Raw genomic sequence first — 57328 nt, forward strand, 5'->3', positions numbered from 1 at the left:
ATAATTTATTTAATATCAGGTAATCTAGACATCTTCAAACAAACATTCTGTCATTTGAAGTATAATCAGATTGAATGAGACCTTATAGACAATCTAGACCACATTTTAAATTGCTGCTTGGTAAGAGAGTGATGTGAATGAAGGAATGTACACTGCCTCAAGCACTCCAATATAACATTGACCCCTTAACATTTCTCATGACCTTTGATCTTGATTACAATGACTCTGATTACTCCCTATGGGACTGATTGAATCCAGAAGGATTATGCGTAATCATACATCTTGCCTTTCCTGCTTTGTCAGTATCGTCGATTTTCAACAAATATACATTTGAGCAATATATCTAAACACAAAACTTCAAAGCAAATTGACAACACTGTTTTCACTCCTGTCACCTGTAGAAAAGTAACACCAACGTCTCGCTGCTGTCACCTCTATAAAAGTCACACCAACGTCTCGCTGCTGTCACCTGTAGAAAAGTAACACCAATGTCTCGCTGCTGTCACTGCCAGAAAATTAATACCAAAATCTGTTTTGTCCCAGGTGAGACAAAAACGCTTCTTGAGAAGGAGCAATATGTTGGGTCAACTTGGTTCCAAGTTACACATGTATAATTTAAGGAATATTTGAAAAAAAAAATGACCAATAAGTGGCCATCTTGGATTCCAAGTGGTTCAAGTTTCAGTGCTCTTCTTGAGAAGTGCTGGATGGATCATTCTCAAACTTCATATAAAGTTTTTGGCAGTTCATTGTAATAATAGGTTATTTCCTCTGAGGTCTAGGATTTCTTGTTTCGAAAATTGAATTGTGCAGATTTTTTCTGGTGCATAACAGTGGCACTCACAGTCTCTAGTGCATCACAATGGCACTGATAGTCTCATTTAACAAGGTGTTTACATCTATTGATGAAGTTGTAATAAATTACACATTACTTATCATAATAGTTTGTACATAGTATGTAATCAAATATAAGAAATCTCCATTTCAAATATTACCAGACATGATTCTAAAACGGAATGTAGGTATCTGTACATTTGAAAATAACAGGGTTTTTTTCCCCGAGTATAGATTTCTTTAGCCCTTTAACAGTTGTGTACAGTATGTGTCTTACATATCGACAAAAATGTATTATATAACATAAGAGAGATATATATCTGTACCATTATAGACATTGTTACACTTTTGGGAATTCATAGCTTTCACATCATGTTACCACAAACCATTAACACTGATGAATAACTCACACTTTTATGATGTCATTTAATGAAACATTTTCCTACTTTTTTCTTAAAATTTGGTACGCCAATGATCTTTATTTTAGTATTTCAATGATCTTTATTTCCAATTTTCTTTATCTTCATTTCTGAATTCCATTATCTTTATTCCTGAATACCAATGCCTGACTGTCAAATCTCATCTAAAATTTTGACAATCTTTTTAAAATGAACAATGAGGTAAAACTTGATGCTTGTCTCAAAGTTACTATAGTAATCTCCCTTCAATGATCTTTTCATGATGACTTAAGACAGAACAAATCACAGAAAATCTGATTTAAACAAAGACCATTCCAATTCTCATCATATCAAACTTGGGCACAATGAAAATAAAGAGAATGTTCAGAAACCCTGGACAGGGATGTTGTACAGTGCTGATTTGTCCACTTGGTTCACCTGTATCTCCTTGAATTGTACACTAGGTTCTCTGGAATATGCTGGTAATTCTGAAAAGAAAATTGATTACTTTAGTATACTGTTCCAGTGTATTGTGCTTAGACTGAGAGAGTGATATAAAACATTTCACTTTGTCAAAAAAGACAACTATTTTATATATATACATAAAAAAAGCTTCGTGATTACCATTAACATACTAATTATTGTACATAATTTATTATTTATTATACCACTTCACATCAACTCATTTAATTTTTTTTAATAAGGTGAAACTCTGACTCTGTTACTATTCTGATGGGGACTACTGTATATATATTCTGTTACTATTCTTATGGGGCTATATTTGGTCTGTTACTATTCTGATGGGGATTACTGTATATATATTCTGTTACTATTCTGATGGGGATTACTGTATATATATTCTGTTACTATTCTGATGGGGATTACTGTATATATATATTCTGTTACTATTCTGATGGGGACTACTGTATATATATTCTGTTACTATTCTTATGGGCCATATTTGGTCTGTTACTATTCTGATGGGGATTACTGTATATATATTCTGTTACTATTCTGACGGGGATTACTGTATATATATTCTGTTACTATTCTGATGGGGATTACTGTATATATATTCTGTTACTATTCTGATGGGGATTACTGTATATATATTCTGTAACTATTCTGATGGGGATTACTGTATATATATTCTGTTACTATTCTGATGGGGATTACTGTATATATATTCTGTTACTATTCTGATGGGGATTACTGTATAGATATTCTGTTACTATTCTGATGGGGATTACTGTATATATATTCTGTTACTATTCTGACGGGGATTACTGTATATATATTCTGTTACTATTCTGACGGGGATTACTGTATATATATTCTGTTACTATTCTGATGGGGATTACTGTATATATATTCTGTTACTATTCTGATGGGGATTACTGTATATATATATTCTGTTACTATTCTGATGGGGATTACTGTATATATATATTCTGTTACTATTCTGATGGGGATTACTGTATATATATTCTGTTACTATTCTGATGGGGTATATATTACTGTATATATATATTCTGTTACTATTCTGATGGGGATTACTGTATATATATATTCTGATTACTGTATATATATATTCTGTTACTATTCTGATGGGGACTACTGTATATATATTCTGTTACTATTCTTATGGGGCTATATTTGTTCTGTTTCTATTCTGATGGGGATTACTGTATATATATTCTGTAACTATTCTGATGGGGATTACTGTATATATATTCTGTAACTATTCTGATGCTGATTACTGTATATATATATATATTTTCTGTTACTATTCTTATGGGGCTATATTTGTTCTGTTTCTATTCTGATGGGGATTACTGTATATATATTCTGTTACTATTCTGACGGGGATTACTGTATATATATATTTTCTGTTTGGGGTTATATTTTCTGTTTCTATTCTGATGGGGATTACTGTATATATATTCTGTTACTATTCTGACGGGGATTACTGTATATATATTCTGTTACTATTCTGATGGGGATTACTGTATATATATTCTGTTACTATTCTGACGGGGATTACTGTATATATATATTTTCTGTTACTATTCTTATGGGGCTATATTTGTTCTGTTACTATTCTGACGGGGATTACTGTATATATATTCTGTTACTATTCTGATGGGGATTACTGTATATATATTCTGTTACTATTCTGACGGGGATTACTGTATATATTTTCTGTTACTATTCTGACGGGGATTACTGTATATATATATTTTCTGTTACTATTCTTATGGGGCTATATTTGTTCTGTTTCTATACTGATGGGGATTACTGTATATATATTCTGTTACTATTCTGATGGGGATTACTGTATATATATTCTGTTACTATTCTGACGGGGATTACTGTATATATATATTTTCTGTTACTATTCTTATGGGGCTATATTTGTTCTGTTTCTATACTGATGGGGATTACTGTATATATTATTCTGTTACTATTCTGACGGGGATTACTGTATATATATATTTTCTGTTACTATTCTTATGGGGCTATATTTGTTCTGTTTCTATACTGATGGGGACTACAAATATCAGTTTACCAAAACTGGAAAACAAATTCCTTGCAGATAATCTATCAAGGGATACACAGAAATTCATTCTGAATTTACTATTGTGTACCTGGGTGGGGTCCATCTTGACCGATAGAGTCCAGTGTTTTGTCTGTTTCATATGTTGGTTGTTTTGGTTGGACAGGAGGCCTTCGTAAGCTCCTTTCTCCCAACGTGGGCTTTACGTTGAATCGGACAGGGTTCTCATATCGCTCCTGACGGCGATGCTCTATGTGATCATTGATAATTTTTTGTGACTACAACAGAAATAGGTTTTAAGTTCAGATATTAAATTCTATCTTTTTTTTTTAAAAATTTAACAAATATTTATTGTCAGATTTAAAAAAGAAAACAAATATATCATTTTAACACCCTTCTTTACCTATTTACTATAACAAGTACTTCATGTCAGATAGTCACTGCAATTTACGCCCCTTGTCACCTAGTCACTGTAATAAATACTGTTCATCGCCTAAATACTGTAATTAATACCCCTTATCATCTAGTCACTGTAACAAGAACTGCCCATCACCTACATATCATAATTAATAACCCTCAAATTTTAATAGAAAATACTACCTTTTGAGCGCTAAGGATGAGATTTTGGTCTGCCATTGTTTCTGTGATTCTGAGATTATTTTTGACAGCTTTAGAAGCTGTTGAGCGTGCATGCATGGGCAATCTGTTCTGGTAAGCTCGGTCAGTAAAGTCAATTTCATCATCTTTAGTTTGTTTCCGTACTCTGAAGTTCAAAAGTATAAAAAATGTTACCTGTAAACCCTGTTACCTTGAGCTCCTAAGCTCAGATAAAGAACAAGGAATAAATGAAAACAGTGCAAGTCAGAGTCTAAAAATGATAACAGAACATGAAAAAATACACTGAAAATTGATATCATTAAACTAGATTGAAATGGAAAAATTACTATAATAAATTACCAATATTTATGGGATGAAATCTAAAGGACTTATTCACCACCTTCTTATCACTACTTATGTCTACAATGACATGATAATTATACACTGACAAAGTGGCTCTTTCATACAAAAGACCATGTTGTCAGTAAGGAAAAATTATTTCAGTTTAAACTGAGTTATAAACTACATCAGAAAGTCAAATGTTTAGGATATTAAATCAACGACCTGCTATTACTATTGTCAATTAAAATATGACAAAAGGTAAACATGATTAGTTGTGAACTATTAATGTCAATTAACTACAAAATATAAAGGACATACTTCCTATTTGTTAAGATTTCATAGATACGTTCTGTGAGCAGTGTTGCGGCTCCTTCCTTGCAATGAATCGTTCCATCGAGCAGTTCCTCTGCTATATCTAGGTTATGTCTTTTTATAAACTGATGGATAAAAATGAAAGAATAAATTGTACATTCTTAAAGCATTTAGTTTAAAACAAGAGGCCCATAGGGTCTGCATCATTTATTTGGTTATTTCAGCACCATGACAAACTACATTTGTTCACATTAGTATAACATTGAGTTTACAATAAAACATTGAGAAGATACCAACATGTCAACATAATCATAATCCAAACTCAAATTCAATAAAACAAGAGCAAAATATAAACAAAAGAAAGATTTTACACACAGACTCTTGACTCTTGAAAAAGTTCAAGGAGAATAAGACAAAGGGTTTCTAAAGAGTAAGCATCTTAACTGTTAATGATTCACAGCCTATTCAATAGAAATAATGAAATGTATTCCCCCATTGTTTTTGATAAATGGAACAATAAAATGTCTCTTCACCAAGAGATGATCCTGTCCAATCAAACTTCTATCAGTCCTCTATCAACCCTACTGGGCTGTCCTACTCTGCCCCAAGAATCAGATACTGAAATTTCTACAAAACTGAATTCCCTTTATGTAAGATAATATTTGGTGATGAATTCATTGTAGGTGTTAGTGACTATAGTGGCGTTTTAAAGGAAACGTTGATAGGTGCATGGATGATAAATGGATCATGCCAAATATCTTTGGGTTAATTGTTAGGTCACCTGAGACAAAGCCTCATTGTGGCAGTTTGTGATACACTTTTGTACATCATCATCCATCATCTGTCATCCGTCTATAAACTTTTTACATTTTTTACTTCCCTTGGAAAATCCCTGTACTAATTTCAATGAAACTTGACAGAAACCTTTCTAGGCCAAAGGTTAAGCAAAATTATACATTATATGGTCCTAGGGGCCTGAGGGGCAGGGCCAAAATTAGTCAAATTGATTGAAATCTCAAAAATCTTCTCAATACCAAAATAGGCTTGAATCTAATACTCTTCATGGATGAAAGGGTCTTAGGGTGCTTTACCGAAATTGTAAATTTCATGACCCAAGGGTTTCACATTTCTCCCTTGGGAATAGGTAAATTTTACTACAGTTTATATAAGAAATTACATTTTTGAGTATAATTTGTGCATTTTCTATTGGAAATACACGTAGATCAACTTGGTTAGAATTGTTAGTATAAGGTGACAGTTCAATGTTATGCACATTGACCCTGGCTGACCACAGGGGCTGATGGCCATGGCCAAAAAGGGTCACATTCAATGATATTTCAAAACTTCTCAATAACCAGATATTGTTCAATGAAATATTCTTCATGGGTTAATAGGCCTGGAAGTAAAACTTTTCTGTCCCTGTACAAAGCATTTCTTTTCCCTTCTCTATACTAAATTCATTCAAATTGTTTCAGTTTGTGAGTTCACTCAAGTGAACACATGAAAATTAAAAATATAATTATCTATCAGTTTTATTACAGGTCCACACATAACCTTATATCTTACATCCATGTAAAGCAAAAAGTTTTTTCATCTTTTATTTTTTTATTTTTTCTGAAACATGTTATTTGATGAGGAGGTCAGTAAGATTGCTTGATTTCTGGATAAAGATGTTGACAGTTTCTTGATTTTGTTGGATTTCTTACCAATTTTAGTAAACTCCAGTTTCTTAACTTTGAATCTAATGATGTTCCGTTGTTATAAGAGTGCATCTGAATTTCTTGTGGAAAATACCATGAAAATATTTCTGCGACCAAGTACCCATTTGTCAAGTCCCTGTGGAAAAAAATAAAAATTATTACAGAAGATGAGGTAAAAATGGCTGATATTAATATTGATTTAAGCAGCTGGTCTGTCAGCAATCAGTCTGTACATGTAATTGGGTATCATGCCAGTATATCTCAGCTTTATATTTTGAAAAACATAACAGCCTACGAGCTGAAAATTACTTCAGTATGGCTTTACAACTGTTATTGTAATCATACAAAACACATATTGATAAATTTATCATTTTGTTTGTCAAATTATAAAACAAAATCAAGATGAGCTAAAAAGGAATTTTACATACACTATCCTCAAATAATCTACTCATGAATATTTTGAGATTTATCTACATTCTTCTCCAAAATTAGGTAAGACATGAAATACCCAAACACTGGTTATTTAATGACATTAGCAAAAGTTTTTCGTATTTTTTTTGTATACGTTGATAGACAAAAGAAACAGCAGTAAAATCGAAGAATTGAATTACAATTAAATCACTTCTATTCTGCTTTGGATGCAACCATCAAGAGTTGTATTGTGTGACATTTTAAAATGAGTTTTTCATTCCTTTAGTCTTAAGGTATCATACCACCATCAATAATGATCTGATTACCGTAAATTTGCGGGTATAGTGCGCACTCGGGTATAATGCACAGGTACTTTTTTGGGGTCAGATAAAAAAAAATTAAAAAAAAAAAGATTTTCTACAGAAAGATTAACTGATTTTGTTACACACTATTCTTTCAGTTTTCAAATCATGATAACTGGTTTTTTTTCCCATGATGTCATCAGATGCCGTAAATCAGTGGTTGCAATATCTATTGATATTTTGAGTCAGAATTGACATACAAATGTTTCTTATACTTGTTCATAGAATAAATATTTACATTATTATCATCAAATTTTGATGTTATCACTTTTTCTTTGCTCATATTTTACAAAAATAAATAAAAACAATGAAAATTGCATAATAACTGGTGGCAATTTAGTATGTACTATATACTGTACATGTTTATGCCTATCTCCGATATAAGAAAACTGTATTTGTAAACCTGGTTATGATTTCATTCAGTGCTTGATTAAAAAAAAAATCAAGATTTAAATTGAAGAAAAGTCAAAGGTTAATGATAATTTCGATCTTGAGGTAATTTCTTGTAGCCTGGGTACAATTTATATTGGGTCCAGATTCAAGACCGAGTGTGGTGAACAAGATTTCATTCAAAGTTGGGACAGTTGTTTGTGTCATAAAGCTTTAGAATGTAACAATGACAGATTTTATAACACGATATACATCTAACTTTGCGAATGCAGTGATGAATACAGTGATTTGACTGATCAAAGTTGAGAATTTCTATGAATGAAATTTTATGAATAGATGTCGCAACTCCAAATCTTAACAAAAGTTGTAGCAATGGCTCAAATAACCTAGATACAGTAAAGATAACGACACAGGAATCAAACGAAGTCAAAAGAATACAATGAGAACAGAAGGTTTTATTTTGTCGAGAAAATGATCATTATCCAATCACTAGCATGTAAGAAAGGAAATCAATGCACGAAAATTGCCGAAAACGTATGTGAAAGTGTCAAAGGGAGTCATGTTCTCAAAACTATATAATTAAATTATTTATCCAAATGGGACAAATCAAGATGTCATTTTAGTCGACTATGGATGTTTATGTGTTTTTCTCTTATGTGTATTGACGACTAATCTCGCTATTTCTTTCTGTTTCTCCAGTACTGTAAACGAAATAATTACTTACCATTTAGGTGTCTTAATTTGCCAAGTGAGGTCCAGACTCTGGGTCCACTTAAGGACTTCACGCGGTAAACCTGACATTTTTACCCACCGATTTCTTTTGTTGTCATGAGCAACAGAATACGGAAGCAGTCTAGGTTAATTCTGTGTTTGATACACATATGCAGTTGGGTTAAGCGTCAGCTTCACAGAGATGACGACGTAGGCGTTTCTAAAATAGTGAAAATAAAATGGCTAAGCGGGACGAAATACCCAGGTGCCGTAAATATGCACTTAAGTCTAACTTATTGATATATATTTTTGCAGTTTCACTGTTTTCCAAAATTGCCCAGATAATTTTTCTCTTTAGATTGAGACTGACCTTACAATTTGGATTTACTTTTTGTTACTTTTACATTGACAATGAAAAGTTATGGCACCAAAATATTGAAATATGACCAGTAATGGAACATTTAATATTTTTGAAGCAGCATTGTTGTAATACAAAATTTTGATAACCATTTAAGTCCAAAGGTCCTGTTTTTGTGAAGAAATGACCAACTTTCATGTTTCCCGCTTTAATGTGAAAAACATAAATAAAATGAAATGTGAACAGTACATCTTCAGGCTAATGGCACATTACTTAGAACTGCAACAACATACATATTAAAAAAAAAATTTAAATATACACAAAATGCATCTATTCGTCATTTGCACAAAATGAGTTGTTAATCCCCTAAAGAATAGCTTCCACAATTCTGCCATTTTTGTCAATTAAACTATCTGTTTATATCAATTTGTCCCTTATAAAATTCTTTTCTCTCCTTTGCTCCTTTTTTTTTAAATATTGTTTTTTATTTTTCCAAGTTATTTCATACATTACATGAAGACCAGACAGTATACATACCCAAAATAATACACATACATAAGGATGTGTAACAAGTATATTGCCTAGTATCAGGATGATGTTCCCTTTTTTGCTCTTGTTTTAGCACAGACTGATAAATTGCTGTGACCATACAATAGCATAACTAGAAAAGGGCTGTCATAAGGAATTTGAAAATGATTTTAAAATTGACATGTCAAAATCTAAGATGGCAACCTTCAGTCATAATAAAAACCAAAGGAAACCTACATACCAGATTTGAGAAAGAAACCTCTTGCACTCTATAAGAAATAGTGATAAACATAAGCAGGGTCTTGGTAACCATCATCATATGACAAATCTTTACTTGATCTTTGGTGACGTCTGTTGTGTGTCAGAACTTTACTAGGTCTATGGTGACAACTGTTGAATGTCAGATCTTTACAAGATCTTTGGTGACAACTGTTGTATGTCAGATCTTTTCTAGGTCTTTGGTGACGTCTGTTGTATGTCAGATATTTACTAAAACTTTAGTGACAACTGTTGTATGTCAGATCTTTACTAGATCTTTAGTGACAACTGTTGTAAGATCTTTTGTAGATCTTTGGTGGCAACTGTTGTATGTCAGATATTTACTAGATCTTTGGTGACAACTGTTGTATGTCAGATCTTTACAAGGTCTTTGGTGACAACTGTTGTATGTCAGATCTTTACAAGGTCTTTGGTGACAACTGTTGTATGTCAGATCTTTACTAGGTCTTTGGTGACAACTGTTGTAAGATCTTTTGTAGATCTTTGGTGGCAACTGTTGTAAGATCTTTTGTAGGTCTTTGGTGACAACTGTTGTATGTCAGATCTTTACTAGATCTTTAGTGACAACTGTTGTATGTCAGATCTTTACTAGGTATTTGGTGACAACTGCTGTATGTCAGATCTTTACAAGGTCTAAAGTGACAACAGTTGTATGTCAGATCTTAACAAGGTCTTTGGTGACAGCTGTTGTAAGATCTTTTGAAGATCTTTGGTGACAACTGCTGTAAGATCTTTTGTAGATCTTTGGTGACAACTGCTGTATGTCATATCTTTACAAGGTCTAAAGTGACAACAGTTGTATGTCAGATCTTAACAAGGTCTTTGGTGACAGCTGTTGTAAGATCTTTTGTAGATCTTTGGTGACAACTGTTGTAAGATCTTTTGTAGATCTTTGGTGACAACTGCTGTATGTCAGATCTTTACAAGGTCTAAAGTGACAACAGTTGTATGTCAGATCTTTACTAGGTTTTTGGTGACAACTGTTGTATGTCAGATCTTTATTAGGTCTTTAATGACAACTGTTGTATGTCAGATCTTTACTTGGTCTTTGTTGACAACTGTTTTATGTCAGATCTTTACTAGGTCTATGGTGACAACTGTTGTATGTCAGATCTTTACAAGGTCTTTTGTGACAACTGTTGTATGTTAGATCTTTACAAGGTCTTTGGTGACAACTGTTGTATGTCATATCTTTACTAGGTCTTTGGTGACAACTGTTGTATGTCATATCTTTACAAGGTCTTTGGTGACAACTGTTGTATGTCAGATCTTTACTAGGTCTTTGGTGACAACTGTTGTATGTCAGATCTTTGGTGACAACTGTTGTGTGTCAGATCTTTACAAGGTCTTTGGTGACCATCGTTGTGTCATATCTTTACTAGGTCTTTGGTGACGTCTGTTGTTATTCACCATCCATATCTAAGAAAGTTGCCATTGTGATTGTTTGATCAGTTCTAAAATTAATAATGCACAACTAGGGCCAAAGGGGAAATTCAATGTGAAATGTAAGAAATATACCTGTCCTCATTTTGTTTTTCTGATCAGGTTCAAAATAGACAATGCAAAACTAGGGACCAAGGAAAATCTTTGTACGAGATCTGAAAATGATCCATCCATTTTCAAGAACAAGAGTATCTGTCAAACTGATGAATGCTCCCTGAAAACAACCTTATTGGAAGCAAAATTTTAACAAAAGGAAATTATTCTGTAATAAAGGGGTTTTGGGCCCTGAATTTAGTATACTGAACAACCATGTACAACTTTCATTATCCTCGTATAAATGAAAGTTGTGCTCCAGACATGAATGACACAAAGTTTTGAGTAGTTATCTTGAAGCTGATTTCATGCTTTGGCACAAGGATGCAAAGATGCACAGTCAGAGCTTAATCTTATATCCCTTTAAAAACATGTTTTGAAGGGAAAAAATAATCCAAGTCAAGAATTGTTTTTACATTAATTGTCAATTCAAGTACAGTAATATTGTGACAATTTCAGAAGAGTCCTATTCATTCAGCAACTGCATACACTGTATAACTGGAACATATAGATAATAGATAATCCAGCACCCATAAATATCATCAACACAATAAAATTGAACACTGACTGCCATATCATTCTGTTTCGTACTGTCTATATCACATACATTGTAAGTTATTCTTAAATTATCCTGGTAGTACTGTCTACATCACATACGTTGAAGGGTGTTCTTAAATTATCCTGGTAGTACTGTCTATATCACATACATTGAAGGGTGTTCTTAAATTATCCTGGTAGTACTGTCTATATCAGGAAACGTTCTGTGTGAAAACCTGTCTTTCCTGACACTTTGAGACCAGGAAAGGCCTTTCTTCACAGAAAAATTTCTGTGTAAGACTGTCTCCCCGGAGAGACACTCGTCATAATTTTGAGGCCTGAACAGACAACTTTCTGCATAAAATCCTGTCTCAGTCTGCATATTGTCTCATTAGAAATAAATCAACACTGCTTTAATCTCATGCAATATTTATTTTCCTACATACACAGTTCATATTCAGAATGATCTTAATTTATTCACACATTCTGCTTTATTTTAAGTAAAACAAACATCCAGGATTTTCTGGAGAGCAGGGCCTACTTAAGCCAACGACAACAAAAGTCTGTTGAATTCAATTTGATGGCAAAATTCCCCTATTGTTGATTCATTAACCTCATTTTTTAGTTTCAGAATATTTTATTGATATAAACAATCAATAGGATTAGACAGCAGGCCTGAGCCTGTAAGTCTTCTCCCAAATGACCTCCACTGATTCTTAAACATATCTTTGGAAACATATTAAAGCAAAATAACATACTTTTGTGTGAATATCAGTTAAAGACAGTAGTATATGTTGGCTAAATGGTAAATCATTTTTCCAATACAGTCTCATTTAATAAGTTAAAATCTCTGAACACACTGATCCTACGTCATCTTCTCCAACTCCGACTTTATTTCACTTATCATTTGGTCCCTCGGTACATTTTTCTGAAATAAAAGTTTGAAATTATTTTTTAAATTTATGGAAAAATGAATCCTCACAAGTTTAAATTGATGTAACAAGGTAGATAGATCAACAATATTTATACATAAATCACACTGTAAAATGTTTCTGTCGATTATTAGTTAAAACAATTGTGACAATTCCACAACATGATTTTTCTTATAAAAACCAAACCATTAGTGGATATCTGTCAACAAAATGATGATGATACACTTCAGTTATTTTACTACCAGACATTTACTATCAAAATAAGCATTAAATTGAAGCTAATGTGAAAAAGATATCATTTCATTTGGGCAAAAAAATATCTTTTGTCCAAGATTTTTTTTTGTATTGGTTTGAGAGTATTTGTGGGGTAGGTATAGGCTGAGTAGCCAGAATCTGTGGCAGTGAGAGGATGTGTTGAGGATACCAACCTCCTCCCTTGTGACAGTGTTTCGCAGCTTTACAAATTGGTTTTCTATCTCTGACTGGCCTATGATAACTGCTAGGGGTATACCAGCTGTCTCACAGTACTGGAACTGTGTCAGGGGCTTAGGATTGGCCTTATAAGCTTGCTCCGTCTACAAGAGAAAATCATACCTTAACAGTTATCAAGAGCTTCAACTTTTAAACATTTTTAGATGCTGGAAACCAGTATCTGTAGGGAAGACTCCGACAATTTGACCTGGCTTTTCCCCACAAAAAAATCTCCAAAACACACATCTTCTTATGCCTGTGTTAATACCGTACGTGTAATTTACCATTATTCCATGATATGTTTCAAGTTGTCATATGATTGGTAACATTATAATGAAATAGATGAATAAAAGGAAAAGTGAATAATCAGCCATAACAATGTTTTTTATCAACAAGTATTTCAGACTTTATCAACAAGTATTTCAGACTTTTATCAACAAGTATTTCAGACTTTATCAACAAGTATTTCAGACTTTATCAACAAGTATTTCAGACTTTTATCAACAAGTATTTCAGACTTTATCAACAAGTATTTCAGACTTTATCAACATGTATTTCAGACTTTATCAACAAAAATTTCAGACTTTATCAACAAGTATTTCAGACTTTTATCAACAAAAATTTAAGACTTTATCAACATGTATTTCAGACATTTATCAACATATGTTTCAGACTATTTTCAGTACATATATTTGATACTATTTTCAGTACATATGCTTCTTGACCTATATTTCCCATGGTGTAAGAAACTCAAGTTTTTACATAATTATGAACAAGGGGAGACTACTTATATTAAAATCAAATCAATCGTTAAAATCAGTAAATTGAAATTTAAAAACAACAGGCAGTAGGACCAAGAGGGAAAATACATATGAAAATTAAGACTGATCCAATAAGAATATTATACATGTACACATCCAAGATTGCTGCAGCTGATGGGGATATCATATCCTCATCCCCCCTCCCCTCCTAACACAAACCCTGTCACATGTTACCTTGATATTTGCATCCCACAACTCTCGACAGAGTTTTAAGCGTTCCTCCAGCAGACCTTTCTGGGCAGACACCACATATACTTCTGTTTCTGTTGTTCTAATCTTCGCCTTTGCAGCCTAATGATACACAAGAGTTTTCATCTACATCATATATGCTTTACATTCAACTTTTACAACATATCAATATAAATAGCTAAAGTAACAGTGTCCCATTTACAGTGCAATGAACAATTCCTCTTAGTGACATATATAAGTTTCAACACTTCACACTTATTCAAAATTTGATAAAAATATCTTTAATGATTTTGCAGATTCAACAGTTACAGTAAAGACAAGAATTCACTCAAAAGTTTACATTATTTGACCTCTGACTGCCGACATTGATGGCCACACCATTTTTTTGACAATGATATCAACAATGAGAGGCACCAGTACTAGGTAGTACAATGTGTTTCTCTTATTGGAAGGGGAGACATAATCATCTCGACCAAACAGGAGACATTTCTGAACTTCTAAGAGTGACTACTTACAATTGCTCGAGCCTCCATGATAGCAAACACTCTCTCTATGCCAATACTAACACCGACACATGGGACTTTGCGACCTTTTGGGTCAAACATGCCAACAAGACCATCGTATCTTCCTCCTCCTGCCACACTACCAACAGAGACAGTCTCTTCTCCTTTCTTTGCACTTGGGTCATGGGTAAAACCTAAATGGGTTAACAAGACACAAAATAATGGCCATCCAACTAAGGACTGATTATCATACATCAGGAAGTCAAGGAAACAGTGATAAATTGCTGGCATACTCCCTAGTTAATGTAGAACAAGTATATTGCACGGCTTCATACCCTGCCCTTCAGGATTCCCTAGTAGAACTAAGGGTATTACGAAACTTTAGAACCCATCCTTAAGGACTCCCTTGCAGACCTAAATATATTAAGTAACTTTAGAACCCACCTTTAAGGACTCCCTAGTAGAACTAAGTGTATTAAGTAACTTTAGAACCCACCTTTGAGGATTCCCCAGTAGAACTAAGTGTATTAAGTAACTTTAGAACCCACCTTTAAGGACTCCCTAGTAGAACTAAGTGTATTAAGTAACTTTAGAACCCACCTTTGAGGACTCCCTAGTAGAACTAAGTGTATTAAGTAACTTTAGAACCCACCTCTGAGGACTCCCTAGTAGAACTAAGTGTATTAAGTAACTTTAAAACACACCTTTGAGGACTTCCTAGCAGAACTAAGTGTATTAAGTAACTTTAGAACCCACCTTTGAGGACTCCCTCGTAAATGACGCCCGTGTAGTAGTCTAAACCACGAGCTAGACTTAGGTCGAAACTGACATGATCTGCTATACCAAACAGTTCACAGTACTTAAGCAGAAGGCTGATATCCTGCAGGCCTTCCACCGCTGACTTCTGTGATTTTATGGCATCATCTTGCATCAACTTGTCTATCAGATCTTGGCTACCTGTAATAGGGTTCATTGTAAAAGCACCTCAGTCTGTGATTTGTATACATGATAACACTATACACAAACAATAACAGCATTTCAGTATGTGATTTGTATACATGATAACACTAAACACAAACACTTACAGCCTCTCAGTCTGTGTTATTGTATACATGATAACACTATACACAAACAATAACAGCATTTCAGTATGTGATTTGTATACATGATAACACTAAACACAAACACTTACAGCCTCTCAGTCTGTGTTATTGTATACATGATAACACTATACACAAACAATAACAGCATTTCAGTCTGTTGAATTTGGTACAAATGAGTTTTTGGTGGTTACTCTTGTGAAAAAAGAATTATTACCTTGAAGCTTCACATACATCCCTATTTTATCAGCTGCTGCTGGATCTAATTTCTTCTCTTCAATCATCTCAGTCCGTACATCATCCCAAAATGTCTACAACATCAAGTCAAAACGTTCAAACAATTCTTTACTGATATAGAGTCTACATTCCAACTAAGATCTAACATTTCTCTACAGACTTGGAGTTTGTACATACCAACTCATACCTAACATTTCTCTTGTACATACAAACTCATACCTAACATTTCTCTACTGACCTAGAGTCTATACATACAAACTCATACCTAACATTTCTCTACTGACCTAGAGTCTATACATACAAACTCACATCTAACAATTCTCCACTGACCTAGAGTCTATACATACAAACTCATACCTTACATTTCTCTACAGACTTGGAGTTTATACATACAAACTCATACCTAACATTTCTTTACTGACCTAGGGTCTATACATACAAACTCATACCTAACATTTCACTACTGACCTAGAGTCTATACATACAAACTCACATCTAACAATTCTCGACTGACCTAGGGTCTATACATACAAACTCATACCTAACATTTCTCTACTGACCTAGAGTCTATACATACAAACTCATACCTAACATTTCTCTACTGACCTAGAGTCTATACATACAAACTCATACCTAACATTTCTCTACTGACCTAGAGTCTATACATACAAACTCATACCTAACAACATTTCTCTACAGACTTGGAGTCTATACATACATCATACCTAACATTTCTCTACGGACCTAACATTTCTCTACTGACCTAGAGTCTGAACATTCCATCTCAGATTTAACAATTCTCCATTGACCCTACTTCACCACACAAATATCTATTTAGATTCATCAAACTTAATGAAGCCTTACATTCAATTGATTTTCCTGTGTCAACGAATAGATCTTACCTTGTCCAGTTTGTCAACAGAGGAACATATCGTTCTAAATTTATCATCTGGAACACCACATGCAGCAAACATACCGTCTAATAATTTTCTATGGTTGACCTGCAAAAGAAAAAATTTGAATTGAAAGAAAACTTTACTTTTGATTACTCTTGAACAGTTTTTTTCAAGTCTCCTTTGTCTTTTATGTTATTGTCTTTTAATGTGTACATCTGTCTTTTCAGGCAGTGTGAGGATCTGGTAGACCAAAGTTGAGAAATAGCTGACTTGGTTCACACATAACTGTAAGAAAATGATGTTAAACCAAGTTTTTAAAATTTTCAAAATCCAAAGACAACAACTCCGAAATAGACAAGGTGACCATGTCAAAATAGTACATTACTTTAACTATATATTCTTGTAATACAACTACATGTCACATCCAGCCCCAAGAAAATGAGAGGACAAAATTACTACCTACCTTTATAACGAAGTCCCCAAGTTCTAATTTAGATAAAATTTCTGTGACAATCTTTATACATTCAGCATCTGGTATCATCGCATCATACTGACCGGCAATATCAAAATCCTGGAACAAAGATAAATAAAAGCATATCAAAGTATAATATCTATCACAATGAAAGATTAAATGCTGATATCAAAATGAAATGAAACCTAGCTGAGATCTCTAGTAAGCCTGTAAACAAGCATTCTTAGAAATAGTAAGTCAACTTAATATTTGGGTCAATCTATTTTATCATCATCCCAAACAGTTTAAAAAAAATCATACATATTTAACAACACAGTTGATCACTGCAGCATAAGAATCTTTATGAATTATTCCAACTGTCGAAGGTCATAATATTCAATGTTTGAATATAGTAGAATAAATATATATATATATAAAGAATCTTTATCAAGGGAAAACCAGTTTGTATTTATCATAGTTTGTTATAGGTGTGTTTATTTAGACACTATCCATTATTGAGAATGTATTACACAATTAATATCAAATATACTGGTACTTTCAAAATTTGAAGAAATTTTAAACATGAAGAACACATCTCATTGACAACCATGTTCATTTGGGACCACAGCAGGATTTCAATAGATCATTCACATTACTATAAACTGTCCATCAGTAGATCTGCATGAATGCCTTTGTATAAAATGCAGAAAATATTGAAAAAAATGCAATGGAATGTTCATGAAAGTTTGTCTTCTAAGATCAATAGCTGTATACTATTTGATATGAAAACCTCACTCATATTTGGCAAGGTGTTTAAAGTTTCTTAAAGTATATAATGTACAATGAAGTGTTGCATTCAACTTTTAATAATTCCTGGATGGATTGAAAATTAACAGACTAAAAAGTTCCTTAATCAATACTCACACACTGATAAAACTCACGGAACCGCCCTCGTGTCATGGCTGGGTTGTCACGGCGATACACCTTAGCTATGTGGTAACGCTTGATATTCATGACTTTATTCATGGCCAGGTAACGTGCAAATGGTACCTGTACCCCGAGTTAAGGAACTAGACAATCAATATTATACTCAAGGTAAAGTTACACTTCATTGTTCCACAGCACAATACGAAAGAATATGATGTTTGTGCATACTTTACTCTAGACATGTTTAAAATGAAAATTCTTTGGTGTAAATAACTGTTTGCTTTAAGGTCATGCACAAATAGTATTTGCTTGGTTTGGCTTACAATGCTTTAGGTCCTTTCAACAGCCAGGGCCATTCAAGGACAACCTCCAAATGTATGCAAGGTAAAGTGCAGTGTTGAATATGTGCATTTTTTGGAGGCTATAATATGTTCATGTAAGCCTCTTGTGATAGTGTGGAATTCAAGCTGACTTAATAGTGCTATCACACTGACAACCAGCCAGCTAATCAGTCACAGCACTTACATAATGATGATGGAGTAACTACCATTTATATAGATTCTAGCATGTCTACATGCCAGGGGGCAAAACACAAATCCTTCTCATGGGGCAAACATTAACTAAAATCCAAAACTAAGGCAGTGTCAAGGGAGACATTAGGAAGATTAAAAATCTTTAAAAATGGGAGAAAACAAAGATCTGAAGTTAGGCCACCACTTACAATTATGCAATGAGGACAGTAGATACAATCCTTACACCTGTAGGGCATGCCCGTCAAGTTTCCTGTACAGAAAAGTGAATGGAAAAGTGCACCATGTGACGAATGGTAAGCTAAAACAAGACATGTAGCAAGGATACAGTCAGATCATATCGAAGTGACAGGAGCTCTCCTCCTTGATCTTTCAAATCATAAATCAACTTGGAATCTTCACCATACTTCCCGGTCAATGTTTCCTGGAATAACAGAATGACAAAAGCACTGATCAGTAACTTCATGGAATTGTTGTCCCCAGCTGTAACAGGTTTCCTATTTATAACAATTAAATGCCAATATCCTCAATACACACTCCTCTTGGCTTTAAACTTTGTCAGCACAACCAGTAACTGATTCCTTTTAAAACTACAAGTGATTGTAATCAGATCTGAGGCTCCTAAAAATACGTTCCTCTCTAGTAAAGTAGCTTACCTTGAGTTCAAACACAGGTGTGTCAATGGTTTCTGCTCCATGGCGTTTGAAGCAAGTGATTATGGTGTTGAAGACGCTTTCCCTGATGGCCATCTGTTGGGGCGTGTAGTCCTTGGTACCCTAAAGATTCACATCAATAGATCACAAAAGATTCATTCAAGGAACATTTAATTTAATTTTTATCTGTCAAAAGTTTGACTTTCAGTTAATTTTCCAAAAAATTACTGTAGAAATTGCATATTAGAAATGTTATTCTGATTCGATGACTTAGAACTTCTCTGTCAAAAAAACCAAGTCATTTCATATATTCATTGAGTGAGGGATATCTGTTATATCTATTTTTTATTGCACTTTTATCCTCCTCACTGTGTACTGTAAAATCATTGATTTTTGTGCAGATTTATTTTCCTGGAATTTGTGGGTACCCTTAATCTACAAATTTATAGGTCTATGAAATAAATGGTGAAGGTTGACGTGGATTGTATTGCTAGCAAATTTTGTAAGCAAGATTTGACCAAGAAATGAAGTGGCAGCAAAAAATGTTTGGAAAAATATGAAATTCAAGCCTCTCAAAAATACATGATATTATAGTATATTTTGCAACCTGATCATCTGCTAACCATAAGCATATTTCTTTACATAAAAGAATTCACTCCCTGAGGGATCTTGTAGCCCGTCATTGTTTGATCTTTATATGCTCTTTGAACGTTGGATCATTTCCCTTCTTTTCTCTGTTTTTGCTCTTAATTTTGTTTCTTCTGATGAATCCCACAATTAAACCAGCACAAGGAGAGACCAAAGGGAACATACGTAAGAAATTTGAGAGATATCCATTCAGTATTTTTCAAGAAATAGCAATAACAATCTTTATCAGGCAAAATCCAAGATTGCTGCCTGTCGGCCATGCTTTTCTGATCTGTCCAAAACTCAATCAGGTTTAACAAGGGACCTTAAGGAACCTATACAAGAAATTTGAGAAATATCTATTGAATATCAATACTGATGATGGTGGGCTAAAAATAAGCAACATGTCATAAAATTTCCCAATGTCTTGTTCCATTCAGTGTATTAAAATATCAACTGTCACCATACCTTTGGACATTTCAGAACAAAGTTCTTTGATGAAGGAGCATCCCCTTTTATTTGGCATTTCAAAGCTAACAGTTTGTCCACCTCTTCTTTAATCTACAAAAAATCAATACAAGTAAATGTTTCCCTATCCCAGCTCTTGATTTCTACAACACAACACATTACAATATCTGATTCCCTAATTATAACTGTTTCCCTATCCCAGCTCTTGATTTCTACAACACATTACAATATCTGATTCCCTAACTATAAATATTTCCCTATCCCAGCTCTTGATTTCTACAACACATTACAATATCTGATTCCCTAATTATAACTGTTTCTATCCCAGCTCTTGATTTCTACAACACATTACAATATCTGATTCCCTAACTATAACTGTTTCCCTATCCCAGCTCTTGATTTCTACAACACAACACATTACAATATCTGATTCCCTAACTATAACTGTTTCCCTATCCCAGCTCTTGATTTCTACAACACAACACATTACAATATCTGATTCCCTAACTATAACTGTTTCCCTATCCCAGCTCTTGATTTCTACAACACATTACAATATCTGATTCCCTAACTATAAATATTTCCCTATCCCAGCTCTTGATTTCTACAACACATTACAATATCTGATTCCCTAATTATAACTGTTTCCCTATCCCAGCTCTTGATTTCTACAACACATTACAATATCTGATTCCCTAACTATAACTGTTTCCCTATCCCAGCTCTTGATTTCTACAACACAACACATTACAATATCTGATTCCCTAACTATAACTGTTTCCCTATCCCAGCTCTTGATTTCTACAACACAACACATTACAATATCTGATTCCCTAACTATAACTGTTTCCCTATCCCAGCTCTTGATTTCTACAACACAACACATTACAATATCTGATTCCCTAACTATAACTGTTTCCCTATCCCAGCTCTTGATTTCTACAACACAACACATTACAATATCTGATTCCCTAACTATAACTGTTTCCCTATCCCAGCTCTTGATTTCTACAACACAACACATTACAATATCTGATTCCCTAACTATAACTGTTTCCCTATCCCAGCTCTTGATTTCTACAACACAACACATTACAATATCTGATTCCCTAATTATAACAATTTCACAATCAATAATACAAATACAATTGAAACTGTCAAGTTCAGATGACTAAAGTTATTGTGTCAAAATTAATTTTCTATCGATAGTAACATTACCTTGATCTTAAATGACCTCTTAACTTGAAAAACAATCCAAAAATAATAAGCACCATTATTTAAGAAAGCAGTGAGTGAAGTTTGATTGGTCAAAGGCAACTCAAGTTATTGAGTAGAAATGAAGTTTCTATTTATAGTACCAGTGACATTTCAAAAAGAAATACAAAGTAAATCATATCAGTAGGGGAGTACTTTGTTATGTTTATTCAATCAACAGGAACTGGCAGAGAGCAATTTTCCTTTTACAGTCAGTGACCTTTGAAAAAGCAATACCATGTAAGCACTTTCAATAAGAAAGCAGTTTGTGAACTTTGAGATTTTAGTTATTGTATGGAAATGATGATCTAAAAATCTAGTACGGCCAGTTACTCCGTCTCATATGGCCAGTAACTCCACAACTCTTATGGCCAGTAATTCCCACTCATATGGTCAGTAACTATCACTCATATGGTCAGTAACTACCACTCATATGGTCAGTAATTCCCACTCATATGGCCAGTAATTCCCACTCATATGGTCAGTAACTACCACTCATATGGCCACTAATTCCCACTCATATGGTCAGTAACTTCCACTCATATGGTCAGTAACTTCCACTCATATGGTCAGCAATACAGATGGCCAGTAACTTGTGTGACCTCAGAATTTCAAGATGTTCTTGGGTAACTAAGAATGGAAAAGCTACTTTCCTATATTTGTCACAAAACATCAGGAACCTCTTTAGCTCCTGAATACACAAGGAAAATCAACTGATGTATAAAAAGTATTAGCAGTCCTCTATATATATAACCTTGGTTTACCTGATCCTTTCTCACTTTAGACTGTTGCATCATCCTAATACTCTTGTGAATATCTCCACTACCTGCTACCTCCTCTATTACAGTTTTTTCATTCTCAACAGACAAATTCCGACAGAGTTTCTCCTTGGCCATTTCCATGTTGCTTAACCTTTCCTTATTGAACACACTACTGGCAAAATTGTCCCACCAAGTCTCCAATATGGAACAAGATTCTTTCCCTAACACCACCTTACAAGCATATTTCCTCCAACTTGAATTCATTCATATACAACAGGTGTTATCTATGTGGTGGAAGATACAACTCTATCTGCCTTGGCCCACTAAGATAAGGCTGCACAATGAACTTCACAAAGCAAGCATACACATGTTTCTTAATTATACCATCACATCGGCTATCTAAAATAAATCTCCTGATATCTAAAATACAACTCCTCTGACCTTGACAGACACCAGGTGTCACTGTACAGTGATAGCTGAAGCCATAGCACTAGATGGAACACCCTCAGATCATTGTAAGTAAAGCAAGATTTCAGGACGATTCTGACTTGACAAACATTTGGTGAAGGTGAGAGGCATTTCATTTTCTGGTCTACTACTATGATGTATTTATCAAAAATGATCAAACCAGGGAAACCAGTTGTAAATATTTCCCATGTAACTGGTTAAAGTGTCCCATATTTTTTATATGTTTGATTGATGTACAGTGAAGAAATTCTCTCTGATTTGATCCCTTCTTTGATGTATAGTAAATAAAGTTTTCAAAATTATTATTATATTAACTGATACACATTTTTGTTGGTCAAAACCAAGGACTTTTGTAATGGTTTAGTCAAGTTTAAATTGATTTCTACTACTACAAGTTATTCAACTCCCTCTGCATCAACTAATCATTCCAACAGTTATAAAACGTAAATGTTATACCATATGCAGCATATCATTTTCGCATATTTTGATTGGCTATCAGGATGAACTTTGACCGAAAGGGCACTTCATGCACTCACAGAAATTAAAACCCACAATAAGTAGTTCACTATTGCTTTTGTAATAGATTGACTTCTATTTGGGTTTTTACCTTGTTTTTGCTTTGAAGATAACAAACCACTTTAATTCTGGTTATAATATGTAATGAGTTACAATGTCTCCATGTATTTCTGATATTGTCAGTTTTGCACATTAATTAACCTTGTTTCACTAAAGATCATATTGTTCTGCCCCAGCCGGTGATGTTAACAAAATAGGTGATTACAGAACAGGTCAATTCAACTTCAGAATGGCTTTTTCAATTGTGGTGGAAACAGGACACATAAACTTGGGGTCAAGGTATATGATATTCTTGTTAAGAGACAAAGGAATGGCTGAGAAAAAAAAATAACATGTGGGGAAAATATTTCATGGAGATTTGAAGTATTTTCTTTTCATATTGGTAAAGTGGGGTAGTATTCTATTTGGATTAAAAAAGCTGAACTTAACACAAGTTCGACAGACAAACTTTGAAGGTTCGTGAATTTTCATAGATGAAAGAAAATCTGTAATCAAACAAACATTTAATGTTGCAAGCAATAGATGTCCCTTGCCTTGCCACAATTAGCATTTTTGAAGCAACTTTGTGGTTGACCTTTTGGCCCCAAATACAATCCCACACTAGGTCACCCCTAACATAAGTTATCTGGAAACTGTCGGGACAGACGGATGGACAGACAGATGATAGCTTACACTTTGTTCCCCTCCTGTTCCTGATGGGGATCTGAACTATCTTAAAGAGACTAAATGATGAGATTTACATTTGACTACTGATAAAAAGCATTATAACATTTAAATATCTTTAAACATTGTATGCTTTCCGTTAATAATGGTATTTTAAAGTTTATTAACAATGTCAAGAATCAATTCATATCATTATCGTTAGAGTGTAAATAAACTAGGTATGTCTTTGTTCATGCAATTTTAGATTCCGATTAATTCAAATTCATCTATTTTGCTCTGTCACTCGTATAGCGTGAAACAAGAGGTCATTTTACAAAGTAAGATTTGAAACATAGCTGGCAAATCAGGTTTTATCAACTAGCCTTAGTTTGAAGCTGATAATCTTAATCAATTTCTCTCAGAGAATGTTATAATTTTTTTTGAAGAGTCTAATTTTAAGTATTATAATGTTTGACAGAAATCAACCGCATGGGAAAAAAAAAATCTAACTAGTTAGCCCCTTTAATGATATAACCGCTTTTTCCCAATTAGGCCCCAACCTTCTTGTCCAGGGGGGTGGGGGGAAGAACCCAACACTTATATAAAATTGATTTCCCCTGACTTAAACATGATTGAGACCAAATTTGGAAAAAGTCCAATTATTCCTATAGGAGAGGTAGGATTTTAAATAATTAGCTCTATTCTCTTTATAATTTCCCTCCTACCCCAGAGGGTAGAGACCAACTGTTTACAAAAAAATTATTGCCTTCACCAAAACATGATTCAAACTAAATTTGGACAAAATCCAATCATTCCTACAAGAGGAATGGGATTTGCAAGAATTAGCTCTATTTCCTCCGTTAGGCACTGCCCGAGAGGGTGGAATCCCTTTGTTTATACAAAATTTATTCCCCCTTCACCAAAAAGTGCTTCAGAAGGATTTAAAAAAAAAAATCCTGTTTGGGTACCAAGACACACCAATTATACAAAATATGTTCTCCTTCATCTAACGATGCTTCTGATCAAATTTCGTCAAAATCCCCTTAGTCATTCATGACTAGTATCATTTTGTAGAAAAAGTTGACACATGATAGAAGCAAGATGACAGATGCCACAGTATCCGTATAGCTCACTTGGCATTCGATCCAGTTGTGCTAACAGCCTTGATGGTCACCTGAGATAGGCAATAATGAATATAAAGTTTAAAAGGTAGTTATCAAGTGTCATGAAACAGAAATTGTGACACTGAATATAATAAGCCAGTGTCAATACATGCATACAATCAAAACTGTCATCCTATACTGACAATTCTTACAAAGTTATTTCCAGTGGGAAATACTAACATTATGATAAAAAATGCAAATTTTCTCATGAAAATTGCAGTAAAGTCTAAAAACCCTTTCTCCCCAATAAGAAATATGAGACTCATTTTGGTAACTAAAGCACCTTAAGATGCTTCCATTCATAGAGTATTTGATTCTACTGAGAAGAAGATTTTTTAAAATCTGAGTCAATATGACCACTTTTGGACCCATCCCTCAGGCCCCTATTGGTGAAAATCTGAGGATCGTTCCCTACCTGGGGCAGTAACATCTCCGATAGTAGAACATCATACATTTTTCAACATCAGGTAAAATTCTGAGGTGTATGGTTCGATCCCTATCTGGGGCAGTGGTAGCTCAGTTGGTAAAGCAAGTTCAATCTACCAAGGGCAGGTTAGTGTTTCTCAGGAAATTACACCAGAGTTGAACCGTTGGACTAAACACTTTAAACATAATCACTTTAGATAGCAAACATTAAGCCTCACGAACGATGTAAGGGAGGTAATTATGTGCACCTACTAGGAGAAGGCCCATATCAAAATGATGCATGTAGCAGACAGACCATCAATCCAGTAAAGACTAGTAAAGTCAGTATAGACTGACCTTCAAATAATTGCAATACCCTTAATTTCACATATTACGCTGTGTTACACAAGAGTTAGATATTACACTTCAAAGTTAGTCCAGTAAGCAATTACCTTTATTTTCTTGATCCCTAAATCAAGGTGAAATTAAAAAAAAAAAAAAACATTACGAGGGATTTTTTTTTCTGTTCCAATATATTTCAATCACCAGGAAAAACCAGACATAAGTAATCATTTACTAGTGAATGATTTCAATATCATACTAACCTGTGTGTTGTTATTGGCAGAACAGAGATAACGTAGATTGTGTTGGAAGAGCCGTTGGTGAAAACGACACAGGGAGATGATCATGTTTGTATTCAATGGCAAGACAAGTCAGTGATGATAATGGATGGCAGGATATGTAAAGGAGAGAAAAATCCTTCAGCAACTCTGTCAAATAGGAAAACAACAGAATCCAGCAACAAATGGTTTCTGTTGGACATTAGTCTCTCCCTTCCTTTCAGCCAATTTGAACTAATACCTTTAATTAACTAAACAGAATTTCATGTGCCTGGTATATAAAATAACCATCAAACAAGACACATATAGAACTCACCTGAATTTAACATTCATTTTCATGTTTACCAGATACATATTGACTTTTACACCAGTTGTTGAAAAATGATTCTGGTTGTATTCTCTTTCTCCAGACAGAAGCATTATTTTAAATATTACCTTCAACTCCCATATAGGGCCTTATTTCTCTGGTACTAGGTGGGCCAGAACCTCAGTCAAAATGAGAAGAGGCCTTGACGGTCACTTGAGATAAGCAATAATGAATATTAAGGTTAATGGGTAGTTACCAAGTGTAATGAAACAGAAATTGAAACTGAAATAGTAAGCCAGTGTCAATACAAGCATATCATCGAAACTGTATACTTATACTAATAATTCCAGAGGGAAATACCAATGTTGTGCTCAAAAATGCAATTTCATATGAAAATTACAGTAAAGTAAAAAAAAAAACTTCATCCCCAGTAAGAAATGCGAGATCCATTTTGGTAAAGCACCTTCAATGCTTCCATTCATACAGTGCATTTGATTATACCATACCTGGGTGTTTAAAGAAGATATTTGAAATTTAATTCAATTTGGTCCCTTTTGGCCCAACCCATTAGCCCCTGGGTGTCAGTCAGGATTAATATGGACATACCATCAAACCTTCATCCTACACTCATAATTCTTACCAAGTTTGAAATATTTTCAATGGAAATTATACAAATTATGAACAAAAATTTACAATTTTGGTTAAGCACCTTTCATTCATAAAGAATTTGATTCTACCATATCTTGGAGATTCAGAAGATTTTTTATATTCAAGTCAATATGACCACTTTTGGCCCTGCCCCTCAGGATCCTTCAAAATCTTTTATTCAAACAGAAGAAGTATTTAAAAGATCAACTTTCATCTTCCCCACTGAGTCCCACCCTTCTGTCCCAAAGGATGCTCCTGATCAAATACCTCCATCTGAACAGCAGAAAAATATTGACAAACTATTCCTCTATTTCACCTATTTGGCCCTACCCCTATGCCCCAGAAGGCCCATATCTACTGTTTATACAGGTTTTTTTCAATTAAGCCTAACCTACCACAAGGATGGAAACGGAATAATGAACGTAATGGTTAATTTCTTATTTTCATTTCGATAAGGATGTTTTAAACCAATATTTGGTCAAAATATCTTTATTGAAGCAGAAAACTGTTTTAAAGAATTTGCTATATCCCAACTGTGGAGGTCAATACACACCATTTATCTTAAATACATTCCAAACCCCACACAACCAAATTTGGTCAATATTAATTCATCTGTGAGATTGTCTTCACACTAGCTATAACCATCTATGTCACCTAAAGGTTAAAAATGTGTGAGATTGTCTTCACACAAGCTATGATGAAGTGTGAGATTGTCTTCACACAAGCTATGATGAAGTGTGAGATTGTCTTCACACAAGCTATGATGAAGTGTGAGGTTGTCTTCACACTAGCTATGATGAAGTGTGAGATTGTCTTCACGCTAGCTATGATGAAGTGTGAGATTGTCTTCACACTAGTTATGATGAAGTGTGAGATTGTCTTCACACAAGCTATGATGAAGTGTGAGATTGTCTTCACACAAGCTATGATGAAGTGTGAGATTGTCTTCACACTAGCTATGATGAAGTGTGAGATTGTCTTCACACTAGCTATGATGAAGTGTGAGATTGTCTTCACACAAGCTATGATGAAGTGTGAGATTGTCTTCACGCTAGCTATGATGAAGTGTGAGATTGTCTTCACACAAGCTATGAAGAAGTGTGAGATTGTCTTCACACTAGTTATGATGAAGTGTGAGATTGTCTTCACACAAGCTATGATGAAGTGTGAGATTGTCTTCACACTAGCTATGATGAAGTGTGAGATTGTCTTCACACTAGCTATAATGAAGTGTGAGATTGTCTTCATGCTAGCTATGATGAAGTGTGAGATTGTCTTCATGCTAGCTATGATGAAGTGTGAGATTGTCTTCACACTAGCTATAATGAAGTGTGAGATTGTCTTCATGCTAGCTATGATGAAGTGTGAGATTGTCTTCACACTAGCTATAATGAAGTGTGAGATTGTATTCACACTTACTATAACCATCAGTGTCACTTAGAGGTAAAAGACGTATGAGATTGTCTTTACACTAGCTAAACATGAATGTCACTTTCTTTTTCCTTGTGTATCCCTTATCAATGCCTCATTTTGGAGTTTTGTTTTTGGTTCTGTCCTTTGGAGGAGTCCTTTAAATTGTTAGTAACATCTGCGTGCATTATCTACAGCATTGTGGTAGTATTCAATGACTGGTTCACTATGAGTGTCCAAGTGAAGGCCTTCCACAACATACTTTAGTGTGGTCAGCTTCATTTCCACAATATTACAAGGAGGCTTATACAAGCATATAACAGCCTCCCAAAAACATACAAAATTCAGCACTGCACTCGCCTCTCATGTATCAGGTTGCACTTTGCAAATTACCATATGCAAGTTCTGCAGTTCAGGTGTTCAGAACTACCAGATGCAGCTTCACAGATTAGTATCATACTAGAATATAACAACACTGGATACTGTTCATGAAACCGATATCAGCTGACCACAAACAGTAAGGTGTAATATGGTTTATCTACCATGACTACATCAGGAAAATATACATGTAACCGTGGTCAGCAGACAAGGAGTCACACTACCTACTTATGATGTGAAGCTGGTTAATGTTGAGACACTCAGCTGATGTCCCAAAACAACTTATTATCTTCCCCTAACAGAAATCTGGTGGCTTTCTACGTAACAGACAATCCAAAATTTGTTTTGCTATCTTTGATATATATAACCTGGGCACCAATCTTGTAAAAAAATACTGTTTGGAGTTAAGAACAAATTTTGAGAGATTTTTTCATATTGGCCATTGTCAAAAGGTGCTTCAAACTCTGGTTGTTGAAAAAATGAGGTCATATATTCAGTTAATGACCAATGATGGCTTTTGACACTTACACATGTTAGAAGCAGTTTCTTTTTTTTTTAAATCAATATATTAATCGAAAGGCATTGCAATGTTAAAGTTATATAAAACCTACAAACTTTGCACAATTTTTTTTTAATATGAAAAGATGTTCTCAATATCAATCGCGACCAGCAAGTCAAAATGAATATACTTTTTATAATTTTAACAGCGGTACTGTCGTATAGATATAATCAAATTGAAATCAATTATTCATCTTCATTTTAAAACGTCGGGCCATTTTCAACAACAACGAAAATAAATAAAAGGTTATCAATACAGTACTGTACATTACAATATAGCATGATAAATTCCCCGATTTCAACGGGACAATTTAGAAAATATTAGTCCATACCGTTTGTCCCGGGACTCGGAGATGGATTCATCATTGAGAATTATATATGAAATGATTTGGAGATATACCAGTAGAACATATATATGACTGATATTGTTGCTGTCAACACAGGGACTTCTGACCAACAGTCATCACATTATCTTCTTCCATCTGTCTTAAATTTATATAGACCCGGTGCCCTACGCTTTACCGCTACGCACACGTTGTGTAAGAATCGGAAATACTCGTCGAAGGGTTCGTCATTAAAACTTTTTACCTTATCAGCGTCTCCTTTCGCTGCTTTTAATTGACGAACTATTTCACCTTGTGCACGAATTTCTTCCTGTATATTTGCCTTCACATGTTCTTCGGGTTCAGCCATGATGCAATATCGGTATTTACGTGATTGATTTCCACCTTTCTAGCAAAGCCAATGCGATTATGACTATTGAGCACGGCAGAATTACACAGGGTACACTTTCTAAATATCGAAACGGATCTGAACTACTCCGGCATATATCCGGAAAACACTCTATGATTCTAGAATGGCAAATAAACTTAAATTAACTCTTTTGATTTAGAGAAAGCGACTGAGTGGTGATGATTTTGAGTAACAAAAGATCATAGGAAAACAGAGTAGTGAAAGTACTAACGTGACGACACCCAAAATGAAACATTTCTGAAATATATGATGCATACTTTTTATTTTGAAATACAAATAAATATTAACTATTCTCAACAAAAAATAAGGTATTTATGAATTAGTATGGCATTTTAACAGTCCATTTCTTCTTTGTTACTTATCATCAATTTTAAATTTTCAAAATGAAATTGTAAGAAAAATCCTGGGAAACGATTCCATGCAACAGCACAAATATTCTATCATGTTGCAAAACTATAAAATGTGTTGTTCAAATTAATAGTTTTGACAGATAAATTATTGAGATTAATGAAAATCTTAGTGAACTTTTAACAAATGAAGAAATATATTTAAGATTATGTCATCTAGTTATTATTTGGGTTACCATTACCTGTTGAAATACATTCCTGAACCTGGAATGCCTTTTTGTTTTCTATTTATAGACACACACACAGCTGACATATATCTACAGCATGCAGTGAAAGCTGAAAGAACCTATTTGTGAAATATCAAGAAAAATACAAGTGTTAAACACTCGGTAGATAATATTTTACAATTTTCTTCAAAAAGTGTTCCAATTTGGATAGTGTCATGTTAGATCTAACTTATGCCTAGCTTTATGAAAGATTATTACTTGATATTGTTTAAACGATCATACATTTGTTTGAAATGTGCATTTCTGGTTTGTTAACAACTACATTGACCTCTACTTTCTGTATTGATGTTATATAGACCTCTACTGTCTGTATTGATGTAGACCTCTACTGTCTGTACTGATGTTATATAGACCTCTACTGTCTGTATTGATGTTATATAGACCTCTACTGTCTGTACTGATGTTATATAGACCTCTACTGTCTGTACTGATGTTATATAGACCTCTACTGTCTGTATTGATGTTATATAGACCTCTACTGTCTGTACTGATGTCATATAGACCTCTACTGTCTGTACTGATGTTATACAGACCTCTACTGTCAGTGTTGATGTAATATAGACCTCTACTGTCTGTATTGATGTTATATAAACCTCTACTGTCTGTACTGATGTTATATAGACCTCTACTGTCTGTATTGATGTTATATAGACCTCAATGTCTGTATTGATGTTATGTAGACCTCTACTGTCTGTATTGATGTTATATAGACCTCCATGTCTGTATTGATGTTATATAGACCTCCACTGTCTGTATTGATGTTATATAGACCTCTACTGTCTGTATTGATGTTATGTAGACCTCTACTGTCTGTATTGATGTTATGTAGACCTCTACTGTCTGTATTGATGTTATATAGACCTCCATGTCTGTATTGATGTTATATAGACCTCCATGTCTGTATTGATGTTATGTAGACCTCTACTGTCTGTGTTGATGTTTTATAAACCTCTTCTGTCTGCATTGAGGTTATATAGACCTCTACTGTCTGTATTGATGTTATATAGACCTCTACTGACTGTATTGATGTTATATAGACCTCTACTGTCTGTACTGATGTTTCATAGACCTCTACTGTCTGTACTGATGTTATATAGACCTCTACTGTCTGTATTGATGTTATATAGACCTCAATGTCTGTATTGATGTTATATAGACCTCTAATGTCTGTATTGATGTTATGTAGACCTCTACTGTCTGTATTGATGTTATGTAGACCTCTACTGTCTGTATTGATGTTATATAGACCTCCATGTCTGTATTGATGTTATATAGACCTCCACTGTCTGTATTGATGTTATATAGACCTCTACTGTCTGTATTGATGTTATGTAGACCTCTACTGTCTGTATTGATGTTATGTAGACCTCTACTGTCTGTATTGATGTTATATAGACCTCCATGTCTGTATTGATGTTATATAGACCTCCATGTCTGTATTGATGTTATGTAGACCTCTACTGTCTGTGTTGATGTTTTATAAACCTCTTCTGTCTGCATTGAGGTTATATAGACCTCTACTGTCTGTATTGATGTTATATAGACCTCTACTGACTGTATTGATGTTATATAGACCTCTACTGTCTGTACTGATGTTTCATAGACCTCTACTGTCTGTATTGATGTTATATAGACCTCCATGTCTGTATTGATGTTATATAGACCTCCATGTCTGTATTGATGTTATGTAGACCTCTACTGTCTGTGTTGATGTTTTATAAACCTCTTCTGTCTGCATTGAGGTTATATAGACCTCTACTGTCTGTATTGATGTTATATAGACCTCTACTGACTGTATTGATGTTATATAGACCTCTACTGTCTGTACTGATGTTTCATAGACCTCTACTGTCTGTATTGATGTTATATAGACCTCCATGTCTGTATTGATGTTATGTAGACCTCTACTGTCTGTGTTGATGTTATATAGATCTCTACTGTCTGTATTTATTGATGTTATATAGAACTTCTTTCTCTTCTTTCTGTTAATACAAAATTTGTTTGGCAATGATCCAGAAACACTTTTCAATCAAATATCTTGCTTCTTGAACATCTTGGAAGAAATCTTTACCAGGTTTCAACAAATTAAATCCTTTAGACCTTCAATATGGGTCAAGGTCATTTCTTCTCGCAGATATTTTTGGGCATCATCCTACAAATCTAACAGACAAAAACTATGCTTCTGCACCTTTTGGTTAGTCAAAATAAGTCACTTTGAGATTTTAACAAACTTGACCCCTGTAACCTTGAATAAGGGTCAAGGTCATTTCTTTTCTCGATCTTTGTTGGGCTTCATAGGAATATATCAGCCAAATTTCATGCTTCTGTGCCTTTCAGTTACCGGGAAGTCAGAAGTCGTTTACAGGTTCAAACAAAATTGACACTTGTAACATTGAGTAAGAGTCAAAGTAATTTCTTTTTGCAAACTTTGTCAGGCTTCATCCAAGGAACCTATAACACCTTCAGACCAGGTGAGCTAATAAAAATTTTATTGTTTGACAGCATGAAACATAAGATCCAATGGGCCTGCAGCACTCACTTGGTATATAAATATACCTGCCAAATATCATGCCTCTCTGTCTTTTAGTTCATAAGATAAAGTTATTTAAGTGTTTTTTAAAAAATTGGCTCTGTGACCTTGAACCTGGGTCAAGGGCATTTACTTTTCCAACTTTGTCGGGACTCATCATAAGAACATACCAGCCAAACAATTAGGCCAAGGTCATTTCTTTTCACAAACTTTAATGACCTTCATTCCAGGAGCATACCAGCCAAATATCATTCCTCCAGGCCTTTTAGTTCATGAGGAGTCGTAAGGTTTTAACACATTTGACCCTTCTGACCTTGAAAACAAGTCAATGTCATTTCTTTGACAGCCTTCAAAATAGGAGCATACCAGCCAAATATCATTCCTCCAGGCCTTTTAGTTCATGAGGAGTCGTAAGGTTTTAACACATTTGACCCTTCTGACCTTGAAAACAGGTCAATGTCATTTCTTTGACAGCCTTCAAACTAGGAGCATACCAGCCAAATATCATTCCTCAATGCCTTTTGGTTCATTAGAAGAAATCGTTTAAAAAGTTTTAACACATTTGACCAATGTGACTGAATATTAGTCAAGGTCATTTCTTTTTGTACACTTTATCTGGCTTCATCCTCAGAACATTTTGTCCATTTGTTATTGATAAGATGTTTAAAAGGAAAAAGTTTACGATGGTTGGACAACGCACCACGGCATAAGATCACTTGACCCTATTGGCCAGGTGAGCTAAGAAGGACACAGATAATCAAAATTTGATTGCATTGTTTATTACAGTTCTTAATAAAATAACATGTCACATGTTCAACTTTCATCATACATACGCTACTTACACTAAAAACTTGTTAATGCCATGATTTGAATCGGGACTCCATCAAAACATCATTTCTCACAGAAAGGTCTATGACCATAGTACAATTCTCCTCTGGCTGTTAATTAACTGTAACTGTTTGGTACAAAGTTTTAAATGATCGTATAAACCATATATATCACATTCAGTCTAACTGGTCTGATTACCACAAACACAAACAACAGGGAAGTGGAGGTTAAAGGGATGGCTGCATCAATCACAAATGTTGATATGATGTCCTTGTAATTTGACCAATAATACATAACAAAAAGTTGTGAGCATCAGGATCCTTTATCAATCTTCAATTTGTCCATCAGTTCACACATTAGTTCATGGTTTATTCAGCTCATCGATCTTCAATTCATTGATCAATTCACACATTAATTTCTGTGTATTTGATTCATCAACTTTCCATTTGTTGACCAGTTAATTATTTGTTTAGTGTCATTAACCTTCAATTGGTAAATTAGGTCACAGACTAATTCATGGTTAATTTAAATCATCGACCTTCAATTTGTCAATCAGATAACACACTAGTGCTTTGTTAATTTAACTCACAGACCTTCACTATGTTGATCGATCACACACTGGTTCATAGTTTGTTTAAATCACAAACTTGTTAACTTTTCCATTTTTTTTAAAAATGGCTCACTCAATAAGTACTACTTTATCTTTTATAGAAGTGTCCACTAAATGTTTAAAGGGTTAGTTCCTTGATGCAAAACAAGTCTTTTGGTATAAAACAGTGCGGCTAATAAAGAATATAAAAATTTTACAAAAAAAAGATTAAAAATGAGCAAAGGATGGATTTACAAATACAGAATATTACTTGATAAAAAACAAAATCACATTTATACCAAGTTGGGATATTTCAGTTCTTGCAAACAAAAAAACAACCACCTGTTACAAGATGTTTGGAGTTCACATTAATTTTTCCACTAACACATGAGAAGATGTGACTAATTATGTCATGTGACTTTCATTATCCTTAGGTGACACTCCCATTAAAAACACAGTGGTCACTTTCTTAAGATATTTGTATATCTGTCCCTTCCTCATATTTAGCAATAACATATACCCAACAAAAATTGATGATCACATATTGCACTCGTAAGAACTCACATCATCAGGTTATCACTGTAGTTACATTGTATATACATATACTTACAATATTCTAGATCATATATAAAACGAGTCTTTGACTCGAAATTGACCATAAATAAAAATAATAATAATCATTAATAGTTTATATCAGAATACCAGTAAAAACCTATCAAGTTAATAAGCTGGTTCACAAAGAGCATACTAAGAATTAAAAATATGTTTTCTTAAAATTATCCAAATTTGCTTTGGCCCACAGAAAGGCAGGAAGGAGACTGGCTTTCCTTGGTCAATATTCATTGATTTCACTGATCAATCAACATTCAATTGATACAGAATAAAATGGTAGCCCAGATATTGCAAGCATGAAACAGAGAAAATGGTATTTCAGCTGTGTCCTTCACCTAAAATGTGTGTGCAAGAAATTCCTGGTTAATCCATACTTAAGTAATTCATAAAATCAATAAACAAGAGATATAAGAGGGATCTCAGCGCCCACCAGTGTTTGAACTTTTGCTCTTTGAAAGTTTTATCTTTTCCCTCCTTTTATCTTTTCTTTTCTTTTCTTGCTCTTATTGATAAGAAATTTGAACATTCCTTTGCAGAATTAAAGATCTTCTGATCAGTCCCAAAAACAAACAGGCACAAGGAGAGACCAAAGGAACCAACACATGAAATTAGAGAAAGATCTTTACAGAAGTTTTCAAGAAATAGCGATAACAAACTTTCAAAGTCAAAATCCATTTCAAGATCCATTCCTTACTTCTCAAGTAATAGCAATAACGAATTTGCAAAGTCAAAATCAAGATGGCCACCTGTCGGCCATTTTTGTTTTTTGATCAGACCAAGAATCAAACGAACCCAACTAGGGCCCAATTGGAACCTACATATGAAATTTGAGAAAGATCCATCCAGTGCTTATGAAGAAATAGCGATAACAAAAATTGTTCGAAGACAGACGACAGACCACAGACGATTTGAATAGCCCATAATCTGTATACCTTTGAATCCTGCTGAGATTAGTCTGTGTATACCTGATATGTCCATGATATAAATGTACTTGCATAACAAATAATTACAACCTACTGGGATTACCAGATATTTTACATATCACAGCAATCTTTGAAAAATATCTTCATTAAAATTCAGATGATAAATATGTAAGTTATAAACATTCATCTAGCAATTAAGAATAAAATTGCTAATGCTTAACACTCATGTTCGTAATCACTTAATCTTTATACATATTTTTTATGCGATTTGTTTTGATGAAAGGTTGACGAAGTTCTACTGAGAGTATAGTTATGGACTCACTGGGATATACATTCTTTTATCTGAATATAAAATTTGACGATGTACATTTTATGACAGAAACTGCAGAACCTTAATCCTGAATACCTCAATAGATTTTGGTAGCATTCACTGGTTGTCAACTTCTTCCATCTAAACAGGTTTCCAACACATTCATCAACATATAGACCTGGCTTTGATGAGAATGGAGATCAACATGAAAACATAGAAATCAGTGAAACAGAAAACTGAGGTGACAGTGACCTACATTTTACCTGAAGGTATAGTACTGTACTAATGTATAAATTTGGAAGGCCACGGAGATGCTTTTCCTCATAAAACAGATAGACAATTTTAGCATTAATAAACCTTCAATAAGTCCAGCAACCGTTGTAAAGGATAAACATGTTCCTGATACATGATAAAAACAATGAACGCCAATGTCGCTTGCAAAAGGAATAGCTAATTCCTTATTTTTCACAGTCCTTAACACAAGGAAATAACAAAAAAAGTTCAAAAGAGTAATCAACATAAAATGTCCTACCATCAAGCTCAGACCACTTACCATTGTACATGCAAACTAGGAGGGGGTGAGACTTTGTGTAATTTAGACATGAAAGCCCTTCAATAACTTGTCCCTGATACTTTCTTCAGAGGTAGGATACAGAGAAAAGGTGTAACCCAGGAAAAAACAAACAGGAAACCTTGAACTGTAGCCAAAACTATCTTCAGTGATTTGTTTTTCAAATGGTTTTCAGTTGGAAGAATTAAAAATAAACATGAGACTGCAGTCAAGATAGATTCTGTCACTGACAGAGTTTTTTTCTTGGCAAGATTTCTTTTCAATGCAGCACCTTCATTTAAGCTAAATTAATTATGTAATGAATCAAATAAAAAGTTTTAAAGCAGCCCTTGGAACATAGTAATACAAGCTGATTTCTGTCTACCAGTAATGTTATCAGTTTAACATGTACAATAAATAAGGTTCAAGAAACAGAAACAGAGTCACATACACTGTGACTGTACACAATTTGTCTGTGATCAGGGTCACATACAATCTGATTGATGATCAAATTTCTATGACCAGAGCCACTAACACTGTGACTGTACATCATTTGTTTGTATGTGACCAGGGCCACATACACTGTGACTTAACATCACTCATCTCAGTTCTGAGTTAACCTTACTCATACACTTCCACTACCTAACCAGTGTTGAAATACCACCACTATACCTACTAAAGTGATGATAAGTATTTTATCATAACTGAGAAAAATTCTAGACAGCCCTAGTCATTGCTGCCTTCGCATGTACATCAAGATACGTTTGATTCCATTCAGTCTCTCTTCATATGAACGCATTGCTAGCATGGTCATCTGTATTCGAGTGTCCAGAGGGAGTACTGATAGTGTCCACCACAGCCAGGAGCTACCATTAAGGTTATTATGGAAATCCTGATCAAGTGCTGGTAGCTGTCCCAGATGTTTGAGAATCTGCTCTCTTTGCATGCCAGAGAGTTTTTCTAGCCAGGACTGCACCAACCCATACACTTCAGTCTGAAGGACACTCATACCTAAAATAGACAGATAAAATATTGAACAGGCTTTTAAAGTCTTTACTTTTGACAAACTTCTGCATGTAACACAATACACTAATGTTATCTACATATACCCAAGCACCCATCTTACATGTGACATCTAATGATACCTGAACATCTTTGTTGCAGGTGACATCAATGGTATCAAAGCATTCAAGTTACATGTGCTATCCAGTGACACAAAAACATTTAAGTTACAAGTGACTTCCAGTGATATCAAAACATTGAAGTTACATGTGACATCCAGTGATACCAAAACATTTAAGTTACATGTGACATCTAATGATACTGTCAGAAACAATTATGTTACAGGTGACATCTAATGACAATGTCAGAAACAATTATGTTACAGGTGACATCTAATGATACTGTCAGAAACAATTATGTTACAGGTGACATCTAATGATACTATCAGAAACAATTATGTTACAGGTGACATCTAATGATACTGTCAGAAACAATTATGTTACAGGTGACATCTAATGATACTGTCAGAAACAATTATGTTACAGGTGACATCTAATGACAATGTCAGAAACAATTATGTTACAGGTGACATCTAATGATACTGTCAGAAACAATTATGTTACAGGTGACATCTAATGACAATGTCAGAAACAATTATGTTACAGGTGACATCTAATGACAATGTCAGAAACAATTATGTTACAGGTGACATCTAATGATACTATCAGAAACAATTATGTTACAGGTGACATCTAATGATACTGAAACATTTATGTAACATGTGACATCCAGTGATACACATCAATGTTAGTGTCCCAACAGTTCCCTGTGGACAAGACTGTGAGTATTTTTGAGGTTCATTAAACACTATTTCTGTATAATCTGAGATGTAGACAGTATTAACTGTTCTATACTTACGATGATGATCTTGCTCTGGGAGAGGTTGGTCTCTCAGGAATTCTACCTTGGCTGTATTGTAGCCGTCTTTATGGCCTCGACTGATCACTTTGAACCGCTTGCCTCCAATTGTGTCCACTAAAGATCTTCCATCAGGGAAGAATTGTACATCTCGAATTTCAAGCATACAACCTATTTCAGAAAAATCTCCCCTGAAAATAAAGAAATGTCGACTTAGTTGTTTTGAATCTCTTCTTTAATATGTTAGAAAATGCATGTGGAATTTTAGTTAATCATACATCATGTTACCTATCACGAGAAGTATATAAAAGGACAAAGATGTAGAAATTGTTAACAGGACAACTGAATAATTCAATACATTATGGTAGTATATCACAGATCACTACAGGACAATGATATAGAAATTGTTAACAGGACAACTGAATAATTCAATACATTATGGTAGTATATCACAGACTCACCACAGGACAATGATATAGAAGTTGTTAACAGGACAACTGAATAATTCAATACATTATGGTAATATATCACAGACTCACTACAGGATAATGATACAGAAATTGTTATTACAACTACTGAATACTTTCAATACATATGGGTGGGCTTAATATCAAGCATGGTCTTATTCCCGGATCAGTATGTTACACAGAATGCTGATTACATGTACACATGAAAAAAATATTTCAGACCCTGAACATACTATTGCTTTGACTCATGAAATACTTACTCAGAATCACCATTGCCAGTACACATGCCAAATTGCCTAGTGCCAGACTCCATACATTGTCGCACCATCAGTCTGTATCGAGGCTCAAATATATGTAGTGGGCAGGGAATCCCAGGGAATGCCATGGTACAGACAAATACTGGGATCTCATGCTGGTCTGTCACCATTCTGTAAAATCATAAGTATGGATGTAAGCTTGGAAAGAATAATAGTTTTTACTGGCAAGCAGTAAGAAAGAATAGCATTTTGAAGCAAAATATTGACCAACTTTCCCATTTGGGGCTCTGCCCATCCTCAGGTCCCTTGAGGTCAAATAAAGTTTCTGTTTTTAAGAAATGATTCTCCACTCTTAATAATGTTTCAGATCAAATTTTGTTGAAATCCATTCACACATTAAATAGAAGTGTTTTGAACACAATATTGTATATTCCCCTTTTGGGGCCCCATCCCCAAGTTCCTCGGTGTCAAATCAATTTTCTGAATTGAAGAATTATTTGATTTGCCAACCGCTATTGATGCTTCAGACATAATTTGAATGAAATCCATCCAAGCATTAAGGAAGTGTAGGGTTTTTAATCAAAGCTACCATTTTTTGGGCCCCATCCAAGGTTCCTCGGGGTCGAATAAAATTTCTGAATCTAAGAAATGATCCTCCACCCCTAATAAAGTTTCAGACCAAATCTGGTTGAAATCTGCTTAAGGGTTAAGCAGGAGTCATGTGTTAAAGCATTAACATTGAATGCCGCACAGCAACGGATGATGCAGGATAACAAACAAAAAATTCTTATTACAAATGAATACCTTGAAAGTTCTTCCATCTCATCTTCATGAATTTTCCTGCGTATTTCCAATTCTTCTCCAAAGTAAGTTTCCACTATCCCAGCAATGTTTTCCGTAATTGTTTGCCTCCTCTCTGCTAAGTACTGCAAAAATAAAATAAGTTCATTTTACATTACAGAAAGGATTACTTTTTTGGTGTCCAGAGGTATGCCATTTACAGACTAATGATTGTGAAGTAATTTAATTAAATATCAGTATTTAGGTTATAAAGTGGGCATTTTACCTAGTTATCAATGAAACGATAAAAGTCAAATTGAGACTTCATCAAAACCTACAACACTAAATACGTCTACCCTTCAGGTAAAATCATACCTCAGCTAGGGAACTTTTACACAGTGGACACTGGGTCTGATGGTCAAGGCAGCGGTCGAGACAATGACGACAGAAAGCATGGCCACAGGGGGTGGTCACTGGTTCATACAAAAGACGGTAGCATAGACTGCATTCGAAGTCTTCTTTGTTTAGCAGTTCTGGTTTGATTTCAACAGCATCTACAGGCAATTTAGGATCATTTTCTGTAAAAATAATAAGGAGTAACGTTTTGAAGCAAAATATTTAATTTCCCCTTTAAGCAGGAGCAGCATTTTAAAAGAAAAATTTACGGACATCATCTTGACCCTTTTGGGTTTATCATGATCACATGGCAGCAACTATCGTTAACATAAAGTAGGCTTAGAGCGTAACGACTGCCATTTGGAGTGAAAATTGCATACCATATGGAATTGACATGAAAACAAGTATTTGAATATGTCATCAGATGAATATTTGAATGGTAATTTCTATCGTAGTGGCATCCCTTAAGTATACACGTCAACCTACTGTGCAGTTTGAAAGGCAACTCCTGCATTGGACTTGTAGGGGAAGTGCCACTGATATTTCTGGAGCGTTTTTGACCCTGACTGGGTGGTGACTGTGATCTTGACCGTCTCTGTTCTAAATATGGTGACCCACTTCTTGAGTTTGGGGCAGATGTGGCTGTAAAATAATTAGGAATATTTATAGAAATGTGTATTTTCAGATAAATCTAAAATGTCATGACGATGATGATGACAAAATATTCAGATGATCAACTCAAATGATAACCTGTCTTGTATGGTGGTATATAGTATTAGTTAGCTGTTCCTGTAGAGCCATCAATTCAAAATAAGTCATTTTAATGGCTATTCAGAGCATTTCAACATAAATACATTTCATTCATATGCAAAAATTTGAATATGTGTGAATTAATTTTAAATTTAATCAAGAAGAAAATATTTGTAACACCACTCACATATTTAATTTCATTAACATCACTTACAATGAGAAACTCCCTCCTCCTGATAAGATGCAGATGAGCTAGTTCCAGGTTCCTCTTGATCAGGCTGAAAACAGTTAAATGCATTAATATCTTAACAGATTCTCTCCATACATCAACATGTTTTTTATTCAAAGACTGTGACCAATTTTAATTGGGATATCACAAACAATACCAGATGTGCAAACTCAAGGGAGAGCTATGACAATTGATTTTAGCCTACAGCTAATGCATAGGTTTCCATACAAGTTCAAATGAACAAACAGACAAACTCATTTCAGTGTACACGACTCATACTGATTAGTTATACGAATTTAAAATTCAAATCAAATTGCAGAGCCCATTTTGGTTTCCCCATCAAATAACTTCTTCTGCAAGAGACAGAACATTCACAACAAGATCTTTACCTTTTCAAAGAGTGGCATGTGTTCCTGATTAGTAACAGCAAATGATGTGGCAGTAGTGACGGTTTCCTTAATGATGTTTTTCAGTGTCAATATCGTGTCCATTGCCATATTTGGCTGTAGGAAGGCGGAGCTGAAATTGGATTTGATCAGCTGTTGCAGCTTGGCTGGACTAAGGTGGCTTGATAGGACTCCCATTTTGGGGTCATTAGACGGCAAAGGAGAGAAAATTTTGTAGAGTGCCTGTTAAATAAGATAACATTGATTCACATTAATCAATTAACACTTTCAAACATAACTGTAAGAATTAAGCATGAATATGCATAATCTGTACTATATTTTAAATTTAATGCAAAGCACTTCAAATTTTTTTCTCACTTTTTAACTTGATTTCAAATTTTACATATTTTGCCTTTATTGAAAATTTTGAAAATATTTAATCTTGGTACTCTTTCAAACATAAACTATAAACATTATACTTAAATACATGACTAGTCTGTCCTGCTTAACATTTTTACATCTCAAATTTAATATTGTTTGTGTGAATTGGAAATTCTGATTGCTTTGTTTCCCCCATATCAAATGGTAATATATCCACTCACTTTATTTAAGTAGTTTTTTGCTAAGTTGATTGTAGGATCCATTGCTAGACACTGAAGTAAGACAACAACTGCATCACCATACTGACCAAGTCCATACAGAGCACAACCTTTCCGAAAATAGCCCTGAAAACCAATGATACATCATTTAACAACCATAAGTCGTTTGCTTAAGGAGAAACCTTCATGTATTTTAATGTACATGTGCAACAAAAATGTATAATGGGACAAATCTGAGCTGTGAATTATCAGCAGTCCATTCTCAGATTCAAAATGTAATGTTCATGTGAAGATTGCAAAAATTCAAATTACATGCATATGAAATAAAATCTCTTATACAGTATGGGACAACTCACCTTGGGCCAGTCTGGTCTAAGTCTTATGACAAGTTCACCATCTCTCAAAGCTTCCTCATTTTTGTCTAACGATGCAAAAGCATGTGAACGGTTGCTTAGTAAAAGATGATCATTTGGGGCTGGAATACAAAACATGAAATATTATACCGCTGATATCATTATCACTTTGCTTTAATTGATTTACAAAAATATTTCTAAAAATACGGTCTCTTAATAGCTTTTCCTTCATCATTCATCCCTTAACCCTCCCATTTATATCTATGAACAGGATGACACTCTTTATTTATTACAATGACTAAATTAAAACCTGCTGAAAATGGCCTATTGCTCTCAACTCCGGCATCGCTGTCAGTACAACGGAACTGCAACTGCGGGCTATGCAGATCAAGAGAGGTTATGGGGTCACCGACTTTACGGCATCAATGGGATGGGCTGTCAGATTTTTGAAAAGACACATGTTAAGTATCCGGAGGAGAACGACAATTGCACAAAAACTTCCGGATGACTATGAAAACAAATTGATACAATTCCAGAGATATATAATCAAAATGAGGCAGAAATACGAAATTAACCCGTCAAGGATTGGGAATGCAGACCAAACACCACTCACATTCGATCTCCCCTCAGACACTACCATAGCCCCGACAAATAGTAAGACCGTGTCCATCCGAACGACAGGAAAACGAAAAAAATAGATTCACAGTGATGCTAGCGTATATGGCCGATGGCACGAAACTTCCGCCTTACGTCATCTTTAAGAGAAAGACCCTACCCACTGGAAACTTCCCAAAGGGACTGATTGTACGCGTCCATGAAAAGGGTTGGATGAATCAAACATCAATGAAAGAGTGGCTGCGGATCAAGTGGGGGAAGAGACCTAATACTCGCCAGAAGAACCTTCTAGTTCTAGACTCATTTCGATGTCACCGAGGCCAATATGTGAAAGAAAAACTGTCCGGCAACAACACACAAGTCGCCATCATACCCGGAGGAATGACCAGCATCCTTCAACCCCTCGATGTAGGAGTGAACAAACCCATGAAGATCTCCCTGTGCACTGCCTGGAACGAGTGGATGATGGACGATTCCAAACATACATAACTCATGTCCCCAACAGCGAAACCGGCACGAAAGGGTTAATATCATTTGATTTGGATAAATACGAAGCAACATGTGGCATATTATTTGTCATAAACAAGTGATACAAGTTTTATGAACTTAATGTAATAAAAACACATTGTGATAATATCCTTTAAGCGATTGTCATCCTTTTCCATGACATGCCTGACAGCGCAAATCTGATTCTCCGTCTTCAGACATTGTTACAACTTTCAAAAGTAGGAAATTGAATCCAATGTAAGGTGGAATTTTTTTGAAACCATGAAGATGTGCCCTGTATACGGTAATAAAAGAAAAACAAAGTCCTTTTCCCGGGGAAACACCATAAGCCTACTCATTTTTGTCATTACTACCTCCTGTCCATTTCATTGCGATTGCAAGTCATGAATATTACTGCTTTAAAATATCCTAATGCTTAAAAGTGTTCTCGAAACCCAAAATTTAAATACGCCAGCTAGAGTAAAGGTGCTGAAACAAATTATTTATTTTTTGGAGTATATGTACATGTTTTCAGTGATGATATCATTGCAATTCTTACACACACTATTATAGTTACATACCAGTACATCATTTTTCAGCGATTTTAGCATAGCAATTAACGTTTAACAGAGAAAAGTACATTTTTATGAAGGTATGGTTGCATTGTTAAAACAACCTAGCGAAATTTGCATCTCTTAATATTCTTCAGGTTATAGTCGCTCTTTGGCAGCCCTAATTCCTACTAATACATCGTCAAAGGACTCTAAGCTTAACTCCTAACAGGACAACACATCTTGATTATATAAATTTATGCTTTGCTAAGCTCTACTGTCAATTTGTATTACATGGTGCTATTCACATCTGAGCGCGTCTTCGGAACACTTTCCGGGCTAAGCAAAGCTACATCGTGTTTACAACTTACCGGAAGTTGACATCTTATGTAAGCTTTCTAACTTCCGGTCAACGATTTCTGTTATGAAACGGGTTATGATGTGGAATTATAAATACAACAGTGAGATTATATGACAGTAAAATAAAAAAACAAACCTAATAAGATTGCCTCGTTGTAAAGATCGATTGCTTTTTCGAAGTCCCTTCTTTCAAAGTAAACATTTCCTTCATATTTCAACCGAAGCGCTTTGCATTCTGATGGAAAATACACTTCAACAGCCTGTTTTAACAATACGTTTGTTTTGATAGACGACACATTTAAGAAATGATTCACGGTCCCACACTTTTTACATGGTTTAGTTTGTTCTCGTTCTAAACATTTCCTACAGAATGTGTGTCCACAGGGGATTGTGACTGGTTCGTTAAGTAATCCTCTACATAGCACACAGGTGAATATACAATTTTTGTTCATCATGGCGTCTTCAACAACAGAATCTTGTTTAACAGCCTCTACTAGGGCTGTGACTAAATGTTTCAATGCTCCTGGTCGAACTGTATTTGTTAGTCGAAAAGCACTGCAATAAGATTCGAATGCTCTTTCAAAGTGACCACTTCTGGCATAACTATCTCCCAATCCGAAGTACAATTCAGATGATGGACCATTTTCTCTGATTGTTCTCTCGTATACATCCACAGCCAACTCAAAATTGTTCGTGCTGAATGCTTGTTTGGCAAGATCGACCATTTTTGACGCCTTACGGACGATACCAGTGACATTACATATCATCCAGGACTTCGAGACACATGAACCTGTGTGATGAGACTTGCGTAACTGTCACATGACTTTATACTCAAAACTGATTGGTTAACGGAATCTGAAAATCTGGGGTCAGATACAGTGTTCGACCTCGCAGTGCACTTTTATATAACCATCTCATAGTGTGTTATGAAATAAACATGTTATTGTTGAATTAATAAATTATACAATATATATTATAAAATGCCTCGTTTTCGTTACTTCAAGTTCAAATCAAATCTTTGTACTGTCAAACCAGGGACGTATTTTATCAGAGACATATATAACACATATATGTGATAAATACGTCTCTGACTGTAAACAACATGTCCAGCTGATATTTGGGATTATATGATGGTGTGTTTTTTTCCCCTTTTTTTTTTTAAATGAAGTCCATTTTCTGACAAATCGGTATACTGGCCGACTGTCATGTGAATTTATAAAACTGTAATTAGTGACAAGAAACAGCAATATTTTTTTGTTACTTTTTATCAAGTAGAAGTCGATAGATAGACGTCAGATAATTTTGGCGCGGTTTATACTGATAACTCAGTGAATTTGTTGATTTAATTATTGTTATATTCTTAACGGCCAGTCAACACACAAAAGGTCATTGATGCAATTAAATCTCGCTTGAGTGATAGAGTATATAATTAAGTATTTCTGTCAAAGTAAAATAAATCACACTTGAAGTGTTTGATTCGAAACGAAATGTAAATATTTTAGGTAGTATGTTGAATTTATATACATGATTTCTACATATCTACATACTAAAATCAATATTAAGTCATGGACAACCTAATTAAAAACCCTTTATTGCCCAGAAATCAGTGCTGACCAGCATTTGTGTGTGTTTTTAATTACATTACCTGTAATATATTATCAGAAGATTCAGCAGGCTTCTGGCGATACAAAACTTTTTTTCTCTTTCATTTATCATAACCGTAAGTTTATCAGTGAAAACAATATTAATGAGGACATTTCGCCAATAGTAAAAACAGAATTAGGACACAAACGTGATACACATATACAAAGTCTAGTCGAAATAAGTTTGATGGTTTCTAAAGTGCAGCCCGAAAAATCTTAACATTCCTTTTTTTTTTTTTTTTAAATGAGTAGCTAAAATTATTTACATGGCAATAGAAGGAATAACTGAAAAAAAAATCTTGCCATCATCATCATCATCATCAAGATGACGGCGTCGAGTAAAGACACGTGTGAATGAGCTCCTGTTAACTGAGAATGACTGCTCAGTTACCATGGAAAGCCTCAAACTTAACACTGCGGAACTGAGTGATGTTTTCCAAAATAATGGTAACATTATTTTGACAAAGTCTTTTTAACTACTACCTTTTCCGGATCATTCGTTACCTGTATATCTGCTATATACACGTAGCTTTAAGAAACGATACTAGTGTTGCATTTCTCTGCAATTCTGTGGATAATTTGTGTACGTTCATTTTTACATATGCCTCATTTTGCATGATATTGACTTTGTTGTACGGTCGTTGTTTAAGAATGGTAGAATGCCTAGTATGATAATGACCTGTTGTAGCTCATGAGTAAGTAACGATATAGATCTCATATATGCACAAGCACATTTATTTATTTATTTATTTATTTTAATTTTGTATGATACATAAATATAACAAGACATAACATACACCAACATTCACAAATATGACATCACCATCATCATCGTCGTCGTCGTTATCATCATCGTTGATAGCAGATATATTACCAAACTGATTTATTGATGAATAAACATAATAATGAAATGTTTTAATTAATCTTTTGATATCTCCAAAATTAAAATAATTCAAAACCCTTTCAAGAAACACCCGCGCAACAGAATCAAACGCTTTTAAAAATCTATTGAGAATAGGATACCTGGAATATTTTCTTCACCATATAATGCTCGGATATATTTCCCTATATATCGCCCTGACATGAAATCTTTTCAAGGCTGAGAAAATAAGAGGTGGGTTTCTCTCCTCCTCTATCCACTTTGCTCTTGTTCTAATAATATTTTCTTATTTTTTTCCAAATTTATACTTTGTTGACAGCACTTTTATTTTTGCCTGTAACACCTCAGTGTTCGGATTTGCACTGGCTTCTAATACTTCTATCTCCCTCTTTCATTTTTTTTAGCTTCTGCTGTTTTTTCTTATAGGATGCATATGAAATATGCCCTTTGCCCTCAAGTTCGAACGTATAACTGAGGAAAACGCATGATCGGACTGTAAAACAATTACTCGTTTTTTTTACTGTCTTTCCGAAGATTGAAACAGAAGATGAATGAGAGATTTAGCAATAAAGATGTCCCTGGGGTGGCCTGCCGAGAACTCCAGTATGTCAAACAGGAAGAAACTGATAGTTTAGCCGGGTTTGCTCTGACTTTGACATCAGACGTGTTTGCTCCCGCTGACCACATCACACAAGAACAGCTTGCTACGGAAGTATTCCTAAAAGGCTGGAGAGAAAATATGGCGGCACAACGTACGATGGAAAGGAACCCTTAGACAATACACAAGGCGCTTAAATACATTAAGGCATCGGTTATTAGCCAACGAACGTTGTTTGGGTCTCAAGTCACACACTACCCAGCCAGGCAGGTGGAGTTAATTGAGGGTACTAAAGATTATGTCGAAAAGAAAATAACAAAAACATTTCAACGAGAAATGAAAGAGTTGACAATCATTATCACTTATCCATGCAGGCACCGGATATCAGAGTCCATATTTACCACGTCTGTATAGGAAAGATCATTCTGGTTACCCACATACCCCATTGGTAACCGGGCAGGTAACCAAGATAACCGGTTGAGGTAGTCACCTCGAAATCAGGGGAACAACCAAGCTAAGTATAGTGATAAAGGATGTGTACAACATCAAGCCAGGAACGAGGCTTAGAACCGTAACTGGTCACCTGATTACCATGAGCATTCACCAATGAGGCAATGAGGAAAAAGCCACCTGAGAGGGGACCGACGAATTCCACAGGTAATCAGCCCAACAAAAAACATGGAATAGAGGAAGAAGAAGACAGAGGACGGAGTTCCTATAATTCAAGGGGACTCGCTCCATGTCCTCATAAACCAATGAAAACTGTTCAAGTCGATCAAGGTCTCCGACTCTCTCACATACACTATCGAGAAACCAGTCTCCTATGATGAAGGTGAAGTTAGTGGTTGCTGAAGGTTGTAGCCTCGTCATACCACTTACCCTAAATGGAACTCATGTCAACGTCATAGTGGACACAGCTGCCACCATGACACTAGCTTGACATAGTTTATTGGACAAGTTAAGCGGCCCACTTGTACTTGGAAAGCGAATTCAATTGCATGGTTTCACCGGCAATATAGAGATTGTTTGGGAATTAAAGGACTTACACATAGGTATTGGAAACTCTGACATACCGTGGACAGTGTGTGAAGCCTCATCATGTACGACATATTGTTAGGAATGGATTTTTCATCCCATGACCTCTGTGTGTTAAATCTGAATGCTTGGGTACTTCTAATGGAAAATCAGGTAATTACGCTTACCGCCTGTAAGGAGGAACAGCGAAACCAATCAATAGACACATACCGTAATCATTCCCCAAATACTGTTGGATACCTCAAGATTGACTGGGAATTTCCAACAGAGGGTACGGCCATGATATAACCTAGCCAACCCCCTGGCGGAACACTGTTGGCAACTCGCTGGTTCACCCTGGAACCCAACATACAGCAATGAGTGTCCAAAATGACACAGATAAGTCTATAAAGATAAGGAAAGGTTAGTTATAGGGGAAATGGGTTCCGTTAAATTGGTCACCACAGAAACCGGATCCGGTTACCAACCAGAAACCTCATCAGGAACCGGAAGTATCAACACAAGGGTACCTGAGTTATTGTAAGGCTTAGTCAATAGATCCTACAAGGAGTTGGATGCTGCTCAACAGCGCCAAATTGAAGATTTGTTGATTGAATATCAAGACACATTAGCCTAACATGACTTGGACATAGATTGTCTAACAGAAGTAACACATAAATAGACACGGGAAATGAAGAACCAGTCAAACAGAGAAAGAGACGGACACCCACTCATTTCAGGGACCAGGAAAAGGAACATTTAGGTAAAATGTTAGCTGCAGATGTAATGCAACCCTCCTATTCTAAGTTGTCCTCAGCACCAGTGCTTGTGAGGGAAAAGGGAGGAGTCTAAGGTGGTGCATAGACTATCGGGCACTTAATGACAAAACTGTAAAGGATTGGTTTCCCCTTACCAATCATCGATAAATTGTTTGGACTCCTCAAGGGGACCAAATATTTCTCAACACTTTATATGGCTTCCGGTTACTACCAAATAATCTTGGATGAAAAAGATCGTTAGAAAAAACAGCGTTCTTCACAAGATACGGCCTATGTGAAAATACCAGAATCGGATTTGGACTGTAACGCGCCCGTGACTTTTCAACGTGCGATGGACCTCTGAGGATTGACTTGGTCTGAGGTGCTAGTTTTCCTGGATGATATTGTGATATTAGGGAAATATTTTCAGGAAACTCTGAGCAAACTGAGAAATGCGTTTGAATTTTCCCGGAAGTATGGACAAACCCAAAAAGTGTGACTTATTCGAGAAGGAAGCAGTTTTCCTCGTTAACGAGTCGGGGTTTCCATGTATCCTAGGAAAGTAAGAACCAGTGAGAACTTGGTCGGTTCCAGTGGACCGGATCAAGCTGATGTCCTTCCTAGGATATGCGAACTATCATGGAAACCATGTCCCAAATTATGTTGGAATAACATAGCCATTATACGAGCTCACCAAGCTTACAATTGACTTCTGATGGAAGGAAAGGAGCACCAGAAAGCTTTTGGGAAGTCAGATGTGGCTTTTGCGATGCACAACGCTTGTTGTACCCAGATGGGGATGGAGGATTAATACTAGACACAGAAGCCTCTTAGTCAGCATTAGGGGCCAAACTATCTCAAGTTCAAAATGGTGAGATGAAGGTCATTACCTATGCCAACCATGTACTGATACCAGTGCAGCGAAAGTACTGTACTACACGCGAAAGTCTGTTAGCAGTAGTTACGTTCTGCAGGCATATCCACCACTACCTACTTGGACAAAAGTTTAACACCCGTACCAACCATAACAGTCTAGTATGGTTGACAGGATTTAAGCATATAGAGGGACAGCTATCTCGACGGTTGGAAGAACTTGCTAAGTATGACATGAAAATTCCCAATAGGCCAGGAAAAACTCATGGCATCTCGGAAGGACTGTCGTAGATCCCTGCCAGCGAGGAAGTCTGTAACTGCTACCTTGCTGAAGCGGAGGGGGTGCTCATTTTGTTTTGTTTTTGCAGCCGTAGAACAAGGTGTTCGGGGCCTCATTTTGTAGGAATGAAGACCCTTGGAATCCTGGTTCCGCGGTCTTTTCTGCATAAGAAGTCGGACACTGAGGAATCTCCCTCTCACATATAGGGTGTGGCTCCTGCTGGGGCGGAAAGCGTGCCATGTCCTACAAACCATGTCTAGTGGAAGGCCATGGAGAGGTGGAGAGGTGGAGGCTTCCTCCTGTCGGGTATCAGGCTCTCCGGCCCCTTCTTCCTCAGTAGTGTCAATCCCTCCGCTCGCACCGCAACCGGAGCATGGCGCTCCGGGCACTGGCTCCAAACAAACCAAGGTCCGGAACACCAAAAGTGCTTGTCAGAGGCGGTCCAAAGCAGAGCTTCGCAGGGAAGAACAGTTATCCAAAAGAACTCCTGGGATGGGAACGTCCAGAGGGCTGTCGCCCAGGGACCACCATTCCAACCAAACAACCAGACCAGACCAGTTACCTTGTCGAGACCCTGTATAGGGGTGTTCAGTCTGATAGAGCCTAGTGTAAGAGCTTTTCTGGCCATCAGATGGCCAGACAGGGCCACTAAACATAAAAAAAAGAAAAAAAACCCCTCCCAGTAACAGTACAGAAAGATAGAAAAGAAAGAAGTTTAGATATAAAAGCTTATCCATAGGTCAAAGACGAACGACCAATACTCTCCAAAACAAAAACAGCAGTTCAGCCCTATCCTGACCGGATGTAACAATAATAGCGAGCGCAGCGAGCGCTTTATTATATTGTGTAACAATTCAAAATCAACAAGCTTAAGGTGCCCATACGATAAACTTTAAACGATCGTGTGGCTGGAACTTAATATATTTACAAATATGCCATGGAAAGTTCACCAGTTGAAAATCCACGCAGACTTTGGTCCATTTATACCATTTCAGGAATGTATACAGCGGTTAATATCTTAAGTAAAAAATACATATCTATAAAACAATACTCTATATGTTACTTTAAATACACTTACAGCAGCCCACAATGAGAATAGTCGACCCATTGAATGGCTTAAAAAGATATTTTCACAGACAAAGTATCTTTTTAAGCTTTCAAGTGGAAATGAAATCATACTGTACCTTATTTCCAGTTTAAATGTCGGAGACTTTCGCCACTTTCCGTGAACGAGAAATACACCGTCTCTTGCATAGAAGCAGTCGAAAGATCGCGATTTGGCGTAAAACCTGTCCTGTCTTCTAACTATGTTAAAACTGCAAGATGTGCATTTTCTTTCGATAACTGTTTGAAATAAATTATGATTAAGTATTTGAATGTTTAGAAAATTTCCAGCAAACACTTATAAGGCTCAATGATAAGATAACTATTAGGCGGGTAAAGCACTAATCAAACTTGTGTAACTTCTTTATTTTTTATTGATGCTAAACTAAATACAAAGGTAAGGTGGTTCCAATAATAGGGAAAAAAGAAATATTTTAACTGGTTTACTTCATTAGTTTTGTGTCATCGCTCTCCTTGTGAATATGTCTGGAAGAATGATATAATCATGGCTGGATCACCCTTACACTTTGGTAAGTGATCATGATGCGATGATGTGCTATCTTGTTGCTCCTAGAGATAACTATGCATTCAATGTACATATTTTCCTTCGTCTGCATAAAAAATGATATTCTTTATCCTTACCTTACCGAGTTTTATGCTTATTTTGAATTTTAGAATTGTGTAAATGTTTAATTAGATGTTGAATGGTGCACTGCTGGTGCATTCTTTCCTTGTACATTGGTAAACTATATTGCAAATGCAAATTTGAAACCATCTGTTTTGAATAGAAAAAGGGATCTTGGCACCCAACGTGGAATGATCTATATATATATAAAAACTGATTTTGGCTATATTTTTCCACTTTGATCTGAAGTAACTCTTATTTCCGAAGATATAGCAATATATAACGCGGACAGTTTACTGCGGGACTACAAAGGGCGATTTGAACAGCCCACCATCATGTATTCTACTTTCTCCTTATGAAGGTATCATCAGTCAGAGGGAATAGGATACCAGAGGAAATGAGTATCATAGAGGTAATAGTTTCAAGCATTTACTCCCTCCAGATTTATGTCATGGGCAATGTCCAAGTCCACTTCATAACAGGAAGATAACAATCATGCAGTGAAAATTCACTGGTTTTGGCTGTAGAATACATTAAATATCACTATCTAGTTTACATTTTCAACTCGAATAACGTAAGAAAGTTAATTCATGATAGTCATTGCTTGAACAAAGCCAATATGTTCTTTTTAATCAGCAGCTTCTATTTTAGTCATTACTGATTTTTAAAACAATCTTTTATGTCTTAACAGCAAAATGTGCAAAGGATCTCTGACAATACTTTTCAAATTCTTGACAACAAGACATTCAAAATATCACAATGATTTATTGATATTTCAACCCAGATGTTAGTTAAGACAAAGTAAATGCTTCATCTGACAAAGTAAATATTTCAACATGTTTGTTTAATGCATATGATTTGTTTCTTGATACATGGAATGTCGTGAAAAGCTACTGCATGAGTAAATATGAATATGAATATTTGATAAATTTATATACTCATTACCAGTATAAAAGGATGCTTCTTGCCTATAAGAATAAAATGTGAAAATTGATTTGTCTTATAAGGACGAAGTTCTGTTTTATTTTTGAAGGCAAGAGATGACTACCTTCAAAGACACTTTGGAATTTTTAATTTTACTTTTGTATATTTCAGTGAGTTTGATGAGTTGAATTATTGAATATTTTCATTATAAATTGCTTTCATATGAAGAATTTTGGTAAGTAGACTCTTCTTTTTCTCATTTGAAAGTGTTTTTCTGGAAATGTTAATCTTACTTTCAGCAAATTGTTAAGATTTTTAGCAACAATGTGGAGTTACAAATTTTCGAACAATTTATGTACATGAATAATACTTCAGCACTGAATTGCTTTTAGTTGACATTCATGTGCAATTTCAACAATGTGTAACTTATTTCATTTACATTTCTTGCAATGTTCCTACAAATATGCCTTGGAATGTTTACCAGTTGAAAATCCACGCAGACTTTGGTCCATTTATACCATTTTAACAGTGTAAACAGAGGTAAATATCTTAAATAAAAATATATATTTTTAAAACAATAATCTATATGTTACTTTATATATACATGCATAGAAATATATTTCATCTGATAAACTACTTGTTCTGTGCTCTGATCATATATTGAGCAACAAACGGAGGGAGAAACAATTATAGATTATAAAATTTCCACTTATTTCTGAAATTGTTAGTTTTGCACATTGGTCACTACAAGGTCACCAGTACGCCTCAACTGATGTAAACAAACTACGTGTTGGTGCAGAACTGGTCAGTTTATCCTCTATATAGCATTTTTAATTGTGGTAAAAACAAGTCACTTGTTATTTTAAAACTTAACTTTGAACAAAAAGAAACTTAACTCGAGTAAATGAAATGTCATATACATACATAACAATCATTACTCATTGTGTATAACCTCTTTATTTGACTCGTCAAATATTTTATTGTTGCCACTCACTTATCTGCTGGAAAAGGGTAGTAGGGTGGTATGTTTTCCCTTCGGAATATAAACATATTCCCCATTTAGAAAATACACTGCAAACATGGAAAAACTGTCCCTAAAATAGAGCTAAGTAGTATATTTTTACTTAACATACAGTCGAAACTCGTTATCTCGAAATTCAAGGGACCGTGGAAAATATTTCGAATTATCTCCAGTTACAAATCAGACCACTCCATCACGATACTAACATAAAAATGTCAAACATTTAAAAGAGGTGAATTCAACAAAACACTAAAATGCAATACAGATTATGTAATTATGTAAGTTAAGAAAGTAATTAAAGATGTAAAGAAACAGTGTGCAGTTTCAATATATAATGAAAGTAACTTAGGTCATATAAATGAAAATGAAATACAATTTTTTATTGACGATCAGTTATTTTTTAGAAACATTACCTAGAAAAATTAGAAGGAAACGATTTCTTATACATCCTATGAAAACAGAAGACTTCTAAAATAGAAAAAGACTCATCAAAATTTTAAAACTGGGAAAGATCTAAATTCTTTTATTATTCGATCAATAAACCGAGGGTATAAAACTGGGGAACTTTCGATAATTCAAAAACAGTGAATTATTATTTGTATACCAAAGGGAGATAAACCCTGTCAGTTTTTAAAAAATGGAGACCAATTTCACTTTTAAATGTTATATATGAAATAGCCCCAGGAAGTATTGCAGAAAGGCTTAAATCAGTTCTAGATAAAATTATACATAGTGATAAAACAGGTTTTATCCACGGTAAATAAATAGCTGAAAATACAATACTAACAAGAACAAGACATACCAGGCATGCTGCTACTTTAATAGTCTTTTGATTCGATATCATAGACATTTATAAATCAAGTTTTAAAATTTTTATTATTTTAGGTAATCAATTAAGCAGTGGATAAAAACTTTTACAATCAATATTTCTTCCTTTGTAAACCTAGGTGGAAACTTATCTACATCCATAGGAGACCCGCTCTCACTATGCATTTCCTTTACTGTGCAGAAATACTAGCAATAAAATTCAGAACAAATTATCAATTAAAAGGCATTAAAATAGACAATACCGAACATTTGATATCACAATTCACTGACGATACTTCTCTCATTTTAGATGGCCCTGCATAATCACTTAGATATGCCATTAAAAGCTTGATTGAAATATCGGGTTTAAAATTGAAATACATGTACACACAAACACTAGGAGTAAAAAGTACAATACAGAAAAAGTAATTAATAATCTTACTCTATCGTGGGGTTCAACACATTTTCATAGGAAATTTGATATGGAGTTCGTTTTGATGTTGATCTTGATAATATAGTGCAAGCCAATTTCAGAGATAAAACTACTCATTTAAAATAATTATTTAAACAATGGAATAGACGGTATATTACTCCAGTACGTAGAGTCACTGTAATAAAATCTCTTTACTACCATTACTTGAATTCAAAGGATTACCTTCACCTAGCCAAACCATTATGAAAAAAAATTAAGATATGTTTTAAGAATATCTTTGTGGAAGTCCAATAGCAAAGTGAAAGGAGGTGTCATGGTAAAACAATATAAGGGTTGAAAATGATTAATATCAAAGACTTTGAAATGGCTCTTAAATCAACAAAATCTGATTTACGTGAATTTTGCTTCATAGAAAAATAAACTATTCAGCATGTATTATGGGAATGTTATTAAGTTCAAAATTCAATTCTTGCTTTTCAAATATGGGTTCAAACTACAGGTAATGTGACTTTTAGTATAGATAAAATAGACTTGTATTTTGGTAAAATTACACAACAGTCATAATTCTAAATATGAAGCACTACATTTATTGTCAGTGTTTGTGCAAAGATCTATACCTACCAAATATAATCAGTTAACTTAA

General features: G+C 34.8%; 3 protein-coding genes across 5 annotated transcripts; all 3 read right to left on the minus strand.

The window, feature by feature from the left end:
* Nucleotides 1–1580: 1580 nt before the first annotated feature.
* Nucleotides 1581–8704, minus strand: LOC132545174 (spermatogenesis-associated protein 4-like). Its single transcript, XM_060208850.1, has 6 exons — nt 8628–8704; nt 6747–6876; nt 5047–5165; nt 4390–4552; nt 3881–4067; nt 1581–1720 (listed from the first exon to the last, which is right to left on the minus strand). Exons 1-6 carry the CDS (start codon nt 8702–8704, stop codon nt 1617–1619), a joined length of 780 nt encoding a protein of 259 aa, XP_060064833.1. The 3' UTR covers nt 1581–1616.
* Nucleotides 8705–12264: 3560 nt separating this feature from the next.
* On the minus strand, nt 12265–30540 carry LOC132545131 (histidine--tRNA ligase, cytoplasmic-like). 3 transcript variants are annotated; one of them, XM_060208804.1, is made up of 14 exons: nt 30436–30524; nt 26532–26696; nt 20658–20750; nt 19566–19685; nt 19238–19333; nt 18377–18502; nt 17465–17572; nt 17008–17106; nt 16086–16179; nt 15525–15725; nt 14781–14962; nt 14251–14367; nt 13213–13359; nt 12265–12780 (listed from the first exon to the last, which is right to left on the minus strand). In XM_060208804.1, exons 2-14 carry the CDS (start codon nt 26613–26615, stop codon nt 12718–12720), a joined length of 1530 nt encoding a protein of 509 aa, XP_060064787.1. In that variant the 5' UTR covers nt 26616–26696; nt 30436–30524; the 3' UTR covers nt 12265–12717. The 3 variants fall into 3 exon arrangements, with proteins under 3 accessions (XP_060064787.1, XP_060064786.1, XP_060064788.1); XM_060208803.1 differs by lacking the exon at nt 26532–26696 and having other exon boundaries at nt 30436–30540; XM_060208805.1 differs by lacking the exons at nt 26532–26696; nt 30436–30524 and adding an exon at nt 22068–22412.
* Nucleotides 30541–34540: 4000 nt separating this feature from the next.
* LOC132545150 (LON peptidase N-terminal domain and RING finger protein 3-like) lies at nt 34541–46492 on the minus strand. The gene is made up of 11 exons (XM_060208826.1): nt 45862–46492; nt 43717–43835; nt 43364–43486; nt 42765–43004; nt 42361–42424; nt 41883–42038; nt 41376–41578; nt 41025–41146; nt 40224–40391; nt 39497–39687; nt 34541–38587 (listed from the first exon to the last, which is right to left on the minus strand). The coding sequence occupies exons 1-11, from the start codon at nt 46490–46492 to the stop codon at nt 38307–38309; spliced, it is 2298 nt and encodes a 765-aa protein (XP_060064809.1). The 3' UTR covers nt 34541–38306.
* Between the last annotated feature and the right edge of the window lie 10836 nt (nt 46493–57328).

The sequence above is a fragment of the Ylistrum balloti genome, unplaced genomic scaffold (assembly GCF_031769215.1).
Source record: "Ylistrum balloti isolate Yb309-2 unplaced genomic scaffold, AGI_CSIRO_Ybal_v1 Utg369830, whole genome shotgun sequence".
Lineage (NCBI taxonomy): Eukaryota > Metazoa > Mollusca > Bivalvia > Pectinida > Pectinidae > Ylistrum > Ylistrum balloti.

What these genes read in the sequence shown, in the direction of transcription:
- LOC132545174 (XM_060208850.1), bottom strand. Translation starts at nt 8,704, where the DNA reads ATGTCAGGTTTACCGCGTGAAGTCCTTAAGTGGACCCAGAGTCTGGAC. An exon ending in CAAATTAAGACACCTAAATG is followed by an intron (nt 6,877 to 8,627) that starts GTAAGTAATTAT and finishes TTTTTTCCACAG; the next exon opens with GGACTTGACAAATGGGTACT. An exon ending in GAAATCTTAACAAATAGGAA is followed by an intron (nt 4,553 to 5,046) that starts GTATGTCCTTTA and finishes TTTGAACTTCAG; the next exon opens with AGTACGGAAACAAACTAAAG.
- LOC132545131 (XM_060208803.1), bottom strand. Translation starts at nt 30,540, where the DNA reads ATGGCTGAACCCGAAGAACATGTGAAGGCAAATATACAGGAAGAAATT. An exon ending in GATGTATGTGAAGCTTCAAG is followed by an intron (nt 15,726 to 16,085) that starts GTAATAATTCTT and finishes ACCCTATTACAG; the next exon opens with GTAGCCAAGATCTGATAGAC. An exon ending in TCATGGAGGCTCGAGCAATT is followed by an intron (nt 14,368 to 14,780) that starts GTAAGTAGTCAC and finishes GTGTATCATTAG; the next exon opens with GCTGCAAAGGCGAAGATTAG.
- LOC132545150 (XM_060208826.1), bottom strand. Translation starts at nt 46,492, where the DNA reads ATGATATGTAATGTCACTGGTATCGTCCGTAAGGCGTCAAAAATGGTC. An exon ending in GTAAAAGTTCCCTAGCTGAG is followed by an intron (nt 41,147 to 41,375) that starts GTATGATTTTAC and finishes TTATTTTTGCAG; the next exon opens with TACTTAGCAGAGAGGAGGCA. An exon ending in ACTGGCAATGGTGATTCTGA is followed by an intron (nt 39,688 to 40,223) that starts GTAAGTATTTCA and finishes CTTTATTTTCAG; the next exon opens with GGGAGATTTTTCTGAAATAG.